Here is a 72089-nt window from a genome sequence, read left to right on the forward strand (position 1 = left end):
TCGAACCCATCAATTTGCCCTGTCGGCAAGCTCTCGAACCATACCCGCGCTGCGCCCCGTGAGGCAGCGAGCAAACATATGACACCATGTTGGCATCGTCCAGCTCTCTAGGTTTCCCGTGTTATAGAAACCTTGCAAAAAGTCATCTGGATCTGTTGTGCCATCATATTTGCCCAGACCACTTGGCATCTTTGTCTTGTGCTGGATGGGAGCCTGCGCGATGCGCGCAGTAAACTTTGAGTGTTTTACCAGGATGGCTGGTCTATAGGGCGTGGTTACGTCCACTTGCCCTCTGATCGGTGGGCTGTACGGCATGTGCAGATCCAGATCTGCTCTGGCTCCAGGCGCCATGTTCACAGGCGCGCGAAGCTGTGAGCCTCCTGCATGAGTATCCCGTGTCTTCCTCATGCTATGCACTTCTTCATCACTGAACTCAGTGTGTGCAGTGTGAACAGAATGTCCCTCTTCCGGCGCGCGCGGCCTCTTTGTAGTCTGCTTATCAAAAGCTTGCCTTTGTGCTTGGTCGGCTAGCTTCTTCTGCTTGACCATGTCGTTGTATTTTTCAATCAGACGCCGCTGCTCGTTTATGAGCCATTCATTCGGATCATTTGCTTCATCTTCTGGACCCATTGGTCCTTTCAGCTTCGCGCCGGCCATATTTTGTAACGTGTGATCGTCTGGAGGAGTTTCAGTCTGGCCGTGAGGGGTTGTGACGAAGGGACGGTTGCTGGTGGTACGCGTAGAATCACGCGGAACCCTCAGAACCTGCTGTCCGTCGTTAACACCCTCACGTTCAATATCCTCCAGAGCTTGATCAACGTTACGAACTCCAGAAACCATGGTGATTGATTTTTTTGTAGATCTGGATGAGATCTGATTGCCGTTTGTAACAGTGGATGGCGCCAATGAAGAAACGTGGATCTACTCACTGGTAGCAGATCTACTTTCCTCGGGTATGATTAAACTGTTTCACCGATGGTTCCTCTGAATCCGTGTTCTTCCACCTACAAAATGAACAGCGCCGTTACTTACCCCTCAGAAAGGGACAGAGGGGTCCTCTTTGGGGTAACCCTCCGGCGTGAGAATCAGTATCTTTGTGGAGAAGATAATAAAGTGTGAGTCAGTGAATCTCAAGAGTATTGCTGAATCGCCGAATACTCTTGATTGTGTGACTGTCTGTTTTCTGTAACTGACTGTGAGTGAATATAATTCAATATGATTGAATGTGATATCACTGCTTGTAACTGTCAATGATTGAGTATGAATGAATGTGTCATCAAAGTGGAGTTGATGCTGTATATATAGTGCTAGGGTTTCCACTGGTTGGGCTCAGCCTCGTTGGCCTCCTCCAACCGCACTGCGCCACGTGTCCTCTGGGACACCTGGCGCTTTCCTCGTTGGTTGTAATCATGTGGTAGCACATGTGTCATGCTGAGTTGTCGACCTTTCATTTGGCAGCTGTCAACATCAGCATATTCTTACTCCTTAAAAAGATGCCTTCTGGAAGATTGTCTGACGTGCACAATCAAGGTTGCCCTGATCCTGATTTGGATAAGGACTAGGTTGATTATGTGTACGTGTGATATGCGCCCATCCTGAGGATGCGCGAAGTCTTCTTTTTATTCTCACGCGCAGATATTTCATGCGCAGGTGTGATATGCACGAGCGTGTGATATGCGCCGCGCGCTGGTGCGCCACGCGCATATGTGACGCGCGAGCATATGTGATGTGCAAGAGCATGTGATATGCGCCGCGCGCATATGTGATGCGCGAGCATATGATGCCTGAGCATGTTTTGTATGCGCCATGAACCTGGGTTTTGGCTTTGTGCCTTCATAATGTCTTTATCTTGTGGGTTGACCCGCCTTGCTTGGTGTTGAGGCGGGTACATACCTCTTCACGTTGGAAACAACTAGTGATTCGGATTGTGAGAAGCAGGTGGTTTTAGGGGTTTTGGATATGGGTTTGGTGTTGGTCATATTTTGGGAGTGATTTGGGGGTTACCCATGAAATGAAGATGAAGCCGGTTTCTAGAGAAAATGTTAACCGATGAGATGTAATCAGTTTTTAACCTTTTAAGTTTTAGCACCCGCGTATTTGTACTACGTATAAAGAATGAGTAATTTTAATTTTTAAAAGATATCAAACTTTTTTGCTTTTACTACAAATTATAATGTATAAGAGCATTTTCATTCATTCTTCTAAAAAATATGTGAGTATGTTATCTACATCTTATAGAGAAGTTATGAATCAAGGGTGAAAACGGTTCGCTTCAGTTCGGTTATTGGGTGAAACCTAAATCGAAACCGAAGCCATCGGTTGTTTTAGAATACCAATCGATCGGTTTTCGGTTATTTCCGGGTTTTTTTATTATGAGTAGACGTTACAAAAAATAAAGAATTCAAAATAATAGAGGAACTCATATATATTGAATTTTAAATACAAAAATAGACACGTATTACGTGGAACCAAACAAATACAATTTTGTTTGAGTACTAGAACTAAAAAATTAACAAAATTTTTAATTAAAAAAAACACTAAAAGTTTGGCCCGAATCTTCATTCATTATCTTATTTATTTTCAAAGTTTAGACCAAATCTTTATAATCTTTATCACCGTCAATGATAGATTCATTTGGTGTTTTGTTTCCGATCATAACATCTTAAAAAAACACGTAGAAAACATAGGTTCGATTAATCGGTTCGATTAAGTTTTTTTCGGTTTTTTAAAATGGATAACCGAACATAAACCTAAAAATCGGATTTTTGAAAAACTAAAAAATTAACCTTCAGCTAATGCATCATAAGTGAAACACCCCCTAAATAGGTATTGTGTGTTAAGGTTTGATTGCATCACTTAGAATTTTGAGAGATCAAATCCCAAGTTTCAAAACACTCCAAAATGACACAATCTCCATGGTGTTTAGGTTTATAGGTTCTTTTTCAAGTTTAATTATAAATTCAGTTGTATTTTTTTAATACTTTATTTGTTATGACTAAAGTTATGATTTTTATGTAGTTATTCAATTATATAAACATTCCTTGAAGCTTAACAATGCATTGATTTGTTTCTTTCTTGCATATTTTTACATTATACTTTTAAAAGAAAACCTATTAGTCCATTACTGATATCACCCTGCTTCTCCAACAGCAATAATACACATCCAATGATCCAAACACCCCCTCATTTCAGATTCTCACAAACTACAATCAAACTTTTAAACGATGCAATAACAACCATCAAATCTCCGGTCCTTTTCCCCAAATATATACCCATCGGATTTAAACCCACGCATCTAACCACCAAATAGGGTCACAATATTGGACTAAAAAAAACTGCCAATTAACCTGAAGAAGACGCCTACGTGCCCAAATATTCCAAGTGTCAAGTTCTCATTTGTTTAATTGGTCAATGTGACAATGTTTAAGAGTAACAAACCAAAAGTCATACACACTCATATTAAAGGGAATGTGGGGAAAATAAGGGCGCACATCGAAGTGGTAACGGGCAATCTTGTCAAGATGATGCAGGCAGTTTAGTTTGGTTTGCAATAAATAGAATAAGTTGACTTGACTTACAAGAGTCAAACGTGCAAAAAAAACCATGAAGCTAAACGATTTGCTAATAAAATTAACTAAAACGTGGAAGCTAGATATGCGATCCAATCATCCAAATAAGCCAAATGTAAATTTGCAACTAAATGACTTTCGATTTCTTGATAAACAAAGTCTTAAAACAAACATGTTACCGTAAAGTTGCCAACGCGATAAACTTCTAAGCGCAAGGACAAAGCCTCCTTGTATGCTGATGGGACCCATCACACGAAAGCATCGACGGTCTTCGCGTATACAAACACGCACCCGGGTTCAAACTTCTAGGCGCATCATCCGCCACCTCAGCAGGCTGGTCAGCACCAATGCTCGCGAGACATGATCCTCTACACTTCATATACTTTTGCATAATTCCACACTCGTTGATAAACACAAACTTACTCGCCACACACGACTGCCCGACCGATTTACAAACAGAATCGCACGACTCCCCTTGTTTACCAACCATAACATTAATACCAATTAACCGAACTTCCATTTGCGTATCACTAACTCCAACCGAACTGTTCGATGGCGGCGCAAAACAATGATGATACGCACTCAAATACGCGTTCTCATGAACCACACTCTCGGAATTATGCCGGCATCTTCCGGCACAGTAATCAAACAAACTCAAATAAGTCCCGGACGTTACCGGCTTAGCTATCTTCACCTTCAATGCATGATTTACATGCGTCCGTTCCGGATTCAAGCAGCACGAAACACAATACTCGTACGAATTGCAACACTGCGAAACAAGATTACAACCTTGACAGCTGTACTGGTCTCGTTTTACACGACAGCAGTGTGATTTGGGATCGAGTGATAAGGCATCACATACGTAACCGGTGTAATCGGTTATTAAATATCTTCCTTGAACCGTGGTTCTGCAGATTTGTGTTTCTTGAAAACCGATTTCTTTTCTAATGGCAGATGTTGTTGATGTTGAAATCAAGATCAGTAACAATATTAAGTTGAAATCCATGTAATGATATCAAACGCGATTCGTATCCATAAAGTTCCAGTTTATCATTTCAAGCTACGTCCAGCTGCAACTATGACATGATTTAATAATAAATATTAAGTAGAATCACAAGGTTGCATAATTATAAGTAGGGGTATGCAAGAAACCGAAAAAACCGAACCGAAACGAAAATTGGCAGTTCGGTTTTATGTTTTTGAAAAAACCGAACTAATGGTTCAGTTTTGGTTTTGCATGTTATAAAAACCAAAAAAACCGAACCGAATTCCCAAATGATTTTTTTATTTATTATTTTAAGTAATTTATAAGAATTAAATAAATATGTAACTCATATATTTTAGTTAACAATTAACAAAAGTATTTATACCTAAATTCATTATATTCGTCCAACTTTTTTTATTTTGGCCTAACATTTTCAAGCTCAAATAGCAAAAACTAAAAACCAAAAAAACCGAACCTAAAGTAAAACGAAAACCGAAAACACCGAAAGGTTTCAAAAAATACAAAAATTGAAGTTTGGTTTTAACCCAAAACCGCACCGAACCGCACAACGCACACCCGTTACTAGAGGTGCACAAATCGGTTTAAAATTCAAAACATGTTTGGGTTGAAACCGGTTCGGGTTGGTAAATAAAAGTCAATACTGGTTTATGATCGGTTTCGGTTCGGGTTGAAACCGGTTTCATGAACAGTGACGATCGGTTTTTGATCGGTTTCGGTTCGGGTTTTGGCCAGTTTTTGCCCGGTTTAGACCTGTTTCGGTTCGGTTAACCGGTTTGGAACCGGTTTCGGTGGAGAAAATTACAAACCGGTTCCAAACCTACGGTTTCAATCGCTTCCAAACCGATTTCTACGTAATCGGTTTCAAACCGGTTCGGTTTGGTTTTCGGGTCGGTTCGGTTAACCTGTATATTTGCCCACCTCTGCCCCCTTACTATAAGTAGTAATGGGTAGTCGCTAGTCGGGCAGTGGGGGTGGGGACAACCAATCAATTGGGCATTAATCGGGATTAATAAAAAAAATCATAAATTGTAACGCTAATTAATACAAGAATTAGGAGATTACCTGGAGGATTAAAGAACCCTAATTGATTAATCTTGAGAATGATGGGATTAACAGATCTTGATCAATAACAAATACACAGGGTTTTAATATGCGGAAAGCAAGATATTTGGGGGTTGCAAGTATGTATTGATTATGGATTGAATCTTGAAGTGTGTATCAGAAACAGAACACAATAACTGAGGGGTTATGTTCCAATCTGTTTTATTTTGAGGGTTAAGGAACAATATTTTAAGTTTGTAGACGAGTCAAACTGAACTTTATGCGTTTTGAGCTTTATGCGTAAACTTTTTGTTAAGCTTGAGTTTGACTCGGGCTATAGTCATTTCTTATTTATAAATTATTTTACTTGATATTTATATTATTTTTGTATATATTTTAATTATAGTTTATTATAATTAAAACAATAAATTTATTTAATATTTTTTATCAAACTTTTATATTTAATAACAGTTACTATAAATAAATATAATAATGGTATTAAATAAAAATAATATAAATATGAGGCTAGTTTAGATTCGTGAGCCGGCTCGAGTTTGAAAATTGAAGCTCAGGCTAGGGCTCGTTATTAAACAAGTTCTTTTTAGGCTCGAGCAGTCGATCTCGTCTAAGCTCGGATTCTAACTTTTAGCAAGTTAATATCGAATAACTCACGAATGGCATGGCTCATTTGCACACCCAGTTCTATTGGTAATTTGTTAATGTTTTTTTTTTGTTTTTTATCATTTAATTGATATGTTTAAACAAATAAGGTTGTAGCATGTACAAGGCATTAAAAAGTTTTACAAAACAGCTTTTATCAAGTTCGAGTGTATGAGAAATTGAGAATGAGACAAGTCAAGTTTTGATGTAAAAAATCAGGAGTAAATTCAAATGATGGTTATAAATTAGGTAATCAGTAAAATTTGGTTATGTTGATTTTGTAAACGTATAGTTTTATAGTTTGATTGCACAATGAATGGTAAGTGTTACCGTATACATTAGGCATTAAAACTTGATTTTAATTATCAAATCTTTAATTTTGCTATTATATGTATCTAACCTTTTATAACTTGCAAATTGATGATGTGACACTTATTGAAAGGCTTTTTATGTTTAAACTACTAGAGATTTGTTTTTCTATATTTTTAACATAAATACTCATATTAGACAGATCATAGTATATTTTGGGAATCATGTATGATGTATTCGAAGCGAGTATCATAAATATGCTTCAACCCAAAATGATACAAAAATATTGTACATTTTCGTAACCAAGAGACGGGGATTGTTCATGGTGGACTTCAAAGTTTTAACGCTTTAACATCCGAATAGAGCTTCTACGCGTAAAAATGTAAAATAACAATGTGTTGAAATAATAGCAACTGAAGCAACAATACTATCAATATAACTGTGAGAATTTAATTCAAAATTATAACGAATACAACAAATGAAGAAAACCGACACTAGTATGAAGTTTGTCCTTGTCGACTCGCACCTCCAAGTAGTCGGCTCACTAACAAGTACAACAACAAAAAAAATGGAAAATTATGGCTTATAAATCTGATCCCAGTTTGGTACCGCAGATTCTGAACTAAAGCTGAGATTTTTGGTCGTTCGGTTCGGTTTCACATGACCCGAGCCTCCTTTTAAGCTCGGTGACCTTTGAGAAAGCCCTGCACGTGCATTAGCATTCCAAATCCGACTACCACTAGCATCACTATTAATAGACGATATAGGAGACAACAACTTATGCTTATATGGAGAGTTGCTAGCAGACCAAGTGTGAACACTTATTGGTCTTAACCGTGGTGAGCTCAATGATCTGGCTCGAGCTCGTGCAGACTCGGTTGCAGCCATGTAAGTGGGAAACATGGGTGAACCTGAACCCAAATGCTCTTCTCCAATGGAACGTTGTTTTCTGTGACGGGTGGTTTTTGGATGATAGTTTGGAGGGTCGGTTAACTTGAGATTTCTTAGTTTGACTTTTTGACTTTCGAAGTCTTCTTTTTTCGCTATATTTTGAAGATCTTCTCTTTTGGCTAACTGCGTGTCCACCCAATGTTCTAACCAGTATCTCCATTTCATGTTTACTTTGCTTTGTTCGGATTCTGATGACATCTGAGAAAAATAAACAAGAATTAGAAAAATCATATTTAAAGTTTGACTTTTGGGGTCAAACTGATTCATCATTTATAAAACGGTTTTCATTCCGATTATAACGAGCTTTTGTTAACATAAACAATCTTTCGTAATCTTCAACGTCACCACGAATCTTCATAACACATTTCCAAATCAATAAAAAACCAATAGTTAAATTTAAAATGTGTTTTAACTCAAAAGTCAAACTTTAAAGTTTAAATCATAAACACAAATTATACACTTACTCTGTGGCTAAATGCATACTCTTTAATCCGTTCTCTCTTCAAAGCCGCTTCTCTTTTACTGCACAACATAGCTTCCTCCTCTTCCCTTGTTAAAATACTACCATCCCACCGCCTCTGACTATTCATATCGATCTATACATTCTTACACATTTATTGATTGCTAATAACTACAAATTACAATAACATAATAACTAAAAATTTAACTGTTCAAGCGGAAACCAACCAACCTTTATATCTTTTCCTCTAATTTCTTGATAATTATTATGGAAACTGCAGTCTGCAACCTGAACTCTCTTAGCACATGCTTGTGACTGAATACTTACAACCGATTGTAACCGCATTAGAGTCGTGACTGCCTGTTGTCTAACTAAGTGTCCACGAATGATAGCTTGTAGCTTCACTAGTCCCTTTAATGCCCTTAAAGCCTTTCTTGCCTACAACATCAGTCATGAACTCAGAAGGCGTGTCAAATGTGTCGGGTTGGCGAGTGGAAATGTTGAACCCGGACACAACCCGTATTTTTATTTGTGTCAAAATGTCAACCTGAACACACTTTAAGTCGTGTAACCCGAACACGACACATTTATTAAACGTATCAAACGGGTGGTAACAATCAATTCGTAAACGTTTTAATCAAGCTGGTTGGTAGTAAAGTAAACTGGGTTAAACGGATTAATGGGTCGATTTGTTTAACTAAAAACGATGGCGAGTCGACCTGTTTAACTAAACGCGTTAAACAAGTCAACTTTAACACGACCTATTTAATTAAACAAGTCAACCCGAATCAGACCCATCTTTTAAATGGCTTAGAATGTTAGATATGCCCACACAAAACCTTACTATTTTCGTGTCATGTTGGAAATTGTCACCCCTAGACAAGAACTTTTGACTTTCAAGTCAAACTTTTAAATTTAAAATTTCCAATTCTGTATTCATTTCCTCATAGATCTTTGCCAAATTTGTTTCTAAAGTAGCACCAAATCCTACTTATTGTAACTAGCTTTTGAATTCTGTATAAACTAGTATAAATTTGTAACATTTTAAATCTTGAAAGTTAGTGATTTGACCTTAAAAAGTCAAACAAGTGTTTAAAATGAATAAAAACACCACAACTTCTTACAAGAAATCCCCTAAAAGCAGTTTGAATCTTGACAGCTGCACCATTTTCCTTAACACCAATCTCACAACTTAAAACTTGTTTGTTTTCATCAGTTTCTTGAGCCACAAGAATCTCATCTGGTCTCTGTATAGCCACTGACTGTGAAGTCAACCTCTTCAGTTTCTGCCTCCCAAACAACCATATTCTCTTCTTCTCCTAACAGTACAACAAGATCAGCATAATGTACAAGTGGTTTCAAGATTATGAATAATAATATTATATTATACCTTTGCTTTGTTTTGACATGTTTCTGAGATGAAGAACCTCTTGATGAAACTGAACCATCTTTTTTTTCCCATTATAATTATTATTAAATATTATAAGATGCAGATGAAGAATGTTTAGTAGGGTTGTTGGGATCTGGGTGTACTATTATTATTAATTCAGATGCAGCATTGGACTTCACTAAAGTGAAGTGAAATGAAGTGGATAGATGAAGAGAATGTTTGCCGGAAACCCATGTTGCAAACTCATGTTTTGTTTTATTTATTATATTCTTTCGACTTGGCTGTTAGAAACCCGGGTTGGGTCGGGTAATGGTTATATGGTTCGGGTCAAATAGTCATGTGAAATTGAAAATAAGTTATGCTAACAATGTTGTTGAACCAAAGCTTCTTTCTTTGGATTTTTTTAAACTGTTTGATTTCAGTTTTTTTTGTTTCGGTTTTTGTTTTGATTTCGGTTTTTTTCAATTTGAGCTTGAAAAGTTTAGATGTAAAATTATTTTTGGCAAAAATAATGAATTATGTATAAATAATTTTATTAATTGTTAATTAATATATTATTATACATTTTGCCAAAATTATTTGAGTTACATATTTATAAAGTTGTTATAAATTATTTAAAATAAAAAATATAAAAATAAAAATTTAGGGATTCGGTTATGTTCGGTTTTTATTACATGCAAAACCAAAACCGAATCGTTAGTTTGTTTTTTACAAAAATATAAAACCAAATCGTCGGTTTTTGTTTTGGTTTGGATTTTTTGGTTTTTTCGGTTTTGGATCGGTTTTTTCGGTTTTTTGCACACCCCTAGTATGGGTTGAGTTGTTAACGGTTGAATGTCTGCTCTTTTATTTAGTTTATGGTTAAAACGAGAAACAAAAAAAATAATAAAAGGTCTGATTGGATCTTTTGGACTAAGTTTGGTTGAACTGAAGTCGGTTGGCTCCTTGGTTTATAGATGTGCAAATGGGACGATAATAAGTTACACTTTGTTTTTGAGTCACATTTAAACGAGGAATAGAAAGGAAATGGGAGGAACTGAGTTTCAAAAGTTATAAATGTTATTTCATTTCAAAGTGTCAAATTTGAAATCTTTGTAAGAACTATGAACTATAAGAATAATGCTAACTTATCAGTCATCACAAGTGTAAATATTTGCATTTGAGGTAATCTTTATTTCATAGTTGTCCATAAATACCTATGTATTTGTATGCTTATTTTATTTTTATTTTTTTGAAATGGCGAATTTCACAATTAAGTTGAGCGCAACTCCTAAGTCGGAAGCCTCAACTGCCCACTCGGGCCAAGACTATGTTGTCTTAACCGGGCTCACGTTTGGCATCCGAGTTTGGCTAGACGTTTCCCGAAAAAATTTCCAGCCACATGCCACTTAACAGATGCTGTACCCTCCACGCTTGGCTTATTAATATTCTTTTTTTTTCTATTCATTAAATCTTAGTCTATTATTATTATTTTACTATTTTTTAATCATTAAATTACACTATATATTAAAGCAAACGATTTGCTACAGTAAAGTATATGTTTTTGCAATTTTAGTCCTTTCATATTTAAATTGTTAAAAGTTAGCCCTTTAAAGTTTAAACTATTTTAATACAATCCTTAGCATATTATTTTTTTAAATCTTGCTTACTTTGCAGTTTAACGCCTTAAAATTTTTTATTATTTTAATTTGTGTCATAACATATGTTTTTCTTTTTATTATTATTATTATTTATATATTTAAGTTATTGATACTTTTGATGATTAACATAGAAATTCTTTCAATTTTTTATATGTTGTGACAACATTTTTATGTTTTTATTTATGTCACATTGTTAAAACGAAGGTGTAGTTGTAATAAAGTATATAAGTTTCGTTGAAAACGAAGTTGATTCACAATAAGTATCTATTTTCTATCGTAAGCTATATTTATAGTTTCAGTCGATCATCAAAATTTTAAAGAGTCGAGCCGACACCGACCAAGTTCTTTTGATATTTATATACACTTTTTTTCGTTTAGTCGAAGTGATAGTCGTTATGATATATTTGTATATCCACGCTTAAATTATGGGCCCGTTACCAAGTTTCCCGCGCAACGCGCGTGAGTGACTTACTAGTATATATTAAAGGAGAAGTGCTGCTACAGCAATTACTATGAATATTTTTGTAATTTAACTTTAGTAACAAGGACAATTTCGTAATTTCAGTTGAATGAAAAGTAACCAGCATCGATTGTTACAACGAATTTCTTTTGTTTGCACTTTAGCCCCCAGAGTTTGAATGCTTTTCCATTTGTTCATAATATTTTCCAAAATTTGTTTACTTTGTATATTAGTTTCTATAATTTTTATTGTTTTCATTTGTCCGCTACACATCCACGCCATGCCCCTAAAACGGACTTGAATTTGCCGTAAAGTGTATAAGCTTTATTAAAAACAAAGTTGTATACACAATAGAACATCTTTTTTTTATTGTAAGCTATATAACGAGTGTTGGTACCGTCTTGGTATCTAAATGAGTCGAACTAATATCGACCAAGTTCTTTTAATATTTAGATAAACAAAACTTTTGTGTCGAAGTGATAGGGGTTCGATGTGTTGGTATCGCCTTGGTATTTTAATGATCCAAACCTCTACCGACCAAGTTCTTTTAATATTTAGATAAAAAAAACTTTGGTGTCGAAGTGATAGTGATTCGATGTGTTTGTATACCGAGAACAAAGTTCGTTTATTTAGATATTTTTTTTTCGAAGTGATGGTCACTACGATGTGTTTGTATATTGATGTTTTAATGTTTGCGTTTGTTGCTGAGTGTCCCGCGCAACGCGCGAGGAACACCACTAGTTATATATCAAGTTGTCCAATTTTTTAGACCCGTTTGATTTTAAAAACATTGATTGCATCTCATAACTAGCTACATTTCTACACACACATTTATACCTATTTTTATTTTATTTTTACACGCTTAACGTATAGTGCATAAAAAATGCAACATGTGCGTTCCATAGATTTCAAATTCAAGTCATGTGACGATATCTAACAATAATCGACGATCATGTAAGGTTGTGGTGTACATGTGCTCATGTATAAGCCCGATGACGGTGACGGTTGACGATGACGGGTTAGAAGTGACTTGAAATCGTACCCATAATAGGAACGGTTAATGGGACCGAATAGAGGAAAATGAAACATATAACGTTTGTATTGAAAAGATGTACACATGGGTTTGGGAGACAAAAAGCTGAAATAGCTAAAGGAATAATGGTGGTGGATGTCAGTGAATTATAGTTTCTTTTCATGGGCCCATTACATGTTCATATGTTTTCATCAACACATTTATGTAACTAGTGGTGATGTTTTTATTAGCTTTTTAAAGTAAAAATAAAGTTCAAAAGACATTATTGTCTATGCTTATGCTTGTAGATAAAATTTATGAATAGATGGATTTGATACATCATCATAAATTCTTTTAAAGAACAACAAATTTCCTATTTTTATTCATAGTTCTAGCAAAACGATAAAAAGTTAAAAACCACCAACACAAATATCAAAAAACAAACCGGCCACCCAACCATCCAAACAACACAAACGACTACTACAATTGAAAGCTACGCCAATTTCCCACGAGAGCCCAATCCTTTCAGACCTATTTTTATTTTAAAAAAAAAACCGAGCACTTTTATCTCCTCTTACAAGTTGTTAATTTGGACTAGAACCCACTTTATGGAGCAAGGCATTTCGTACAATGTAATCAAGCATACCGCGTTGAACGCTTTGGCTTTATCTTTAGGAAACGAGACAACTTTATGTAGCTCAACTAAATCCCAAACACGAAAAGCATAAATAGGAAATACCTCACAAGCTCACCATTGAGTAAGTCAAATCCACACTATTTGAGCTAACCCACAAGAGATGAATATATGATCTACCGAGTCCCCTTCATTTCCAAAAAAAAAGGGACAAGCATAACTATCTTCGTAATTGGTAATATTCTTATATTGAGTGGCTAACACTGTTATTATTTCTTTATCTTCGTATTAAATATTGCATGCACCTTTAATATATTTTCATGCTTTTTAGACTTTTTTTTGGGTCGGGTTTAGATCGAGAAAGGAGAGAGGGTGCGAGTGGTCATCATAAGTCATAACTTGGTTAAAATTTGTTTTACAAGTTAGATTAGTTCTATTTCTATATATCATTGTCATGTACTTGTAATTGTATCACTCAATAAAATATAAATCTAGTTGTCGCTAGTGTATGTACCATGTAGGCCAGTTAAACCGAATCACGTTAAATCTTCGTGTTTATTTTATTTGCATTCTTATATGTATGTGTTCAGTTTGTGCGTGCATTTAATCCTTAACATTTATGCTTTTCTATACTTATTTTGTTTGCGTGGTGGTTAGTTATACTAAGGCAAAATCATATATTGTTTTTATTCTACCTCCTAAATCTTTTATGTATTTATATAGTCTACAAATAGTTTCTTTTAATAATATAGCTTTTTACTATTCAAAAGACATGGTGTGGTAGTAAGATGTCTCCCCTTTATTCAAGAAATGAAATGTTCAAACGTACATGGTACAGATATATGCATAGGAGTATTTACAAGTATGTTAACCCGCCGTTAATCTTTTTTTTAATACGTGGAACCCCTATAAGTTCATATTTAAAAAATGTTACTTTTACTTGTGTTTAAAATTTCATTGATGAGATTATAAATATGGATTCTTGACACGTGCGTGGAAACCCGTGAATCCTTAATACATGCGAGGAAAACTTGTGAATCCGACCACTAATAACTAAAGGATGAGTCGGATTTGGGTTATAATTTTACAATCGAGTATGGAAATGGATTATCCCATATTAACATATCTAATATCTTGAGCACCATTTTTGCGTCATAAGGTGATGAGTTTTAACATGTATTATGAGAAAAAAAATGGAACATAGTTATTTGGTCAAAGCCCTGAAGTTCCAAGACAGGAAATTCTAAAACTTAAATTCCAAATGTATAAATTTCATTATATGAAACAATTGACATGTCTAAAAATGGTAAAGCCATGAAGTTCCAAGACAATAAAACATATTCTTGTGGTGTAAACCAAAATCTTCTCACGCCTCTAGCACATATTGCATTGGTTCCTTAAAAATATTAATTCATCCGTTATCCTCATATTCAACAATTAGTATTGAATTCTTTGTAAATGATTAAAGGTCATAAAGTTGATGTTCACAAAAACCGATGATAAAGATAAAGTCTGTAACAAATTTTGAAGTTAATTGCTTTGGTTATAGCTACTTGTGGACAAAACATACAACATTTGTAGTACAAGCGGCCGTATGTTACACACTGAATTAAGGTTGTTCGAACCAAGAATTGTCTAAGCCTTCATGGGAAGTAACACGTTCACTTACATTTAGTTAGCGAAGAATTAGCATCCATACTAAAGGAACATACACAAAGACGACTATTAGTATAACTTTAGTATATAATGTAACCAATGCAATACCCGATCATATTATATTTGGGGACCTATACATAATACAAACATCACAAACTAGGACTAATATTGAGTTGGGGTGTTTTTTTTTCTTTGGGTTAAGTCTTATAATCCCTTAAGGAGACTATTTGTATCTATCACTCTAGGACGTTTGTTTAACAACTCTTATATATGTACATATACAAGATATACTTACATATATTGGTATCACGTATGTGGTCCCCGAGTTTCTAGCATGTTCGGCCCTCGGATTAAAAAAGCGTGAGCGAACAAAAGCGAAGAGGTCCTCAGCCGAGGTGAAAAGTGAAAAGCGCAAAAGCGAACGCCTTTTGAACACGACATTGTAACGACACGACATTCATATAGGCTAACCCACTACATCGTTGGAACAAGACCTTACTTCTCTCGCTTTTCATAGAGTAAATTGTTTCTCAACCCCTATATTTTTCTTTTTTCAACCCATGTGGTTTATGTTCCATAACCCCTAACGTCCATTGCAACCACCACCCACCTGCATTGCCACCGGCACACACAAAAACCCGGTCACCCTCCACCACCCTAGCTAAACCACTCTCTCATATACGAGAACCCATCACCACACCACCTCCATTCATCACACCACACCGTTTAGGGAAAGACGTTATGGGACATTCATTCAAAAGTTTCATGTAGTGTTGAAAGGGTAGAAGATATAAGCCACATGGACCAAAAATGCAATTTACTCGTTTCCATTTCTATCAATCAGTTTTACACCATCACTTGTTTTCTCTCTTATTTCTCATCATAAAACTAATAATCTTCTTGAAAAACCACAAACTATTTTTATAAACATTTAAGACAATAAAGTTTTATAATCTCACCTTCAAGGAAACACTACCTCACAAATATTACAATGATACTAAGAAATCACAAGTATATTCCTACCTCATGTGCTAATTATTGAAGGAAGTGGGAACATGGGAGCCCAATATACACATAATACATATGATAGGGAATAAGAGTGTAAGAAAAACAACAATACAATACAAGAGTGTAATCAATAATACATAAGAGATCGCGACTTGACCGGGTGATTGACAGTAACTTAGTTCAAAAGTCGATCATTAACATTAAGGTTGGGTGTTATGGGCTAACTATAAGACGTTATTGGTGTCACATAGACTTGATAATTAACGCCTCAAACACCAGGCCGCAAGCATCAAAGGGAGCGAGAAAGGGGAGGGGTGGTATCCCCTTAACACCTCTCATTTTCACTTTTTGGGTTGCGTGGTCTTGTGCCAACCAATCATCATTTTTTTTATTTTGTTTTTTTAATTATTTTATTCAATTCTAGTTCGCCCACAACATGATAGTTAAAGGGTGAGTTAGTTAGAACTTATTGTCTATATTACAGTGACGTGACAGGAAGTCAGGGCCGGCTCTAAGGGAGGGCCAGGTGGTCGATGGACCCCAGCCTGACACCCCGATAGGCCTGTATTTTTTTTAAAGAAATTTAATATATATATTTATGAAAAACAATATGTATATGTTTAAACTTAATTACACAACCACTAGTTTGGTTTAATGGTAAAAGGGTACGACTTTCAACCAAAATGCTGTCGGTTTTAACCTCATTTGAGACATTTTAGCTTTGTTTTTGTAAAATAAAAATGTTTTTTACACAACCAAATCATAAAACCCGAAAAATTAAAGTTCATTTAAAAATTAAATTGTTTAAACCCAACAAGATATCCCTTTTTATTAAGGCCTAAAAAAAATTTCGCCTTTGCCCAAAAACTTTTAACCGTTCTCGGAGCCGGGCCTGCAGGAAGTTATGCACTTCCTGTTAACAACACATAGCCTAATTAACTTACTTTAGACGGCAACATACGAAAACCGGACAGGAAGGTATTAACTTGAGCTGTGCAGTTTTAATATTTTCAAGATTTTAGCAGGGTTCAGTTTGGGCAAACTGGGCTTTGGGTACTATAGAGTTCAACAATAAATGGGTGCTCTTATAGAGTTCAACAATATAAATGGATATCACAGAACATGCATATAATATTCCAACTGAAGATGAGGATTATTTTAGTGAGAAAAAGAACCAAAACATCTTCAACAGCAGAATTAAACAAAACAATATGACAAATAAACCTTAAACAGTTATTATACCAGTTAAACACATGGTTCATAATTGTTAACACACATTTAATATATAGCTCCAAAATGAGTTTCATTAACTAGAAAAATAATAATAATTCATAAGATATGATAACAATACCTGAAATTAACCAACACAGCAGAATCACACACCAGCAACAGATGCAATATACTGAAAGCATGCCGGAGAGTAACTTGACTCCAGATCATATAGCTTACAGAGAGTGTTTGACGCGATATTGTATCGCACTATCATTCCACAGATTTCCATCACAAGAAACGAATCCACGTCTTTCTTCCCGATCATAATACATCGAACATGAATGGAACAAAACCAACTTCCAGGGAATTGCTTCATTAACCCATCAAGTTTAACATTGTATTTCATCGACCACCCGGAATCCCCTTTACTCATCTTGTGAATGATCATCTTTCCACAACTAATACGAAGAAGAAGCAAACAACCGCGGGACTCAAACAGCTTTTGATCACAAACCATCTCCCCATCATCAAGTGTTCCAGGTGTTTGTGTGCTTTTGATAACCTTATGCTCAAGACAAAACTTAACATGCAAAGCCTTGTTGATAGTATCTAGCCAATGAATGGCATCATTCCAATATATTCCATTGTTGAAACCTCGAAAACTTTGAAGGGTAAATCTACCGTTACAAACACTCCGCTCGCATGTTTTAGAAGAGTAAACATGTATTTCAATCAATGGATGAGAACCTTCATTAGTATGTATCACTCCAGCACACACTAGTTTGTAATGAGCTGATTTTGAAGGATCAAAAGCCATTCTCACACCACCCATAAAGCCGCATTGTGGAATCCGTTTAAACCGCTGAAGTGATGGATTGTACACATATAACTTATCATGCGACGAACGGCAAAGGAGCAAGCCGTTGCAAGACTGCAAAATCACAAGTTTACTTGAGTCAAAGTGGATAGTGAAGGTGGAGGGTGGTATAGATGAATTTATGGTATATAACTGCGCGAAATCGTATTCGAGGGTCTGCCGCGGGAGGATGAGACCAAAGGGGGAATGAGGCAGAGTGAAATTAGGGTTTGAGATGATAGGTAACCAGCGTTTGGATACATGTTTGAACACATGAAGTGAGACAACAGGTAATCTGAGTAAGATGTCGATCAACAGGTCGTCGTTGGATAGGACTGCATGTGTGGATGAAACCAGTTCAGATGAATCTTCGGCCATTGTTTTCATGGAAATGGTAAAACCCTTAAAATCCAAACCCTAATTAATATCAAATCAATATACAACAATCACATTTAAAGCCCAAAAGTTTCGAGACCGGCCCATTAAAAAGATATGCACCGTTGTAAAAATCATGACTAGGTGCCGATTAAAAAGATATGCACCGTTGTAAAAATCTGAGTAATCCCGTGTAGGTCCCCTAAAACCGAATTTCAACATCGAACGGACTTTGTATTTGATAAGAGATCGAGACGGGTGCGGAGAAATCAATCGATCGAACATATAATATTGAACGACTCCGTAATCGGTAACAAAAAATTCATAATATTAAACAAACCAATCCCACCCAAGGGGAGCTCCTCTTGGGTGGTTGATTACGTACCATAGAAAACACCCACAAACAAAGACAATACACATCTCTATTTATAGCAAAATAATGAAGTTTTAGAAGCTCTCTCCCATTGAAGCTAAACGTGTGCACCGAAGCTCTCATCTTGAATCCGGATTTCTTGAAAACTTGACCTTTGATTAAACTGTAGGTCTCGAAACCGAATCTGACAACGAACAGATTTTGTTCTTGATTAACGTTTGAGACGGGCGCTGTAACAACTCGAACTTTCCAACATGCTCGGGAAATTTTATTGCTTTTATCGAGTTAATTAAATTTTTATTATAGTATTTTTTAATTAATTTTATAATATAAATATAATTCTTTTATCTTGGCAAAACCATCCAAACCCAAACTTTAACCCCAACTGTTTCCATTCTCAAACCTTAGGGGCTAAGATGCAAAATTTAATATAACCCATTCAAAATATGGATAACCATGACCTAGACCAGAATCTGTATTCAATTTCGTGTACCTAGTTATCAATGTGTATATCTTGGACCACAATTTTCGTGTTATTATTGATAATTGATCATGTAATTATGTTATTAAGTTTGATTTCGGCCTAATCGACATCCTAAACATGTTAATAAAATCTGTATTCATCCATTCTTCCTTGAATACATAGCCGACAACCCAATGAACTTGTTGGAGAAGAAATCGTTGTATATAATCCAATTAACTCGGCAGACAAAATCACAAGACCCTAGCCATCCTTAAACCCTTTTTCAATTAGGTTATATTTACTGTTTGTTTGGATATTCATCACCTCCGTCGCCGGCCACTGTTCTGTCCAATTAATATACCATCAAACATCGTTTGAGGTAATTGTTCAGTGTTTTATGATTGTCATGATATCTTCGTTGAAAGTACTAATATCGATTATAACAACATCAATCGGATTAATCGATGTTGTTAGGGTTTGGTTTTATATTTTGTCTCTGGTCGTCCTGCTTATATTTGTATGTTCCTAAGATCTATTGCACGTCGCTGGTAGCCCGCTGGTAATCATTGGTTCATGGGGAGGCAGGTCATGTGTAACACCCCGGCTAAAGCGTAATATATACCCTGAAGATTACAAGATAACAAAAAAGTAAAAGTGACCAAGATGCAAGGGAAAAACTTTTGTTTAACATTTCCGGAAAGACCCCCTATTTGTTCGTTTACCAGGTTCAGCACGAAATCATAAATAAGCTCTACCAAGGATTGCCAAGCATTTGGTACTAAGTTTCCTCCTCCTATTATAGTAACAAAATGAATCAGAAGTAGGACCAAACTGAGAGTTAGTAGCATAAACAAAGATGAATTTGTGAATGATTTCAGCCCTTGGTGGTGAAAGTCTTAGAATGAATGTTGGCCTAGATAGAGGAATAAAAACTAGCTTGACCGGAAGGGAGAGGATAAGCGAATCAGTAAATGAAATGAAAGCTGGAGTCAGCAGTCAGTTGGAGAGCTAGGATGAAGAAGTAGGAAGGGGTATTCGAAAGGTTCGAGTGTGACGTACATATTTTTCAAAACACAGATGACACTATTAAGTGACAATATTATCATTAATTCATTTAAAGACATCAAGTACACAAGTTGTTGCAAATAAAGAAATGACAATGAAAATGAAACATTCAACTCTTATTTAAAAGTATCCTAGGTCTAGTGTGTTCATCTGTTTCATCCTCTACCAATTATACCTGTAACATATATATAAAATAATGTCAACTAACTTAATAGTTGGTGAATTCAAACAGTTTAAATACTATATAAAAACCATACAATTCCATGAAAACGTGTGAGAAGTAAATAAGTGTTCTTTACACTCAAATCAAATGTCCTGAGTGTAAAGAATAAATGAATGTCTTGTCCAGTTGGGATTGTACACCAACGTACTCAGATCGGGGCCCTTTTCCACTCGAAACACGTTCCTGAGTGCAAATGGTGGCGTATGATCATACTTATTGAATAAATCCATGCACGTAGTATTTGAGCAAGTGACAAGTAAACACACAAGTCCATGACGCGGATTGTAGTTTGTAATAAGAAACAATATGTAAATGGGTTTGAATACGATACATACGTTACCCCCAAAATATGTAAAAACGTTAAAAAAGGGGTGTGAGAAACTCACACTTGAAATTAAGAAATAACTTGAAAAAATAAGCGAAGATGCGTTAAAGGAACCGAAACGGTCGAACCTCACAAACTATATATAAAAGAAAGAAAGTACAAATGTAAACACTAACTAGCGGGATTATAGAAGTTCAATTGATTTAGTTTTATGTTAAAAATTATGAATTAATTTAGTATATTTTAGGGTATTTTATAATATAATATATATTTTAATCTTTAACGGTGAGTTAACGGTTTTATTGTTATAATTTTGTTATTAATTAACTATTAGCAATATAATATATATATATATATGAGATTACAATGTTTATAATATATTGGTTTTTAAACGGAAATAAACTTGAAAACGATTACGTTAACGTAATATATAATTGCCAATATGATTTCTAATACCATATTATTAACCGGGTTTCAAGACTTTAACGGAAAACTAAAGTTGGGTTTTAGAGAAAATTTGATAAAATAATTTTTTAACAGATTTTATTTAACTTTAACATATTTTAATTGATTTAATAATAATTTTAAATAAATTTATTGGTTTATATAATGAAAAGAAAAGGTTAAAAAAAGAAGCAAAAACCAGTCTGACCTGGGTTCGAACCTGGGTCCTTACGTCTACAGACACATGGCTTACCCACTGGACCAGTTTGTTTGTTTGTCTTTTCCTTGTTTGGGAAAGTCTGAAAAATACGCGAAGGAGGAGTTAAAGAAAAAAATGCAACTTGCGACGTTTGTCTTCTCGAGTGTCGGTTTGTGGTATAAAAGTTGACGTGGGAGGTGATGCCATGATTTTTTTAGCCGAAACTCATTAGCGTTAATGAAGGGGAAAGAAAGGAAGGGATATAATATATATTTTAATTTATGAAAATCGGTTGTAAATCATTATGCTTTTATATCTCATGATGAAATAAGATTTATTCTATTTCATTTAGGCAAAAGTTTTTAGCTAGCACTAATATTTGCGAATTTTATGAAATCTTTAACGAAAAAAAGTAATTTTTTTTCTTTTGGCCAACGACCTAGGAAAAAAATGATTGTCAAATTACCTGACTTGTTGAATGAAAAACAGTCTCAAAGAGCTTAAGACTTGTTTGAAACAAAATATATTATTTGAAGAAATATTTATAATATTAATAGCAGTGAAGATGGTACCAGTAATAATAATTTTAAGAGTAAAGTGTCATTTTCGTCCTTGTAGTTTGACAAATAATGCGAATTTAGTCCAAAAAGTTTAATTTTTGCATATGGACCCTCCATGTTTCTCAATTCTTGCCAATTACATCCAAATCATTAACCCCGTTAAATTAATCATTAAGTCAGGGGTAGACTGTCTTTTCACTCTTTCTTTATTATAATACGTATTTCAGTGAACTGCGGTTTTCGTCCTTGTGGTTTGTTCAAATCTGCATTTTTAGTCAAATAGTTTCAAGTTTGCAATTTTCTTCCTTAAGGTTTCATTTTATTTGCAATTAAATCTGAATTCCCTAATCTCATTAAGTCTGGTTGTTAAACCATCAGTATGCCCTTCACGTGACAGGCAGTTTTGGTCCTTCTTTTTTCCTTTTCCCCCAAATACACCCCAGCCCCTCACGTGTGGGGGCTTGCGAATAAAGATTGAGGTTTATTTGGGAAGAAAAACAACAAAACTAGTCGTCACGTGAGAGGCAAGCAAATGGGTTAACGACCATACTTAACAAGGTTAATAAATTCGGGTTTAATTGCAAGTGAAATGAAACTACAAGGACGAAAATTGCAAACTTGAAACTATTAGACTAAAATTGCATATTTGGACAACCCATAAGGGCGAAAATCGCAGTTCACTGAAGTGAGTATTATAATAAAGAAATAATGAAAAGACATGTCTACCCCTGACTTAACGATTAAATTTAACGGGGTTAGTGATTGGATGTAATTGGCAAGAACTAAGAAACGTGGAGGATACATACACAATAAATAAACTTTTTGGACTAAATTCGCATTATTTGACAAACCACAAGGACGAAATTGACACTTTACTCTAATTTTAATGATGATGGTGATGGCGATGATAACAAATCATTTGAATTGATTTGAAATCATTTTTAAAGAAAATCTATTAGATTGAAAATTAAATATCTATGGTAATCACGGATTTGTGTTAGTAAAAGAAATAAAATATGCAAAAGAAAATATAGTCAAGTTGTATGGGTTTGTAAAATCTAAGTGTTGAAACCGAAAAATTGATTAGAATAGACGAGGGATACGGGGTAAGGTATTGCATGGCGGAAACAAGTTAGGCCTTTCAAAGTATGGCGGGTGTGCTCGGGTCCCCATAATGATGGCAGGTTTGAAGCATATGGTCAAGCGCATGATCGAGACAAATGGTTAGGTACATGTCTCGCAGATGAGTGGATGGCGTTGAGTTTGGATAGGTTTTAGCAATAAGTGGTAACTGAATCTACCACAAATTGGGGTATATCAACGTTTCAGGGAAGTATGATGAGATTTACGCTTACTATACAAAGGGTGTGTTTCTGTGCAAGGTTCCTTGGTTAGGTTTGGTTTGAGTTTCCAAGAATTGTGTTGGATTTGAATTTGAATTTACTATAGCGATGAAGGTGGGTGTGGTTAAACGTGAGATGATCGGGATCACGGAGGCCAATTGTTTGCTAACTTGGGTTGTCATGTTCCGGTTTGAGTGCGACAACTTAGAGAACGAGAACGCATGAAATGTGAAGAATTTGCGTGACTTGGGACGTAAGTATGAAAACAACTAATAGATATATCAATAAAAACAAGTAAAGAAAATAAATCGTATGAAACAAAATTTGAAATCGAAATTGAAATTCCCATGAAGCGTCATGAGTTTTCACCTTTCAATAAACAAAAATCTCATAAATTATTGAATAATCATATGGAAAAAGTATTAAACTTAACAATAAATAGTGAAATCGAACTGAAAATCAAGCGTTCATGTACCACCATAACTTTTTAAATTGTCAATTTTAAAACATCAGAGTAATTGAATATAGAAATAAGATAATCGAATTGAATTTCGACCATTCATGTATCACCATGACCTTTCGAAATTTCAATTCTAAAACGTAGTAGTAAAATAATAAACTAATCGTATTTAAATTCGGTTATTACCTTTTTGAACTTTGTGGATATAATTTAGTCTTTGTAGATGAATCAATTGTATATGTGCATCATATATTTTATTCAAAGTTCTCTATCACTTGATATTCTCAACAAAACAAAACGGCTTGAACATTTAATACAACCTAAAACTGTGTTCAAACAAGAGCAGCAGACAGAAGTAAGTTCCATGTGTCTGGAAGGCCACCAACACACCAATGTGTGCAAACCATTTTAAAGGCATTAAAACTGCTTGGATGTGCATCTTTTCTCAATTGAGACAGTCTTGTTATGTTTAGCAATGACACTGGTTTTGTGAGGCCACTCAAAACTTGCTCCACAACGGTCTCAGCTTTCGGTACGCCACCACCGTATGTTGATCCGTTCACTGGAACCGTTTCTTGGGCACAATTTGTCACGCCTGGTTCATTCCAGTCTGACCCACTGAATAAATTTTGGCTTCATTAATAATTTGATGAAAAAACACGCCAAGGATAAAAAAAATTAGCAATAAGACTTGTAAAACCCAAGTCGCGGTCATGAACCAATTATGTTACGGGTCATTAGAGACGTAAGTATGAGTGTTATTTATAAGAATTAAAGTAAGTAAACATTACTTGTAATGAGACGGAGAAACTCCTTGGAAAAACACCATGGTTTTCTCGGTGTCTATATCCAACTCAACCCATTTCGCCCAAGTGTTTAAAGCCTCTTGAAAAGCAACCGTTCTATCCATGTCCTTCGTTATGTTTGCACCGCTTTGGATATAATCCCATCTGCATCAAATTAGTAGTAACCGTCATCAACAATAGATGTTTCATTGACACATAATTCACCGACTTATCCATTATAGATCATCAAGGGATTTTCAACGGATATTACTATCCGTTTGTAATCACCAACGAATACGTTATCAATGATTTTTTTATTCTTGATAAAAGTCGATCTTCTAGTAGTGACATAGCTAAGTTTACTTACGGTTGTTTTTCTCCTCGACGATACCACCAAAGCAAGTATTAAAGATTAAAACGTCATATTCCTTCCATGCATCTCCATTTGTATGCGAATCTAGTTTCAAAACACGACCAAATTCCTCCTCCACAATGATAGAAACCCTTGAGTGGGTCAACCTTCAAGATTAATAAGAATTAGGAAGACAATATTTTGGAATTATATGTCCATAGTCTTTAATTAAATTAACATCTTTAAATAAAGGTGATGACTTATATAACCTCAAATGTAACGGTTGTGGTTGAGTTGACGGTTTGTTCAATGATATCAGATTGTGGTGGCAACGCCCCATGAAGAAGGCACACCATTGATTTGCGCTTATTGAATCTCCAATGTACATTATTTTCTTTCCGCTCATTTTTCTTAAGAATTCTTCAGCATTGTATCTACAATGTAAATATTAAATTTGCAAAACTCTAACAAGTTGAAATGACTATGGGTCAGTTTCAAGTCGGCATTTAGGAACACATTTAACTAACTGACTCGATCTTGTATAACCTGTTGGGTTCAGGGTTTGACCAGCATGTCAAACCCGTTCATTTTTTTATTTTATTATGTTTTTTTATGTGTTTATTTGATAATTAACATCTTTAATTGGGTATTAATGTTTAGTCAAACTTTAAAAGTTTAAAAATAAATTGACAACTTTAACCTTGCTTTAAGTAAAATAATATGTTAGTTTTGAAATCTAATGTACCAAATCCTATTTAAAAGAAAATTAGATAACTTTTGTTTTCTCATTGTTGAAAGGTTCGTCTTCATTTCAACTCACGAATATATATGATAGTGTGTGTAACACAATTTTGTATTTATGTACCATTCAACCTGATTAACCATGAACACTACTATTTAAAGTCTAAACTGACAGATTTAAGAAAAGTTAGATTTAACTGATGTTGCCAGTCAGTGTAGTTTTCCTGACGGTATACATAGTATTCTTATAGTTTCATCATGTAAAAGATAATAATAACATTATGAGGTCTTCATATAATTAAACCAGGCCACATAATAATAAAGTAAAACATGAATTTGATCTTAAGTTTTTATATTAATTTTAAGTGAAACGGATTGATGAATGATGATGTCAAGCTTTCAAGTATACATGATCTATTGAATTTGTCTTCATTTTCACCAAGAAATTAAAGTTAAGATTTTATAAGTTTTAGTTTTAATGCTTATTTACAAATATATATCATCATATTATACAAAATAATACATCTAATGATGTAATATTGTTATGAGTATAATTATATCATTCGGAACATTTATTTAATAGTTTTATACTATTTTTAATTTGATCTTATCTAACTATCTATATAATTGTCTACTATGAAATCACATGTGTCACTCTCTGGTTGTTCCCCCCTTTCTCTAGAGTCACTGGATTGTTTGATTTATAAATGAAGACTTTTAATGCATTTGACCCGAAATCACGGGTATGGGTCTTACCAAATCCATATAATCTTTAAATGGGTTATAACATCTCTTTATTTGTAAAACTCTTTCATAATAACTTTTTTTTTCTGCAGCTATTTTATATAATTTACTATAAAACGATTACAATAAAGTGGCAGGCAAACGGGCAACAAGCTGTGCCGCAACCCCCTTTTGAATAGCAAAGCCAATCCTGCTAAAAACGAAGCTTTGGGACCTAGAAGCTGAAGAGGTTCCATGTACGACGCGCTGAACCCCTACTCAAAAATTTCACAGCCTCTGGAGCCAGAAAACCAAATGTATCAAAGGCAAATGGTAGAAAGACATGTTGATTATCTAAACAAGCTTTCTCGTGTTTAACAACTTTGCCCGATTCAGCCTTCAACGCAGCCTGACCCACAACAAACCCACGGTCCCTGAGCCCAGCAAGAGGAGACACTCCTGTAAGATCCACACAGGCGTGTTTCCCCCTGCCCACTCGAACACAAGAATATCAGTTGGTCGTAAAGTAGACCTCCCTTCAAGAGGATCCGTGAGAAAGTTAACAGGGGCCTCCTTTTTAGCAGAAATCCATGCCCGTTTAAGAACATCACACAGAACACCCCTAACCAGATCATGTCTATATTTTAAGCCAGGTAATTCTTTGCAATGCACCGCATGGTCACCAAAAGAATCAAAACAGACCTTGCGACAAATTGGGCAAGGTTCATCCGTCGGGAACATAGGGATCATTAACTGGTACTTAAGGATAGCCCGATACTCCAAACCCGACATACGTTGGCCTAATCCTTCAATGGGGATGGCCGTTAGAAAATCCTGAGCCCGATGAGCCCGAAGGCATTTAAACACCGCCTTTTGGCGAGGGGATAGATCAAACTTCACTTCTAAATTCTTGACGATTCCACTAAATAAGGCACTCGCCACAACATGTTGGGCTTTAGGGGGGGCGGTGTCCTTATTAGAGAACCCGCTAAGATCAAAATCTGGAAGTGAAGTACGTAAACGATCCATCGCACACCCATAATCAGAGTCCAACCCATAAATATCACAACCCCGAAGAATATGGTCTTGCAAACACCACGACTGTGCTCTCGAAGCCACAAAAGCATATGTAGATACATCCTCGGCCGAACAGAGACCCAACCCCCATAAAGGGTCGGAAGTGATGCCAACCTCCATTGGAGATCCCCAAAGAACGGACCTCCACAAACCACGATGTCCTCAATCGCCCTTCTAAGACCATTGTCAAATATAGAAACAGCTTCCCCCACATACATAGGTTGGCACGTTCTCAAACCGAATAAAAGCTTGGCGACTCCCATACATGCGCGAAGCAAAAGAAGCTCGCATTGAGGATCCCGAAGTCTTGGGAGACAGCTCATCAGTTCCACAGCGCTAGATGCCCTTTTCATAGCCAAACTGCTGATAAACCCCGCATCCTGGCTTACAGCACCACCAAGGAGTTTCACGCCAAGCACCGGCCTTCCAATCCCGCAAGGGAACAACCCCTCCTGTGCCTTCACCCCATTGCATGTTGGCCAAAATAACTCTGTTTTTTTAACGTTTAATTCAAGACCCAAACGAGGCCCCTCAGACCTGATAATATCTAATGCTTTGGCTACCTCTCTAGTATCCCCAATAATCGTGCCATCATCCAAGTACCAAGCATGAAAGAGAAGCTTGCACCGATCTCTGATTTGGTGAACAAGTGGGTGCAAAGCTAAGGCAAAAAGGAGAGGCCCAAGAGGGTCCCCCTGTTGAACCCCAGTGGTGGATTTAATGAAAGTATCACCCACATATAACCTAGCCGACTGCCCATATAAAAAATCCACCCAAAGAGAAATGGAAGGACATCGACTCCGGACCTCATGTAGAAGGGTCGTCCTATCTACTAAGTTGAAGGCATTGGAGAAATCAATAGTAAGCATAGCCAATGACCCATCCGAATGAAACTGATTTAGAAACATGTTCGCGCTATGAAGCACGGCCTCTGCCCCACTGGGGACTCCCACCCCAAATTGAAAGTCACCGAGGTATTTAGCCATCTCCTTCCCGACACCCCTCATAGCCACCTTAGAGACCAAACAATAATTTATGCAGGTCATGGGTCTTACCAAGCCCGGATAACCCTTAAACGAGTTATAACATCTCATTTATTTGTGAAATGACCCTTTAATCATCAAAGAATAATTTTCATGGGTTATGGGTCTTACCAAACCCAAATAGCCCTCAAATGGTTATAAGATTTTATTTATTGGTAAACACTTTCATCATTAAACCATAATTTAATTTATCTTATTTACATGTTCTAAGTTGCTGGTCTATGATCTCCATCGCCGGTTAACTTCCGATGCTACCCACCATCGTCAACTACATCCACGTCCCCTTTTTCATTAGACAAATATTTGTGTTCATGTTTGTTCATTTAAAAAAATTAACATGCTCGTGTTCGTTTATGTTTGTTCGTTAAAAATCCAAAAAACCTACACATATCAATTGAAAATACTCAAACGCTAAAAAATATAGTAACAAACTAATATATAGATATTAAATTAAAACAAAACTACGTTATAAAAAATCGTCATAAAATAGCAAAACGACTATAAAGAAAACTTAAAATAAACTCTCGTAATACGGGAGGATCAAACTAGTAATAAAATATGTATTTCTTAGTTAATTTGTACACTATATTATACGATAGTTAATCATACAGTATTGAACATTAAAATTACAAAAAAATTTTCTTGTTCAAAAAAAATTTTTTTTTGAATGGCAAATTTCATTAAACACCCAAAAAACGAACTAACTCCAAGACGGAGATAGTTCCAAGCCACAACAAGGAAAAACGGCTAAATTACATCAAAAAATTGAAAGATTGGAAGAATGCCAACCCTTCCAATCTACATCACATTTACCCCTACTTTTATACCAAAGGAAACCCATCGACTTTACGTCCGAAATAATCTCAGTAATCTTTGTATTATTCTTCGTAAACACCTTCTCGTTTCTCGCCTTCCAAATGCGCCAACATGTTAGCACCAAGATGCCATGAAGCAGCTCCTTTTTCCGGTTCGAACTCCCCGACTGATCAACAATAGTCTGTATATCATTAATTGAGAATAAGAAGATCGGAGGAATGTGACACCACCGAGCGATTCCATTCCAAACTCCGTCAGCGAATCGACACACCGTGAACACATGTTCAGCCGTCTCTTCAACTTCTCCACATAGGACACACTTGCAGTCTCCTACCAAGATATTCCGTCTTCTAAGGGCAACCTTTGTAGGAATCCGATCTAATAAAGTTCGCCACATAAAAATGTTGCACTTAGCCGGTAGCCAACTACTCCATCGAAACGTATGCCCAACAGCATCTGAATTGAAACTTTTAATCCACGACTTAGTTTCCTGTACCGTTAGTTGCTGCAATCGACCCTTATTCCATTCCCACAAATCCCGGCTCGAGTCGAGTGTAGTACCTGAAACCATCTGAGAACACTCAACAACCTCAGCTATTTCTTGGACAGTGGCCGGATACTTCTTCCATTCCCAAGTCATTGCACCAACAAAGTCATTATTGCCGACTCTATCCGCGACCATACACCATTTATTCTTTTCGAGACGGAAGAGTGCAGGGAATAAAGTCTTCAAAGGAAGGGGATTTATCCAAGGATCAATCCAGAATTTAATACTCAATCCGTTCCCGACCTTACCTTGCATCAAACTACTAAAGCTAGATCCATTCACTATAAGCCGAGAACCACTTTTAACAATCTTTGACCAAGTACCCGAAACATTCCTATTACACGGAACAGATTGCCACCGTCGTTTAGACCCATGAACAGCATCAACTACTTTCCTCCATAAAGCATCGCCCTCCATTCGGTATCTCCATATCCTTTTGAGTAATAACGCATTGTTGCAATCATCCAACTTACTCAAGCCTAACCCACCATCCTTTTTTGAGCGAGTAACTACATCCCATCCAACCCAGTGGACTTTATTAGCTTCCAAGTTTCCTCCCCACAGAAACTTTTTAATCATCACCTCAAGCTTTTGGATAACCGCAACCGGGGCTTTAAACAATGAAAAATAATATGACGGGAGACTCTCCAAAACGGCTTTTATCAAAACAACCCTTCCACCAATTGAGAGGACTCTAGATCTCCACTTCGAAAGCCTGTTCTTGAACACTTGCACCACCGGCTCCCAATTATTAATTCTGTTCATATTAGCACCAACTTGAATCCCAAGATACTTGAACGGGGTTACTCCCGGACGACATCCCAACTCTCCCGCCTTCACCCTAACCTCTTCCCCATTTTTCCCAACACCAAAAAGGGTCGACTTGTTAATATTAATTTTTAGGCCCGAACACAAATGGAAAATCCGCAAAATTCTTTTAAGCGTCCGGAAATTCGAATCCGACCATTCACCCATAACCATTGCGTCATCCGCATACAGCAAATGAGAAATTCTAGGACCTTCATTAGGAAGATCAACGCCCTTGAATAGACCAACATCACACGCCTTTTTGATAAGACCTGAGAGTGCCTCCATAGCTATAATAAACAAAAAAGGGGAAATAGGATCTCCTTGGCGCATACCTTTCCCACAAGCGAACTCAAAAGTAGGAGACCCGTTAACAAGAATAGAAGACCTAGCCGATGACAGCACCCCATAAATCCACATACACCAAGGTTCTGGAAACCTCATTTGCCGCATCACCATCAATAGAAATCCCCAATTCACATTGTCGTAGGCCTTTTCGAAATCAATTTTAAACATAAAGAACTCTTTACCACTTCTTCTAGCCCAAGACAAAACTTCACAGACGACTAATGGCCCATCTAAAATATATCTTCCCGCAATAAAAGCCGATTGAGTTTCATTAATCAGAGAATCCATTACCTTCTTTAATCTGTTGGCTAAGACTTTAGATATAACTTTGCTAACTATCCCAATTAAGTTAATAGGCCGATATTCTCCCAATTCCACAGGGTCGCTCACTTTAGGGATCAGAGTTATGAAAGACGACCCCGCCCTACGACTAATCACCCCATTGTTAAAGAAATGTTGAAAAATACTACGAAAATCTTGTGAAAAATAAGACCAAAACTTTTTCACAAACCGAAAATTGAATCCATCTGGACCCGGTGCTTTATCACTCCCGCAACCGAACACCGCATCCTTAATTTCCTTTTCAGAAAAAGGAATCACCATCTCATCTGCATCAGCCGCCTTGATTTGCTTTAACCCGTAACATGCGAGGTACGGTCGCTCACCCATATCTTCAGTAAACTTTTTTCTAAAAAAACCGAATACCTCTTTTTTTATTGCACTCGGTTTCGTCTCCCATCTCCCATTGATCATGAGGCCAGGAATCGAATTACGAGCTTTCCTAATATTAATCGAACCGTGGAAAAAACTGGTGTTTTCGTCTCCATCTTTCGCCCACTTGATCCGAGCCTTCTGTCTGAGATCTTTATTCTTGAAATCCTCAATTTCCTTCAATCGCTTTTTACCTTCCTCAAAAATCCAAGATTCCTCTGCAGACAACTCCCTACTCTCCAATATAACCTCCAGGTCGTTCACCTCTTTTTTTAAACAAAATTCCTCCTCCACTTCATTAGTCAAAACATCTTTTATCCACAATTGAATTCCTCTCCTTATCTTCTTTAACTTAGACATAAACACCTCATCTGGCTTTCCCACCATTCCATTGAACCTCAACAAGGACCGGCTAACAACCTCTTCGATACCGTTCCTGTGCAGCCAAGAATTGAAAAAACGAAAAGGTTTCGCACCGAAGTTCCGAGACACAACCTTTAAAACTAACGGGCAATGATCCGATTTCTCCCTAGCCAATGCCCGATACTCCGCATTGGGCCAATCATTAAAAAAGTTCCACGAAACAAAAATTCGGTCGATTCGGCTTAACTTATCTCCTGCAAGAAAAGTAAACTTACGGTCTCTCAAAACAAATTCACATAAACCCGATTCTTCAATAAATTCATTAAATTCCGAAGAAGCAACCGCATTGAACTTTGAGTTCCTCCTCTCGTCTCGGTGTCTAACACAGTTGAAGTCACCACCCACGATCCAGTACTTGTCATCCGCCTCCATAATGCTCTTTAAATCGTTCCATACCAACCGTTTGTCTACCAACTTATGAGGGGCATAAACATTGATGAACGTAACTTCCTTTCCACTTTCTTTAATCACACCTGAAACGGCTAGAAAGTTCCTGTGCTTGACCACCACTGTGTTCACCAGCAGCTTCGGATCCCATAATGAAACCAATCCACCCGACCGTCCCGTCGCATCAACCCATTCATATTGAAATTCTGAATTCCCCCAAAATTTACCCATATCCAGCCCCGCAATAGACACAAATTGAGATTCCTGTAACATCACAAACCCCACCTCATTAGCACTTCGAAGATTACGAACCCAGACACTCTTACCCTCGGATCCCATCCCTCGAATGTTCAACGATAAAACATTCATTGACAAACAAATTGAGAACCTTCTTCCATTATCGCCTTGGCCACAGGACCTTCGAATTTCTCTATATTAGAAGCACCGAGCACCTTTCCCAGCTGAACCGTTTCCATGACTTCGTTCAATTGAGGATCTAGTATTGAGTGGGAGTTCTCTTCGATGCCGTCAATAGACTTGAAACCCATCGGGTTCACACTTTTGTTCAAATCTGGGGTCTGAAAATTATCCTGAAAAGCTTCAATATTCGAGACCGAAGTTCTGGGCATTGGGCTCCCCTTCACAGCCCAAATATATCGGTCCAAATCGAACATATCATCTTCCTCTCTAAGCCTCTTCTTGGGCCTCTCCTGGCCCACTGGTGAAAATGATTTATGTTGCCTGGATTTTTTACGGAACCCCTTCCCTTTCTTTTTCAAAGTATCCCTACAATTGCTCCCATCAAATAAATGATGATTAAAAGTTTCCTGAATTCTCGGACCGTTTCCTTCTTCAATGGCATCAAGATTGGAAGGTTGATCTTGTTCCACAAAAGTTTCCTGAATTCTCGGACCGTTTCCTTCTTCAATGGCATCAAGATTGGAAGGTTGACCTTGTTCCACAAAATTTGCACCTTCCAAATTTGCACCCATGACCCCGGCGTTGACCTCATCCGAGTCCATGCTCACTTCGTCTTCTACGTCCTCCGCCGCATAATCTTCATCTTCCACATTAGCTATGCAATCAGGAATCCAATCACCGGACTCCTCTTCCACCAGAATGGGAAAAACATTAGCCTTCCAATTCAAACTGATCCGTTGTTGAATCCTGCTCACCGATTTACTTAGAACCCCAATCAACACATACGAGACATCATCATCTTCTTCAGATATGTTCGCAGGTTGGACCACAACACCAAATTTGGATCCAATGTCATTAATCACCTGTTCAACCGCCAAACATAACGGGACCCCATAGACTTTAATCCATGCAATACGTTCAAAATCAAGAACCTGTCCATCCCACTCTTCCATCCTCTCAAAAACCGAATCCCACACTTCTTTTCTTTCTAAAAACAACTCTTTCTTTTCTTTATCTTCAAACACGAGGATAACCAAAAAACCACCCACATACTTAATGCAAATCTTACTCTTAGCAGCCCGTGACAGCCAGGTCCGTAGATTTGTCAATGAATTAAAATCTTTTACCCTGCCAACCAATCCACGGTCGCTCCAGTTCGACCGTACAGCAATTCCAGACTCCACCGTCACCTCCATCGTCCCTTGCTCTGGATCTTTATCGATGAGAGTGTCCCGGAAAGACCTAAGGCCAACAACACTCGGACCCGGCTTATCCGTAACCACCTCTGTAACTTTTTCCATAGAAACATCTTTCTGTGCCGCGTTCTCGCTAACCGGCTGCCAAACCTTGGTATCCTTCCTAGTCATCTTCTCGCCATCCACAAACCTTGCTAATACTATATATAACTTATAGCTGCCGATCCAAACGTCTTTGAGATCCTTCTCGAGTCCCACCGGATCCCTCACATTACGAAAGGATACAAAACCAAACCTCTTCCCGAGTTTATCATATTTCCTAGCAATATACGATCCGTGAATGTCCCCAAAAACCTTCAGCACCGCAACCAACTCTGCCGATGAACACCTCTCCGGCAGGTTTGAAACAAAAACCTTTGTAATCACCACGTCCTGTTGTCTTGATCTCCTGCTGTTTTTCGTCGAAACATCATACCAAGTATCAACCCTAAAGCGTTCCCTGCCCGCCATGTGAGAGAGAGAGTTTCTTTCTCTAAAACCCCGAAATTCCGGCGAAGTCACGGCGGCGGCGGTCAGCGGCAGCAACAGTTGCTGCAGCAGCTCCGGTTCAGCAGCGGCAGCGAGATATCAGCCGGAAACGGGAGGCGGTGGCGGTGGCGGCGATGAAACGGGAGGCGGTGGCGGCTGTTTTGGTGATGGTGGCAAGGGTTTATGTGGCGGCGATGAAACGGGAGGCGGTGGCGGCGATGAAACGGGAGGCGGTGGCGGTGGCGGCGATGAAACGGGAGGCGGTGGCGGCTGTCTTGTTCAAAAAAAATAATCAAACAAATACCACACGAAATTCTAGGACATGTGAATACCGTGACATTTCAAACGAGGCGTGTGGAAAGACAACATATAGTCATGTGTTTGGATTATGATTAATATACTTATGGTTTTAATAAAAATTGTGTAACGTGATAATGTTATATCAGACCGGAGTTGTGGTTTAATTTAAAAATGCATAACGTCCTGTCATACGGAATGAGTTTTAATGAACTCATCGTTTAATAAGCGTGGTGTAGTTTAACTGACTAAAAAAATAAATAAAAGACATAGATTGACACAAATTCATGTGTTAGCATGTACCTTAATATGTATATGCATATATATATATGAATATTATTGTATGGATGGATAAATATGTACCTAGGCAAGGTGCAATTGGTGGGCTGCCATCTGAACTTGAGGTAGGTTAAATCGGGGCGACCGTATTTGATGCAGTCGAATTCCTTTCTAATGTGTGGACACTGCGATGAATCATAAATAGGATAGGACTCGTCGTACACCCAGCTTCCTTGGTACAAATCGCACTCATTTTCGTATGCACTCGCTCCCGTTAAAAGTGCACAAAAGATAACTGCACACCAACATCTTCTTTCAATCCCACCACCCATCACAAAACCCAGTAGCTAAAGTAAGAGACGCAGGCAATACATAGAGAGAGAGGACCACCTCATTTGCTGTCTAACCAACAGTTTGACTTAAGACTTCAATTCTGTTAGGTGATTGATATTAAATTTCAGAGGTCAAAGCTATATTAATTAAAATGATTAAAGACAATGGAATATTAACTGAATAATTAATGATCGAGTTTTAAAGTACTTTTTTTTGGTATTTGAACGGCCAACAAATAAAACGTGGCTACTTAAGGTAACCCAATAGCAGATGACGACTCATACTCTCGTAATCATAGATAACGTTGAGTAGCTCAAGCTCACCATCTTTTGTTTCAGGAAAAACCTGTCGTCAAAATCCTCCCTACGGTAAAGAACTTTGTAATTAGACATTTTTAGAGAAACCATGAATCACCTTTAATCTTTTTAACATTAATTGATTATAAGATTATTATTAATAGCGCCACGTATAGGGCTATACGAGACGTATAGGGGACCCAATACGCCCCCGTATAGCTAATAAGCCTATACGGGTATATAGGGGGTTTTGTTTAGAAAAATGGTGGGTGTCTCTAGAAAACCTCATATTTACATGATTTTTTTCTAAATATACTGAATAAAATATTTGATTTTTTGTTAGAAAAAAAAATGATTGTTTTATTAACAACCAACGAATAAAGAAACTACTCGGTAACCCAACGACAAAAGACAACCTCAAACGCCCATGATTATAAATGACACTAGGAAGAGCTAGTCCACCATCTCCTGTTTTGGGGAAACTAGTTGTCCGAAAACCCGCTGCGATAAGACCCGGTTAAGATCGGATTCGAAGTTGAGTGCCTCCAAACCTTTTTTAAATAATTTATCTAACATATTATTTATAACGAAAGTTTTATATTCATTCAATATTTTGGTGTACTTTGTCATTGATGAATTGAAGACAAAATCATGATGGGAGAAGTTCACGTGTGGCACGGACCGGAGACATGTGAAAAACAAAAGGAACCTTTCTTGATTTTTTTTTGAACGATTTCAGTAACAGTCACTCCACTCAAGCCAAGACTATGTTGTCAAAACCGGTCGAGATCAAGAATCGAACCTATAATCTCCAGGTCTTCTATCATATCTCTGGCCATCTGAGCTAGCCCAGATGGTTACCTTTCTTGATTATTTACTTTATATTGTTAAATATAAATGTTTAATATTTTATTAAATACTTTCATACTTATCAAACATCGTCTTATTAAATTTTCAGAAGGATAGGCCATCATTTTTCCCCATTCATTCACAAATGCATCCGATCGATGTTAAGAATATATGTTTGGCGCTTATATAACCATTCTAACAGATGATGAAGATGAAGAACATTTCAGTAAAGACAAAGGACAAAATTAAAAACGAATATCATTTTGATCCCCCCATTAAATCAAACAAGTCAAAACGAAAAATAACGTTATACTAGTTAAACATAGACTAGCCAAAACAAGAAAAATGATCACCATGTCAAGTCAAATGTAGGAGACTTCATAATCACTAGCAAAACCCCATACCCAAGCAATTAAACAATTTTATGATCGTATGCACATTCAATATGTTTTGGACATGAAATGCACGATCATTTAGCTTAGCATTATATAATAATGAGCACCGTGTAAACTACTATACGTTATTGATCAACTATTTTTATTAAACTATTAATAAAAGTATATTGAGGATAATTATGTACGAAATAAACCTAATCAAATCATATTTTGTAACTATGGTAATAATATTAAAATTACAATAGCTAATACATATATTCTCTCTAACTTGTGCACTAAAAATATCTATCAAAAAACATCATAAACTTGAAGCATGCATATATGGTAGAAAATAAAACCTGAAAATTAACCATAAACAAAATCACACAGCAGCAACAGATGCAATGAACTGAAAGCTATCCGAAGAGTCAATAACTGAATCAAGTTCATAGATCTTTAAGAGAGTATTATATTTACCATATATTTGTAATTATTATATTGATTATAATTGATTCCCTTCCATATAGATAGGTGTAGTCAGTTGTAAAATGCGTATATATTATTGGTGATGAAATGAAAGGAACGCAAGAATTGATGTCAATTTTATCATTTATCATGGTATCAAAGCCACAAATTATGTAAACCCTATATTTTTTCCAGCCTCAATCTCTACATTTCCTCTTTCAAATAATTAATCACGATGATCGGGCCAATCACCTCATATCCAGCAGAATCTAAACCCCCTACACCCCGTTTACACCGTAAGCAAAATCCAGATGAGGATTCGTCCTCTCGATGGCGAAAAGATCACGCACTCAGCACGAGGTTGTTCAGACTTCACGCAAGAGGTTGCAAGGTTCTTCACCATATAGGTGATACACCTCCACCGGCCAAAACGGACCCCGCTTACGAGTCATGGTCTGAAATCGATGCCATAGTTCTTCATGATAATAATTATGATTGCAATCCCCCTCATTCAATAAACATAACCCCTTATATAGGGAAGAGTTACAATCCTATACAAATACTAGTTAGGGGAAAAGATATGGATCAAACAATTAAATATTTTTGTTATTCTAAAATATCTTTTATAATCCTAAAGATACGGTATTCTAATACTTCAATGTATTTATGGTACGCTATCTGATTTTCTTCTTAATCGCGTATTGGTGAATGAATCCACGGCTCAAGAGGCGTGAGATCGAGTCAAAACTATCCTCTTAAGCAACAAACAATCTCGCGCGGCGGCTCTTGAGATCAAGTTTACCAATTTAACTCTTGCTAAATGTTCGCCCCTTGAAGATTATTGTCAAATATTAAAAGAGTTGGCCGACCAACTGGAAGATGTCGACCACCACGTTGAGGAATCTCATAAACTAAAAACCCACTTCAAAGGATGCTGCAATAAACCAACTCGACTCCGAAAGACCACACATTGAAGCCCAAAAAGAAGCTCAAACTGGCTTAATTGCTGCTCAACCCTTAACTGCTTTACAGGCTGCAAACTCAACTGCCCAACAGGCCCAAAATGGACCATTTGCCCACCATACAGGCCCATCTCAGCAAGCATATGTGGGTCCTTTCTCACCGAACTAGTCGGGACAATACGGGCAGCCACAAAATTACCGAGGTCGTGGACGTGTGAATAGAGGAAGAGGTCGCGTGTATTCGGGTAGGGGGTAATCTGGCTCAGTATGGGCAGCAACAAACTTGGGCTCCGTGGAATGGTCAACCAAATTTTTATGCTTCTCCACTACAACAGTGGGCCGGTTTTTCGCCTTGTCCACATCCGGCCCAACCGCCCACCTGGTTGTAACAACTCGGTTTTTCCATTTAATATGTTTATCTGTATACCCGACCATTTTTTATATTCGGGAAATTTTATCAATAAAAATATCACGTTTACCGAGTAATTATGATTTTTTTTATTTGTTTATTATATTTATATTATCATAATCATTGTACTCAGTATATCCCATCAATAGAAAAGCTATGGTAGGGGTAAGATGTAGACAGACAGCCTTACCTCTACCCTTTAGGAATAGAGAGGCTGTTTCCGGTGAAACCACCGGCTCGTAGTAGTTTTGCATCAAGCCTTGCACATAAGGCACATAACACTCAACCTTTGGAACACCGCCGATTGGTGAATGTACCCTTGTCTTTCGGCTATTAACGCCACCACATGATGCCTGATTAACCTTCCGCCACTTTTAATGTCATTTTCACGAGATTAGTAAAATAACGTCAAAATTAGTGCAATTTCACTTTTGCCCACCCGATGGATCACACATATATACATTATATGCGCGCACCACAATATAAATTAACTTTGGTTCATATGCAATTTTAACCCTAACCTATACTTTAACCCCTAGTTGTTTCCATCTCTAACCTTCTAACCTTGAAGGATCAATCTGCAATTTCTGCTTAGTTTGATCACCTAACCCGTTAACCCATCAATTTGACCCATATACGTGGCCCATGACCCTGTAAACATCTTGAACCACAATTTACGTTATATTCAAGGAATTGTTTTGTGCATATTGTTATTCTTGTCATTTTCGCCACACCGACAATTGTAATTAGGAAACAAGATCAATTATTATGTGTATTGACATATTTGATTAACCGTCTTAGTCCTATGATCGATATACTATTTACGTGTTGTAATATTTCAATTAAAAATTGAACTCGAAACGAGCCAAGCTCGAGTCGTTTGCACCCCTAGACCTAGCCCCACACGTGTTCACTTTCCCTAGCCAACCCAATTCTTCCACAACCCAACCTACTGTCCGCAACTATTATGATCAGTCCACACCTTCCCCAGCATATAACCCACCCAATATCAAATCGTCCCCTCCATTTAACCATATATCGGATTCCCATACCAATACCATAACACCCACTCCACTGCCACATACTATACCACCTATTTTTCCAAATAACCCACACATTATGCAAACTCGTTCCAAATCTGGAATCACAAAACCCAATCCGAAAAACATTTTCAATATTCAGACCATGCCACTACCCATATCCCTGGTGTTTTTTCACTTATCATTGTGTCTTTTTTCGTCATTCTGTCTTTTCGCACACCATTATGTCTTTTCGCCTATCTTTGTGTCTTTATTCGTCATTGTGTCTTTTCGCACACCATTGTGTCTTTTCGCTTATCATGTGTCTTTCAACTCATCATTACGTTTTTTTAAATACTAATAAAACCGTTGTGTAATAATAATATGTAAAAATAACGATAAAATAACAACAAATTATCTAATACATAAAACACAATGATTAATACATGTTACACAATAACTTGAAACGTAAAACACAATGACCTAAAACGTAAGGCACAATGGTGAATACGTATAACACAATGACCTAAAATGTAAGACACAATGGTGAATATATATAACACAATGATTTGAAACGTAAAACACAATGGAAACAACATATTACACAATGAACAACAAAAAAACACAATTAAAAAAAACCATTAATTTTTTTTTATTTTTATATAACAATATGATACTCATATTAAAGATTAAAAAACGTTTATTATTATGGTGAATTTTTTTTGAAAAAATAATGTCGTATGAAAAAGTTATGGACATTTTAAAATGATGGGGGAATTGACATGTGCCTTGCACGTTGAGAGAAAAAGTCAACAAATGTGAGTTATTACCTTCATGGCATTTCCATCAATTTTTATTTATTAAATTAATCTCAGTCATTTAAATCTAAGATTAATGGACTGAATTCCTTTTCACTCTTCTCATTTTTGTTGTCCTTTGTATTTTAACTTTACCCTAATAGTAAAGCTATAACTTTCTTTTCTTTTCCTTTCAACTCGGTAACACATAAAATATGTAAATTCCTTGATTTTCCTTTCTTTCTCATTAAACTCGGGAACACAACAAAAAAAAATTTTCGTCTCGTTTCTTTTCTCTCCTAATTTCCTTCCCCTCCCCTCCCTCGTTAAATGAGACTCTGGAACACAGTCTTTCACTTTCCATATTAATTATATATTATTTATTCGATCGTTTGATTTCACCGCACCCGTCTTGGTCGTTTATCAAGAGCAAATACGTTCGATGTTAGATCCGGTTAATTGGAGACTTACAGCCTGTCCAAAATGGTTATAAATCAACACTGTTTGCGCCAATTGGACTTGAGGTAGTGTAACTTGTGTGGTGTTGGTCTATCATTGAATCTGTTAAGTATGAAAAAAGAGAATCAAACCTCTTCTCTTAATAATTCAAGATATAAACGTTAGTCCTTTTGTTTTGTTGCTGCCATAATGTTAGTTGTACTTGTACATACATTGTGTTAGCTCAATGGATATGTTGCAGTTTAGAACTGGCTCGTACCTTCACACCATATCCAGGAAGTTGTAAGATCATACGACAGCTAACATATACTTTTCAATATGATTGAAATGACTTACTTTGTATTACACTCGTGATATTTTTCCATTACTCTTTCAAGATATGTGGTACTACTTAATAAGATCACTTCAACAAATTAATGAGCATCGTATTGATAAAAGTATAATGACGTTATACTGTTTGGCGCTTTTATAACCATTCAATCTAACTGAAGATGAAGATGAAGATGAAAACACATTGCACTATTTTAGCAAATAAAAAATAAAAAACAATGAACGTTAATTCATCATAATGAGCCTTAATTAATTTAAACAAGCCAAAACGACCAATAACGTTATACCGTTTAAACATACACTTGCCAAAGCAAGAACAACTGAAAATGATATCAAGTCAAATGTACAAGACTTTGTAATCACTAATAAAACTCCAGACCCAATGGTATCTAATGCATGTACCTTCGATATGTTTTGGACCTAAAATGCATGATCAGTTAGCTTAGCCGTATATATATAATAATGAGCATCTATTGATAAACACATAAAAGTATAACAAGGATAATTACGTATAAATTAACAAAAGTGATAATAATACATTCTCTATAACAAACAGCAGGAGAATGTTCATGCACATTTTAATATTAACATGAGAACGTAAGAACCAATATCAATTTTTAAAAAAATGATAACGTAAGAAATAATAGCAATCTACATAAACAATTATTTATAATAACAAAGAAAAAACATAAAAATTACAACAAAATGATCTAAATCAAGAACAAACTAATAACAACAAATACCAACAAATATTTATAACCGCAAAAGGAAAAATCTAATAATAACAACAAACTATAAATCAGCAAATACTTTTAACGTCTCATAATCGAAAATTAGCAAATACGAACAAACAATAACAGTAAACACCTATAAAAATAAACCTAATAATAACAGTAAATTGGTTCTCACTGTTTTCATGTTAAGAATAATATGTATTTAGTCTTGTTTCTAAACAGCAAATACTTCATAACTTTTATACACGTTTGTAATGGATGCATACAGTGCAAACACAACATATATATTAGATATGAAAATCATACCTGAAATTAATCATAAAGCAATTAGGATCACACAGCAGCAAGAGATGCAATGAATTGAAAGCTATCCGGAGAGTCAATAACCGAATCAAGTTCATAGATCTTTAAGAGAGTCCTTAACCCGATACTATATCGTACTATATTTCCACACATTTCCATCACAAGAAACGAATCCTCGTCATTATCCCCGATCACAATGCACCGAGCACGAGAACAAAACCACTTAGAAGACTTACTCCAGGTGTTGGGGAAAGGCGTCATGATCTCACTTAAATAAACAATGTACTTCATTGACCACCCGGAATCCCATTTAATCATCTCGTAAATATTCAGATGTTGCGGATAATTTTGTGAACAAATAACAAGCAAACAACCGCGTGACTCAAACAACTTATGATCTCCATTCCCAAGATCCGGAAGTAGTTTTCGTGCTCTTGTTTTGATCGAATGCTCAGCAATATCTAACATAGAATGGCAGTTCGTGTTATAATTAGTATGTAGCCAATGAATGGCATCATTCCAATATAATCCATTCGTGAAACCTTTAAACACATGGTAATTTCGACGATGGCATAAAACACTCCACTCGCATGTTTTAGAAGAGTAAACTTGTATTTCAATTAATAGATGAGAACCATCATTATTTTCTATGACTCCAGCACACACTATTTTGTAATGAGATGATTTTGAAGGATCAAAAGCCATCCTGAAACCACCATAACCATACCTCAGTTCCTGATAAGGAGATTCTGGGATCGTTTTAAACCGGTTCATGGACGGATTGTATACGATGAACTTGTCAAGGCTTATTAAATGACAGAGGAGCAAACCATTGCATGACTGTAAGATCTCAACTTTACTTGAATTGAAACTGAAGGCAGTGGGTAACGGAACCGGGATTCGGGTATCCAAAGGCAAGAAATCATATTCGGAGACTTTGCGTCTCTGGAGAATGAGACCAGAAGCGGAGTCGAATCTGGGGTTTTGGCTTCGTCGCAAAGCAAAATCAGGGTTTGTGATGAGAGTGCACCAGCGTTTGGATACGGATTTGAACACATGAAGAGAGACAACGGGTAACCGGAGTAAGATTTCGGTTAAGAGGTCGTCGTTGGATTCGACTATTTGTGTGGATGGATCAAGTTCAGACGAAACTCCGGCAGTAGATTCCATGGGAAACTATTTGCACGACGGGTTAAATCTCTGGTTAAGTTTGACCTAATATAAGATACAAATATTTTTATTTTTTATTTTAACGGTTATTTGGATCACTGTCGGGCCAATGGCCTGTTAAACTTTGAGCGAGTGAATCAATAACACGAGATTTATATAACTCTCTACGACTTTTTTATTAAGAAAATGACAAACGAAAAAAACTTAATAATACTTCAAATACCAATGGGTTATATAGATTTCCTTTGGCCTAGTCCTACTTGAAATCAAATACACAATTTGAAATCAAATACACTTAGGATTAAAGATTAGACTAATTATTATTATATTAAATATTCTCAAAGATTTTAGAAGCACTCAATTTGATTTGATGTTAGACACTTTTAACATTGCCCACCCAATCATCTTCATTTCTGTGTAACCCGAAGACCACCTCCAAAAGGGCGCTAATATGCAAATAGTGATCCAGATGGTTGTTAAATGTTTAATATTTTATTAAATACTTTTGTACTTATTAAACATCGTTCACTACTAGAAAACAAGTTATTTTCTCACAAACATTTTCTACAAATTTCCTACGATAAGTAGTTCCAACAGATTTCCAACAAAAAAATAAACTCCAACTTTGCTACAATATTTTATAATAAACATGTTAAGTCAAAATAGTTTTTGTAGGAAAGTTATAGAAACTTTACAACCACATGTTTTTTTAGCAATTCTGTAAGAAAAGTTGTTGGAAAATGGTTGAAAACGATTTTCAAGCATGTGTTTTTCCAACAACTTTTTTGTTGGAAAACTGTTTGAAACTTGAGTTTTTCAACAAATTTCCTACAATTCGGTAGTAGAAAAACTTCTCTTTTTCTAGTAGTGATTTTATGAAGATGAAGAGTGAACTATTATTTTCATTCATGTGGTTTGTCCAAATTTACAGCTTTAGTCCAATTATTTCAAATATACGATTTTCGTCAATGTGGTTTCATTTCACTTGCAATTAAACCCGTCCCGCTAACCCCGTTAAGTCTTGTCGTTAAACCTATCAACGTGCCCCTCACGTGAGGGGCAATTTGTCCTTTTTCTTCCCAATAAACCCCAACCTTAATTCGCAAGCCCCTTCACAAATGGGTAGGGGTGTTTTTCCATAACAAGTTTTTATATTACCCTTTCAAAATCAAGTATAACTAATCTGATTAGTGGCTTTTAATTGGTTTATGAGGAGCATATATATAATTTAGAAAGGTATAGATCGGGTAAATCTGCAGTCAGACCTTAACAGTTAACACATAAAGCATATGAGTAACAAAGTAAGCAACTCTCTTTGTAACTTATTGTGAATTATTATTAACTATGTTTAGCTTTGTATTGTATAGAAAAAAGTTACTTTACTCGAATCAGTTTTACTCACTCGTTTCGTATTTTGGGTTGACCTTTTATTAATATTTTTCATTAAATTAGTAAGGTTGAGCCAAGTATGGGCTTAACAATTTTTTATTTGGGCCAATTGGACATGAGGCTGTGTATCTTGTTTGGTGTTGGTCTATCATTGTTAATTATAAAAAAGAGAATCAAACCATTTATCTTAAAAAGTCAAGATATAAACACTAGCTAGTCCTTTTGTTTTGTTGCTATCATCGTGTTAGTTGTCCATATATATATTGTGTTAGCTCAATGGATATATGTTACAGTTAAGGATTGGTTCGGACCTTTGCACCATCCAGGAAGATCTAAGATCATAGGTAGCTAATACATATATACGCTTTTCGAAATGTTTGAGAAAAAAACTTCCTTGTTATTACACTCGTGATCTTATATATCTTGTTACTCGTTCACATGTGTTACTACTTACTAGGAACATTTCAACAAATGAGGCCTGATTGATGTTATAAGAATATTTGCTAGGTACTTATATAACCATTCTTATTGGAGATGAAGATGAAAGAACAAATTATTAAAAACAAAGAACATGCAGCAGTGAAGATTAATTCACCAATTTGATCCCCAATTAAGGTAAACAAGCCAAATAAACAAATAACGTTATGCCAGTTAAATAAGACGAGCCAAAACAAGAAAAAAAGATCACCATGTCAAGTCAAATGTGCGAGACTTCATCATCACTAGCAAAACTCCATACCGATACAATTTTATCTAGCGCTTGTGCCTTCGATATGTTTCGGACCTGAAATGCATGATCAGTTTGCTTAGCAGTATATAACAACGAGCACGGTGCAAAATACCATAAGTTATTGATAAACTATTAATAAAAGTATATAGAAATACAATAACTAATATATTCTCTCTAACTTGTTCACTAAAAATAACTGTCACATGGAATTAATATAAACTTGTAGCATGCATGTAACACCTGACATAGTGAAATAATACCTGATATAGTGATATTTAACCATAAACAGGATCACACAGCAGCAACAGATGCAATGAACTGAAAGCTATCCGAAGAGTCAATAGCTGAATCAAGTTCATAGATCTTTAAGAGAGTCTTTAACCCGACATTGTACCCTACTATCTGTCCACACATTTCCATCACAAGAAACGAATCCTCGTCTTTATGATCCCCTATCACAATGGACCGAACACGAGAATAAAACGTGTTGGGGAAGGGCATCAATAACTCATTTAAATTAACACGGTACTTCAACGACCACCCGGTATTCCATCCACTCATCTCGTAAATATGCAACTGTTGGAGAAATTTTTGTGAACAAACAAGAAGCAAACAACCACGAGACTCAAACATTTTTTTATCATTATACGTGTGACCGTTGTTTACAAGCGTTTGTGTTCGTGTTTTGATCGAACGCTCGGCAATGTCTAGCATATTATGCCAGTTCTTGTGGGATTGTTTTAAACCGCTTCATGGACGGATTGTAAACGATGAACTGATCGAGTTTGATATCATGGCAAAGGATCAAACCATTGCATGACTGCACGATCTCAACTTTATCCGAGTCTAGAGTAAATGTGTTGGGTAATGGAACCGGGATTCGGGTATCCAACAGCACAAAATCATATTCGGAGACATTCCGTCTCCGAATAAATAGACCGGAAGCGGGGTCGAGAGTAGGGTTTTGGGACCGGCGAAAAGTGAAAGTAGGGTTTGTGATAAGTGTACACCAGTGTTTGGATACGGGTTTGAACACATGAAGAGAGACAACGGGTAACCGGATCAAGATTTCGGTCAATAGGTCGTCGTTCGATACGACTATTTGTGTGGATTCCATAATATTAACGACGGCGGGTTTCTCTTTGGCTAAGTTTGATTAACCTAATATATTAAGGGGAAGCATTACATTACATATATAACAAGTATATACAATTAGGGTTGTTCAATATCCGCAGCTCGTTGCTCACTCGAAAATAGCTTGATAAAAGCTCGGCTCGAAAAAGCTCGATTCTAAATGAGCTCGACTCGGCTTGATTTTTAAACGAGCCGAGCTCGAGCTAGGGTCAGCTCGGCTCGTGGCTCGGTCTTGGCTCGACTCGTTATCTCGGCTCGTTGGCTCATTTAGATTAAATCCTAAATTTTAATATCTATATATAATAATATCATAACAAGAAATAAATAAATAAAAATTATACATAAATTATGTCACTCGATATCTAAAACCTTATAAAAGAATAACGAAAATAAAACAAATAAATTTATAAATTCTCTAGTTTATAAAATTTATATAATATGTATATTAAAATTATATTTTTTGTATTTTTATATATCAAAATTTGTAAAATATAAAATAACAAATAAAAATTAATAAAAAAATAAAGGAGTCCGGTTCAACGAACTCGAGCTCGGCTCGAGCTTTATACGAGCCGCGCTCGAGCTCGATTTTTCAGCTCGATAAAGAAAATGAGCCGAGCTCAAGCCAACTCGATTAAGTTCGAGCTCGAGCTCGAGCACACTCTGGCTCGACTTGACTCGACTCGGCTCGTTTACAGTCCTAAATCTATATCTATACTATATAATAAATAAAACTTACTAAGTGTCACATGTCATCACCACATTAAACCTTACAAAAATTTTCTCTCCTCTCTTTCATATTAAATACTTTTGACAATTATCTTTCTTATTAATAGCTTTGTATTTCATTTTTTTTTACTTTTTAATTTTTCATAGTTTCATTTTCTCTTTTTAATAATTATTTGCTATTAATAACTTGTATTTCATTTTTTTTACTTTTTAATCATTTATTTTCTCTTTTTAATAATTCTTTCCTGATTTAATCAATTTAATACCTACATAAATATGTTTTTTTTGTTTTATATAAATATAGTATACTATAGTATATTAGTTATTAATATTAGGCTATTATAAGTAACCAATTGTCACTTTGATATTGAATATTGATTTCAAAAATTAAGGTTTTAAATATATTATATTAATTAAGGTTTTATAAGAAATGATATTATTGAATGAAGAGGCAAGATTAATTTTAAAATTAAATTTCAATAAAGTTGAACTTATTAAATATTAGTTACTAATACAAGTCTTTTTCTCTCAAACCTTGAAAAGACAAATTCACTATTAATGTATTCTTAGTGTTTATGTTAACTTAAACGAGCAGGTTTCTTTAACCAGTTAAAATATCAAACATGATTCAAGTTAAAACAGTTTATGATAAAAATGAGTTTCGTTCCACGGGTTGGTTTAAAAAAGTAGCCATTTACAACTTCTTTTTAGTTAACTATCTAATTAACCCATCATTCATGTTAAGTTCATAATCCTAAAAATCCACAAAAATATAAACACCAGACTACATGTTTTGGTTTTTCAGATGAATAAAACAGCTTATCTTTGGAATACACATGTTAGACATTAGCACACTATTAATCAAATGATAATTTGACTTTGTATATTCTTCTATTATTGAAGATTTTAAAAATACATTTTCTTTAGTGAGCGATTTATACTTGCACCAAAAAATGAGGTCGCTCAAGAAACTAGCAAGTGTTCGCTATCCATTTTCTATCAGTCATAAAATGATACGTTACAAGAAAATATTAGTTTCCTAATGTTTTAAATGACCTTAAAATCTAAGGTTGTCAAGTTATATATTAGTCCTAAAAGTCGACGTTGAAGTAGTGTTGCTTAAAATATTAACTAGAAATTTGTTATATGCAATGAAACTAAACTGTATGTGAAAATACAATATGATAACCGTGTTATAGAAGCCAAAATTATATACGAAAGTAATATTGGAACTCACATTTTTATTCTTAGAAAAAATCATATACCTTTAGATAAAATAATTAATTTCAAAGTATGAAATTTTCACTTTATTTTTGTTTTGCATTAGAGATAGTTGGTTTGTTTTTGAGACAGTTTATTTTAACTCAAGATAATTATGTGTTGCATTATTTAGGGTTATAAACAGAAACGATGTGAAACTACTAAGTTTTTATATAGAAAATAAAGTTACAAATAAAACTGCAAGTATTGTTTACAAAGAAATATTTAAAGATTTATGAATTTCTAACAACTTTATATTTCCATATTTTCATATTCTGTAATGTGTAATTTATTCTACCATATAATATATTATTAAATCTTTTGAACATATTTTTTGTATTTACATTGTTTTATTATTTAAATAAATTTATTATTATAACTCTTGTGCTACACGGTAACTAACCTAGTAATACAATATATGATCATATTTTCCAAATCATCTTTTAGCAACTAAATTTTCGGTCCAACAAGAATGTGAATTACGAAAGGTCCACAAACAGGCCCCAACACTAACGGATCCAAGTTTACTTTTACATTTAAGTGCTTATGAAATAATCAAAATGCCCTTAGATTTTAAACAGCCAAAATAATATGTTAAATGTTGGAACCAAAAAAAATATTTTTGAATCATCTGAGCATTTATTATATAGACAAATTCTATCGATGAAAAATGAACCTTTAGATCCTTATATGAATTTGAATAATCGGTTAGCGATGATTAACTAAAATCTAATTAGTGACAATTAGTTGGCTAATGAAAAGCATAGATGTATTTTAGAAAGGTATAGAGTATTTGAGTAAGTATCTCTCTTTAAAACTTATGTTACATAACAATTACAACATGAATCCTTTTCACTGTAAAATATTTTTATTATACTAATAAGGTTGGGCCGGATATGGGCCTTTCTATAATGGTTGTAACATTATCCGGGCCAATTTCTAAAGCTCGTGTAATTTACACTGAGCTCGAGCTTAGCTCATTTCGATATTTATTTTTAAAGCTTGAGCTCGACTAGTATATATTGATTAGTTATTTTTTATAACATTATATATATTAATTAATTAGTATTATCATTGTTATTATTAAATAAAAATAAAAAATTTAACGACAGACGCTTTTAGGCTCGCAAGCCAGTTTGAGCTCGATAAGCGAAGCTCAAGCTTATGCTCGTTTATTAAACATGATTACTTTTATGCTCGAACTCGGGATCATCTAAGCATGGCTCGATTGAGAATTTTAACGAGCCATTCTCAAATAACTCGTGTGCAGTTCAAACTTATTTGCATCATAGCCCCATTGTGCAATTTTATTTATTTATTTATTTATTTTAACAGCCAATAGGCAAATTCTAGTTCAATCCAATATGGTATTATTTCTTAGTTGAACATATATTTGAAAATTTTACCTTTTAAACCTTTTGTGAAAGATTAGAATGATGATGACACCATGTGAATCTTTAGTATAATCTTAAATTAACAGCAAAGTATTCGTCTATCATTGTATATATGTTAACTAAGAAAAAGAGTGTCAATCGTGTCGGGTTGGTAGATTGATGGGTTAATAGGTTTCGGTTGACGGGTTGGTGTGTTGAGATTCTTCAACTCTAACCCAGCCCGTATATATTTATGTCGTGTAGAGTCGACCCATTTAAACTTGTGTTGTGTTTCAGGTCAACCTATTCTACGTTCATTTACGAATGCGAGTAATACCTAGTGGCGCTTAATAATAACCTAGACAATCAATTAATATAAAACATTTTAAAAATTTTGTGATAGATCCAGTTGTTTTTGTGTATTTATCTCTTATTCCAAATTAACAAACTTAGGTTCATATAATGTGCTTAGTATAAGAACAAATGAATGGAAATAATAAGAAAATATACAATTAGGATAATAAAATAAAAAATATTGGAAGTGAAGAATGGATACAAATATTTTAAAAAGTAATTAGTTTAATTTTTAAAAGTTAATAGATATATGAAAATAAAAAAATCTAATTATTTAATTTTAAAATTTAAACTTCTTATCTCTAAATTTAAAATATTAACTTCTTTAAAATTTTTAAATGGGTTAACATGTCAACCCACTTTTTAACGGGACAGGTTCGGGTTGACCCATTTTTTAGACGGGGCGGGTTCGGGTTGACCTATTTAAGAAAACGGGTCGTGTCAGCCGACCCACGACCTATATTTTTTCGTGTCAGGTTTCGAGCTGTGTCAAAAATTGATTGCCCTAGATCAAATCAATTCTCTTAAAAGGTCAAGAAATAAACACTAGTCATTTGTTTTGTTTCCTTCATCATGTTAGTTGTACATAAATTGCATTAGCTAAATGGACTAACAGTTGTTACGATTTAGAAATTCTAATCGGACATTTACACCATACGAGGAAGATCTAAGGTCATACGTTAGCTAACATATATACCTTTCAAAGTGTTTCGAAATCTCCAACTCACATATTATTACACTCATAATCTTTAGTCGTTACTCTTTTAAATCATGTGTGTTACTACTTGCTAGGAACATTTCAACAAATGAAGCCCAATAGATGTTACAACTTATAAGAATATTTGTTTGGAGCTTATATAAGTTTATAACAGAAATGAAGATGAAAGAACATTTTAGTAAATACAAAGGTCAACAATGAAAATGAAGAAACACAAAATTAAGTATTTCCCACGAGAAGTTTGAATCCTTCTTGGCGCAGATGAATGTTTCCTACAAAACAAAACACCGTGAGCTTGTTACAAGGTATTAGGGGGGGGGATTCTCTTGTAACAACCCTCTGACGTGAGAATCAGTATATGATTATGAATAAAAGTATATAGAGAGGGCTGAGAGTATTGGATTCTGGATCCTTTACCATTTGGAGATACTTTAGTATTTATAGTCGTTGGGGGGGAGAGAGTGTGTGTGTATGACCAAACTGCCTTGTCAGGCTCCCCACCAATCATATTCCCTGCACGTGTGTTCTCGGGAGTTGGTTGGCATCGTGGCCTTTTGACATTGACGTGTCATACTAGATAGTACTGCCATTTATGTTCTGTTTATCCCTTATTGGTTGGGCGTTATTTACGATGAATATTCTTCATAAGGCCGTACGTATTGTCATATATTTTGGCGCCATGATATCCGCATGGCGCTTGACCCTTCCACCCGGAGGGACAGTATGTAACTTGTTTAGGGGTGGGTTTAGTACCCTACCTCTACAAGTCCTCCCAGTCCGAAGTTGCCCTTTCTGAAGTAAGGAGAGCTATGGACTTAATTTGTGCCTTAGCTCGTGAATCTTTTAGTTGTTAGCCATTGTTGTCGGGAGGTTATGGATAACCGTCCCATGACGGAGCCTTTTTTAGCGGGAGGTTACGGATAACCGTCCATGGCGGAGCCTCTTTTGGCGGGAGGTTGCGGATAACCGTCCCATGACGGAGCCAAATTTGGCGGGAGGTTAAGGATAACCGTCACATGGCGGAGCCTATTGAATCGTGAATACAGTAGTTATCTTGTGACAATTTTTTTTTGAAATGACGTACGTGTTAGTTAAAAAAAATATAAATATGTTTATAAAAAACACTTGTATTTATCCCGTATAACTATTATTAGCTTAAAGATTTATAAATTTAAAAAAAATCGTTAATTTAAATTTTAAATTAAATAGTCTACTTTTTACTATAGTTTAATAATTTTACAAGCAAGAACACATGTTCTACTTTATATATAATCTACTCCTAAAAATAATTTTTTACTTTTTAAATTAAGTTTAAATTTATATTTTATTATTTCGCTCCAACGATTGATGGTTAAATTTTATATTTCCGTCCTACAGAAGAAAATATATAACTTTTAAACTTTTTTTTAAAAAAATTTCTTAAGATATTTTCTTAAAATAATCTGTACATTTCTAAACTCTAATTAGCATCTATTAAAAATAATCTGATTAGCGGCAGTTAATTGGTTATTAATGAGAAGCACAAATGTACTTTGGAAAGGTAGAGGGCAAACATGCAATCTGGCTTTACCAAAAAAATAAAAAATAAAAAATAATAATAAAATAATATAAAATCTGAGTAAACAAGTCTGTTTATAACTTTCGTTACAAAACAATTATAATAAAAAATTTGTTTAGTTTTGGTAGTTTTGGATTGTATTGAAAAAAGTTACTCGAATCTATTTTACTCGTTCTATATATTTTGGTGGCCCTTTTGAAATTTATTTTTATTAAAATAATAAGGTTGGGCTGGGTATGGGCTTAACAATTTATAAGTTTGAGCCCTCTCCAAATTAGTTATTGGGTCAATTGGGCAAGGTTTTTGGTTTGGTCGAGCTAGATCAAGTCGAGCCAGCTTGACTTTTAATCGAGATTGAGCTCTATTACTTACCTCGGTTTAGAATTCGAGCGATCTGATCCGACTCAAGACTCGAGTTAAGTTATCGAGTCGTGCTCTAGCTGGCCCTAACTAACATATATATATGTTTCAAAATGTTTTGAAATAAGCGACTTACTTTATATTACACTCCTAATCTTTCTAGTCATGAACATTTCGATAAATGAGCCTGATTGATGTTACAAGAATATATTTGGCGCTTATATAACCATTCAAACTCCGACTGAAGATAGAGATGAAAGAACATTTGATTAAAAAAAGGCCAAAACAAGCCAAAACGATAAATAAAGTTATAGAAGTTAAACATATAGACGAGCCAAAAAAAAACAGATTGATCACTATGACAAGTCAAATGTACAATACTAGCTTCATAATCACTAACAAAACTCCATATATACCCAAACAATTTTATCTATTGCATGTGCCTCCGATATGTTTCGAACCTGAAATGCATAACCAATTAGCTCAGCATATATATAATAATGAGCACGATGTATAATACAATAAGTTATTGATAAACTATTAATAAAAGTATATTTAGGTACAAAGTAAACCTAATTAAATCATATTTCTACTATATGGTAATAATATTTTCAACGTAATACATTCTCTCTAACAAGGCCACTCGTAATGGGCGACCTTGGTGGGTGATAGGGGCTACAACACCGCCCTCGGCGAAATGTGGGGCGATAGGGGGAGGGGGGGCAACTATTTGTCGGGCGAAATGTTTGTTAAATATTATTATTATTATATATGTTTGTGTGTTGTGTGTATATATATGTATATGTATATTAGCCTACAACACCATTAGGCTATGCGTAGTGGAGGGGCTACAAATTGGGACCTTTTGCGCCGTGTGACGTCCAGTCAGCAATGGGTGAAAATTTGTTTTTGGGGTGCATGTAATGGTGTATGGGCTACAAATAATAATATATATATATATATATATATATATTAACACACACACTAGTAATATAATAATAATAAAATCAATCTCCTCCCCTGCGACAAATACCTCAAGCCCCAGCCCATTTCGCCCCAATTTCGCCCAGGGGCGGTGTTCCACCCCAATATCGCCCAATTTCACCCCTCAATTTCGCCCAGTACACATGGCCTTTCACAAAAAAAAACAAATTCCTACTCTTTGCTGACTGGACGCCACGTGTCGCAATTCATCCAATTTGTAGCCTCTCCACTATACATAGCCTAACTAATAAGCGGAAAAGCCTTCATAACTTTTATACACATTTGTATATTGCATACTTCTTGTTCACTAAAAGTAACACAAGTACTTCTATATGATATGAAAATCATACCTGAAATTAACCATAAAGCAGGATCACACAGCAGCAACAGATGCAATGAACTGAAAGCTATCCAAGGAGTAACTAACCGGACCAAGTTCATGGAGCTTAAAGAAAGTCTTTAACCCGATACTGTACCGAAATATCTTTCTACACATTTTCATCACAAGAAACGAATCCTCGTCTTTTTCACCATTCACAATGGACCGAACACGAGAGCGAAACCAGCTTGCAGACTTGCCACTGATTTTCGGGGACGGCATTATAATCTCACTTAAACAAACAATGTACTTCACCAACCACCCGGAATCCCATTTACTCATCTCGTAAACAATCAACTGCTTCGGTTTATTTTGTGAACATATAAGAAACAAACAACCGCGTGACTCAAACAACTTTTGATCTCTAGAAGCCTTCCCATCTTCAGGTACTAGTTGTGCTCTTGTTTTAAAACAATGCTTATCATTAATATCTAACATCATATGCCAGTTCCGGTTACGAGTATTCAGCCAATGAATACCATTATTCCAGTACAATCCGTACTTGAAACCTTTAAACAAAATGCATCTTCGATCATGACTTAAAACACTCCAGTCGCGTGTTTTAGAAGAGTAAATCTGTATCTGAATATCTAAAGTATTATTATTATTAATTACGACTCCAGCACACACTATTTTGTAATGGGATGATTTTGAAGGATCAAAAGCCATCCTGAAACCACCAAAACCATACCTCGGTTTCGAATAAGGAGATTGTGGGATCGTTTGAAACCGGTTCATGAACGGATTATATACGATAAACTCATAATTAGGCCTAGTATGGCAGAGTAACAAACCATTGCATGACTGCATGATCTTAACTTTACTAGAGTTTAAACTTAAGGCGAATGGTAATATTAATGGGACCGGGATTCGGGTATCCAATGGAACAAAATAATATTCGGAGGAGTTCCATATCCGGAAGAAGAGACCGGAAGAGGGGTCGCTAGGGTTTCGGCTCCTGCGCAAGGTCAAGTACGGGTTTGTGATGAGAGTGCACCAGCGTTTGGATACAGATTTGAACTCATGAAGAGAGACAAGGGGTAACCGGAGTAATATTTCGGTTAAGAGGTCGTCGTTGGATTCGACTATATGTTTGGATGGAGAAGCTTTGGCAGTCGATTCCATGATGGGAAACGTAAAGCCTGTTAAACAAAACTACTTGAGGATCACGTATACTATCTACAAGATATACAAATAGGCGCATAATTTGCAAATCTTTCTTTTTAAATAAATTTAGCATAATCTACAATAAATTTTAGACAAAATTACAAATTTGAAATTTAAATATATGCGATTTATGGATCATGTTCTTTAAAAAGTTTATTTGTGGGCGTGGTCATTTATATGACAAAATACATTCGTTTTTTTGTTCTTTACACTAACTGTCATCCAAAAACTCAGTTAAATCCAAACATGCCAATACTTAATGGGGTTTTTGTTTAACATATTTTATTTAGTTTCTTTTTCTAATGATATATTTAATTTGTTTTTAATTATAAAGACTCAAATAGTATGCGTAAAAAGACTTAAATACGCTCACATGCCAAGACTTAAACGAGGTTTTTGGATATCAGTTAGTCAAAAGAATGAAAATCAAACAAACATGTCATGTAAAAAACATAGCATGTATATATACTTTTTAAAAGATTTGATCCATAAATTGCATATATTTAAAAAACAAAACTTATAACTTTATCTAAATTTTAAAATTAAGATTGAATTGCATAAAAGGTCAATAGTGCTATGTTGTTTTTTCGGACGGGGTATGAGAAAGTACTATATGTTTGGGCAAACAAGAATGTCTTCTTTTGGGGGATTTGGATTTCATTGTCATTCGTAACGTCAGCGCGCCAGGTAACAAAAGAGGTCCACAAAAGTAACTTTTATGATAAGTGCTTGTAAAATTTGTAAAATACCTTTATATTAAATACTATTAATAATAATAATAATAATAGAATATTAAACGTTGAGCCCAGAAAATAATAATAAATTAATTAAACCCTACTAAAAAAACTATCCCACACACGCTGATGAAAAAATAAATTTAATGGATCCAACAAAGTTTTTCATCTTCTATCTTTTAAGACCTAAACCTTCATAATCAACCTCTATCTCCAATTATTTCTCTATAAAATCAAGCAAATACATAATGTAAATCACTTAATTTTTCAAAGAGAACACAATAATAGTTCAATTTCACTGTATAACTCAAAATCAAAAATTAACCCTCAAATTGAAAATTTGGGGTTCGGACAAATTAAATAGTCAGATCTGATGAAAGCATGAACTGAATCGTCGGATCCGATTGTTTATTATTACATCGCCTAGAACACGAATCCGTCGGATAGCTTAAAAAATGTCAGATTCGTTGGAAATTTGAATACGTGTGAACATCTAGTAGGCTATACTAATATGTCGGATCATTCTTGTTTCCATTGGATACGATGGAATTCTTTGACCTTTTTAGGGATTTGTTGAAAATCATGGTTATTTCTGGAAAGTGTTAGTCAAAATAGACTATTAGAAGGATTTTTCATAGATTTTAACTTTTGTTATTGTTGTGTTAATTGGGTCTGCAAGGACCAACTATTGGTCGGACCAAACTACCCCTACAAAACGTTTCAGCCACAATGCTTCTTTAATTGCTTTTGTAAGAGCTACATACTCAGCTTTGGTAGTAGAAAGAGTTACAATTTTTTGCAAGGAAGCTTTCCAACTAAGGATCCTCAAACCGTAAATGCATAACCAGTCATAGACTTACCATTATTCAAATATTTGGCAAAGTCTGAATCTACATAACCAATTATTCCTTTATCAATAGAACCTTTCCCAAAGACTAAACCAATACCTTGAGAACCCTCCAGATACATTAGTATCCATTTTACAACTTCCCAATGATTCTTACCAGGTCTTGCAATGTATCTACTAACTAGACTTACTGCATATCCCAAGTCTGGTCTAGTACACACCATTAGATACATTAAACTACCTACTACATTGGCATAAGACACATTACTCATAAAATAATGAAAAAAGAGATTGAATCCTTTCTAGCATGTGAGGTTGAACCCTTAGGAAGGAACCGGAAGGAACCATGACCTAATTCATAAAACTTTTCATGAATGAACTCCATTTAGATGATAAATTATTCAACATGATGATACCAAAACAAACGTTTAATTGCCTGAACTTGATGCCAAAGTAGCAAAGTTCCTATAGTTTAGTTTAGTGCTTGATCGATTGATCTTGCTCTTCGTTCCTTGATTCAGATTAACTTAAAGGCTTTACATTTGACATGTATGAGAAACCTAAAATTGACAAGTTAGAGCATCTACAATGGACAACAAAACCCACGGCCCGTGTCTAGGTGGCAACTGGCAAGGGCGGACAAAAGCACCAAAGGACTAGGTGCTTCGTGGAGCACGTCTACCAAAGGTAAGTTTGTGATTGTAGACTGCATTAAGACTTTGTTGTGCGCCCCTCTCTCCCATCATATATACATGCATACTATACATATAATTCTAATAGTGTTTTTAATGGGTTTGTCAAAGGCTTGTTATTTTGTAGAATAAAGTTAGGGTTGTTAAAAAGGTTCATGGCTCACAGCTCACCCCAAAAATAACTAGAAAAAAGTTCGACTAAAAGAATCTCGAAAATAAACGGGCTGGCTTAGCTCGAAAAAGCTTAAATCTAAACGAGCAAGCTCGACTCGATTTCATTATATTTACAAATGTTAAAAGAAATTTGAAGAATGCGTCTAAGGAATTTCAACTTTTTGAATCATATTCAATAGAGTGGTCACATTAAAAAAACCAAAATTTGTTGTACAAAAATTAAATTTTCATGTAGGACCGTCTCTATTTAAGATTAACCTTTTATGGCCAATTTGTTTATCTGAAGTTTTTTTTTAACTCACGCAAGACTTTAATCTTAAAAAATATATTGCCTATATCCATTCACTAGTCCCTTCACATAGATATGTCAACTATTTCCTATCAACTATTTCCTATTAAATCTTAATTACTATATAATATTTTTAAATAAGAAACCCGTTTTCTAATTTTATAATCCGCAACTCGTTTGCAATAGCCAAACGCCCAAACCAATTAACATGTATGAAACTAAAAATGTTTTCTAACTCCATTTAAATGGTAAGTGTGTTAGATTCCTTGATTTAACATATAAATATTATTTCTCTTCAAGCATAAAACTAAAATTCATTTTCTACAATTAATAAATTTGACCTTTAATATTTTTAAAATATCGAATATTTGAAATATTTTAAATTAAGTATGACGTCATCCAGTTCAACATCCGATCCGAAATGTGACCCGGTAAGGCGTTCGATTCGATGCCCAGTTTGGGTCAAAAAGCATTGACTGATACGTATCTCACAAAACTCGCTTATAATTAATATTTTTACAGTATGGGATTATTATACTTCTCAATTATCTAAATAATTAAAATTGCCGGTTGATGAGAAAAAGTGAGTTCAGGCCATATCGGACCATTCAATTTGGATTTAATAAAATGAATCTTTTATAAACAACATTCAATTCAATTCAATTCAATTCAATTAGATTTGGACATAAAAAATCGAGTAAACTTCTATTCATAAAATTAATGGCTTAGAGGTGAAATTAACAATAATATCTCATAAAGTTAAATAAATACAAAAAATGAAGTATGACAATGACTTTTAAGTTTTATTATGTGTTTTTGTTGTTGGTGCAGTCTGATTTGAATCCATAGCGTAAAAATGAAGAATAGATAGTTACAAATCGAGTTCTTAAAACGAGTACTAAGCTTTTGGCAAAATTGCTTTTCAATACCTTAACTTTGATTTTGTGGTGATTTTAGTTTTGCAGGTACGAAAATACAACACATTTGTTTTTCTTTGTGTGATTGTGTAAGAAAGAAGACTTTTTGGATGTTGCAAAGTTTTTTTAGCATGTAACATATGACTTTATCAGATGATGTAGTTTTTATTAATATTCTTTTTTTTTTGGTTTCATAGTCTAAGTTAGAAATATATTTTAAGTTACTCATTTTGTTTTTGCATGTTTTTTTTTAATAAAAACGACATGTAATATCTTATAATTAATGTAAAATTTAAATGTGACATTTACAGTTCATTAAAATGTATAACATACACATATATATCACATTTTCTTTATTTTCCACCCATGTGTAACACGGATAACTAACCTAGTTCCAATTTATTAAAAGAATAAAGTCTTATCTAATACATTGATACCATTAGACCAAAGACATTTTAAGAATATTAAATATATTCACACATCGTCTCACTTTTTATATAAAATATTTTTAGTATAATAGATATTATAATCGCCGTCACACAAAAGATTTTATACACAACAAATATTTTCAAAATCATAAAAATATTTAGAACTAGTTTAAGACCCGTGTATTACATGGGCAATTGATAAAAAGTTAAAATTTAAACATTAAGAAATATATAATCAACAAAATTGTCATACATTATTAATATAATTACAACTTGAATTAAAATTACAGGAAGTGCAAAAGAGAATTCACGCAAATACTTCACAAATAAGAAAAAATTTCTTTGTACACTACATTCGTGGTTGTATTGTCAGATTACCTTGTTTATCAAGAATCAAAATCTTTAACCCAATTCTGCTTATAACTCTTGACAAGGCGACGTATAGTTGTTCATGTGAGAACACGGGTTCTTTCAAGTACAAACCAACCCTAGATAATGACTGACCTTGGCTTTTGTTTATGGTCATCGCAAAACATACTGCACGGGGAAACTGTCGTCTTTGAAATTTATATGCTATTTTATTGTCTGTTGGAGTTAGGGGCGATCTATGGATCAAAACTCTATGTCCAATGTTAGTCCCAGAAATAATTTTTGCTTCAACTACACGAGTACCTAAAGATATTTGTAGTCGAGTACCGTTACATAAGCCTTCTTTCTGGTTAAGATTTCTAGGGAGCATAACAGGAACACCAACTTTTAGCACAAGTTTTTGGTTTGGTAGTCCGGATATTCTTAGACCATTAAGCAGTTCAGGGGAGTATAAAGTTGTATCAACAGTGTCATTGATATATTCTGATTTACATATGGTATCTGAACTTAAGTACTCGACTTCATCACCTGGAAAAAACTTGAGCAAACTATCATTAATCTCATCAACAATTTCGTTTGTTGGTGCAAGTATGGCTCTCGGTTACTCGCTGAAAAAGCAACATAATATCAAAATCTTTATTATATTCTATATGAATGTGGAATGCTGAAAATGTGTGTTAAAAATACATGCTGTCAGTTGTTTCAAGAAACAAACTAATAAATAAGGTGTCTATCTTGATATAAAGGTTTATAATTGTTTTTCTAATAAAAATTTTATGGTTTGTAAATGAATTCAAGATGGAGGTTTTGTCTTTATAGTATCCATAAATAACTTTTTATGATTGAACAGTTTGAAATCAGTTCCACTTGTAGTGAGGCTGAAAAAGAAAAAAAATGTTTCATGCATTGGGTATAGGATTTGATACTTGATTGGTGCAACGTATAGAAATACACAATTTGTTATCTTTTTAGCTAAAACTTATATTGGTTTCCAATTTTTTAGGTAAAACTAATAATGATTTTAATGTTTAGAATATTTAACATTAACATCATCATAACTATATTTATACATGCTATAAATATAGAAATATGCATTAATGAATATACAATTTGTCACAAATATATACCTGATTTTTCATAAATTCCAATAAGTTGTTTGTGCTCATGACAACCACCGTAACTGGTCCATGGTTGGTTGCTACATGCTCCCATCAATGAAATTACCAAGTCTTGATCTGCATTTTTAAACGAAAATCAATACATAATATAGGTCCCAACTTTTTTTATAAAACAAAATAGTACATGCATGACTAAAACCTTAAAGTGGAATTCAAAACATTAATCTACATCACTAAATTAGTTTATAACAAAATCTTTCGTAACCAAATAAAAAAAAAATCATAATCAAATAAAAATATAAACCTGATGAAGAATAAATTCCAATAGATTGTTTGTGCTCATAACAACCACTGTAACCGGTTTGGTTGCTACATGCTCCCATCAATGAAATTACCGAGTCTTGATCTGCATTTTTAAACAAAAATCAATGCATAATATAGGTCCCAATAATTTTTATAAAACAAAATAGTACATGCATGACTAAAACCTTAAAGTAGAATTAAAGACATTGATCTACATCACTAAATCTACTGTTATTAATAAACAATTCATTAAATCTGTTATGTCACTTTGAGTAAAAAAAGAAGGCAGTACTCATATTTGGATGCATTTGGGCCTTACAAAGAAAAACAATTACTCATATTTGGACTTGACATTAATTTGTCTTTTCAAAGTTAATTGAATGAAGATACGTACAATTAATATGTTAATTATGCATTATTTGATCCTCTTATTTGATTATGAGCTTTAGTGCACCTATGTTAAACACAATCAATGTTATTAATTTTTTTTATACTCAACCCCGTGTGGTATACTATACGGGTTTATAACCTAATTAGTTTATAATAAAATCTTTCGTAACCAAATCAAAAAAAAATTCATAATCAAATTAAAATCTCTTTTGGGAGTTTAGGATACAAAAACTCATATTAGTTTTACTCGCTATATGAATTATCCTAAAGTTTCATGTATTCGTTAGTTTTTTCATAAAAATTTAGTTGAGGCATTTCATCGAACACCTTATGTGCATACCTTCTCAGCCTTCTAATTGTGATGAACAAACAAAGAATTAATCCTCTAAGTATGTTCTTAAATTGAAAAGGTAACTAAATTCACATAAATCAACAAAAGAAAATCAAAAGACCTAAAGTAAACAGATTTGTGTATGAACAAAATAATCAAATCAAATTAACTACTAACCATGATGTGCTGCAATTGGAGAACAAATGAGGCAAATAGTAATTAGGCTCTTCAACAATGACGGCGTCCATAAAGCGTGTAACAGGTGAGGTGTTGATCCAAATCAGCAAGAGAGATGATGATGATGCTGAAAACGTATAGAGGAATCGAATAGGTATTGTGTTATCTGGGATGATTATTTTATTTGGGTCGGGTATACCCAGTGACCCGATAAGATATTGAAAACGGGTGAGTAAATGTGAGATGCATTGAGGGAGTGACACGTGAGTGAATCGGTATTCTTTTATTATAGAGTAGATTGCATATTTCAACTTTGGCTTATGTTTTTAGCATAATGTAATACATAAAGACAATTTCATAATTGTCTACTTCACTACATTTCTTTCTAACATCAAAAGGCCTTGCCCCTATCGATTATCAAAGTGCTAGATAATCCTTCGTATTTGCGAATGTTGAGTGTTTAAGTTTCATAGTTGTAAAAATGTGCAGTTTAGAAGTATGTGAGTTTGGCGGTTAAAAAATGGTACAAAGTACCTTCTTCTAGCATCTAAAGAGTGAATGTTAGACGTGAGATAAGTTTCCAAAAACGGGTTGCCTTTCCCCATTTGCGGGTACACCGCCCCTGCCCTCATCAAATAGTGTTTGAAAGGAATGAAATATGGTTGTGGTACTTGCTGAAATTAGATGAGAAAGAGAGAACTATAATAACAATAATTGTTAAAAAAAACTTATATATTTTATTTACAAGTTTAGTTTAAAACAAAAGCTTACAAATGACTCTTTGATACAATAGAAATGTGTTAGACCATCTTCAATAGCAGATTCTTGGCCATTTTTCATGCCTGGTTGGCATTCTTTCTTCCACGTCTCTATTGGGGTGTCATATTCTTGAGCCATAAGTTCTTCCCTATGAACTTCAAAAAATGAATTCTTAGCAGGAAATTGTCAGTGGGTGGGTCAAGGGTTGGGATTTTAATTAAAAAAATATATTAATTATATATGAATTAATATATAAATCTATACACAGTTATAATATATAATTAAAATAAACTTATAAATCATAAACTAAGACAATTAATTAATTTAAATAGTTTATTATTTTTATTATAATGTATTACTTTCTTTTACAAACAAACATACTTTCTATTCTGAAATTTTAAATTTTCGCTACAATGAAAGTAATTAAGTTTTAAATTTCCCCTCCAACAAAACAAAAAATTATATTTAACTTTTTAAGTCATAGAGTTTTCTTAATACAAGTAACATGTAAATATTCTTTTATATAGTTTATTAAAATAAAAGGATTAATAATTAAAATAAATGTAGAAGGTGGTGATGATGTGGCATTGTTTTTTTAGTGTTTTTGGGTTTTCTTATTGGAAAGGTTTTTAAAGACTTTGAAGAATGAGTGTTTTTATGACGTGTCAGCTGACAAAGCATGTTTTTGAGGCGTTTTGAGTTTCTTATTGGTGATGCTCTTAGTATATAAAAACATAGGTATTGATTCTAATCCTTAGGCTATGCAATATATGGTTCAACCCTCATATTCTCCATCATCCGTCACATCATCTTTTTCTCCATAACTTATCCCCATCATTCAGTCTATGTTAACATCTCATTCTTTAACATTTCATTCATTAATATTATATAAAACCAAAAACAAGGGGGGAGGGGGGGGGGGGGGGGGGTTGGTTTAAGTGGCCTCATTTTCATCATTATTGTTCACGTATCATTCTTTTAGCCACGGCCTATAGCCTTAGAGTAACATTTTTAACAATTTTAAGGTCATTTGTTTACTCGCCTGACCACGAGAATTTTAAGGGTTCTCGAGACAGGCATGCTCCTACCGTTGCATGTACTGAGAGATTAATGGTTTCGGCTTTTGATTGCGGTTTCTGTAACTTTCTCAAATACCATGAACTAATTCGTAAAACTTGTCATGAGAATTAGATATTAACTCTAAAGGATTAGTTAATCATAGGAATCATTTGACACAAATAAAACACTAAAACAAATACTTCAAGGAATAATTATATTAACTAGTATACATGGCTGCTCTCCAGAATTCTTCACTTCAGCTTATATTATTATTATTAATATTATATTATTATTATTATTATTATTATTATTATTATTATTATTATTATTATTATTATTATTATTATCACCCTGATGCAAACAAAACAACACAAAAACTAAGATTAAAAATATTATAATATAACAATTGTTTAATATAACTCATAATTCATAAGACATAACAAAAATCATACCAACCAGATTAATCACATGACTCCAGCAAATGATGCAATGAACTGAAGTGTTCTCAAGTTATCATGAGCTTTCACTTTTGATCCCAAATCACAGAGGAGATTAAGAGTATTCGACCGGAACTTATACCGCATAACCATTCCGTTTCTTTCAATCACGAGAAACGACTCCTCTTCGTTTTCGCCCACCACGATACACTTAACATCAGCACAAACCCGTCGGTGCGGCCTATTGGTTTTGGGGAACATCCAAAGAATATCATTAAGCTTCACAGTGTACTTCACTGACCAATCCAAATAATGACAGTCCAAGAACTCACTAGTCATCGTGTAAATATTCAATTCGTTGGTGCATTCAACTCGAGCGAGAAGTAAACGACCACGAGACTCGAACAACTTGGGATCAGAATGTGCTTTCCCCACAGGAGTTGCTGTGCTTTTTAACGTTAGAACCTCTACGTCTAACTTAAGAACCATGCTGTGTAATTCGTTCACTTTCATTAGCCAGTAAATCGAGTCGTTTAAATATATCAATCCATCCTGAACGCGAACTCGAAACATGTTGATCCAAAACCTTAGTTCATCATGAACCTTCCAAGCGCGTGTTTCTGAAGAATAAGTTCGTGCTTGCGAGAAGCAATCGTTATTACCACGATATACAGCTCCAACGATCACGACTTTGTAATGCGGTGATTTGGTAGGATCGAAAGCTAATACACGAGCGGAAGCCGTGAACTCTCCCTCTGCTGATTCATTAAATTCCGGAAGCTTATAAAGCAAATTCATTGATGGATTAAAGACATGTAACTCGTGTTGTCCGAAGCACAACAGAACCAGACCGTTACAGGAATGCAAAAGCTGGATATTACGCTCCAAGAAATCCGAATTGAAGGCGTTGAAACTCGGATACCTATAGCCGGGTGAACGTTAAACCAAATTAACTGAAAACCGAAGCATAAACCCACCGTTAAGTTTTTGATTTTTTGAATAACCGATTTTTGGTTTGGTTTTAGTTAACCATTTTTTAATAACTGAAAATAACCAAACCGATTATCAATACTTTTATCCTAACAATATTCTTCTAGTGATATTATGTTTCAATACCTTAAAATAATATATTTGTCTAACTTTCTTTAATCATTACATTATATTTCATTCCATTAATAACATATATTAATTCATTTCGAATGACATTGACTTTAAAGTATATTATTATGTTTATGGTTTTGAATTTGGATTTTAATAAAATTCTTAACAAAGGTAAAAAAAATTAGTCCGTGTCAAAAGTTTGTGTTTAGCGATTAATTAACCAAACCGATTAGGACCTAAACGCTAATAACCAATTAACTGAAACCAAACAGTTATTGTTTTTTAATAACCAAAGTGTTCAGTTATGGTTTCTAGTTTCGGTTATTGCCATTAACTGAACCAAACCGAATCGTGCACACCCCTACCTGTATGCGGGAATTCGGGTATCCAACGGGACAAAGTCATATCCAGTAAAGTTTTCAAATTGTCGCTGGAGGAGGATACCGGAAGGGGGATCCGTGTTACGGGTTTCGCTCCGGCGAAGTGCGAAATTAGCGTCTGTGATCAAAGAGAACCAGCGTTTGGATACGGATTTCTGTTAAAATGTCGTTGCTTGACTCCACTGCAACTGCTGATGGTGGTGGTTCCGGTGAACCTCCGGCCACCGGTTCAGTTGGACCGGTGGGTGGTGAAATAAGCTTCCGGTTCTTGAACATGCTGACTGTAGAAACCCTAACACATAGAGAAGGAATTCAGAGGTTTGTGATTTGAGAATTTGGGGAGTGGAAAAAATCTAAAAACCAATCCGAAACCGAAGAGATTAAAATAACTTAACCGAAATAAAAATCGACGGTTTGATTTATGTTCATCGAGCCGGGGGTCTCACCGGAAGCAGCCTCTCTATCCCTATGGGGTAGAGGTAAGGCTGTCTACATCTTACCCTCCTCAGACCCTAACATAGCTTTGCTATTGGTGGGATATACTGAGTACGATGATGATGATGATGATGATGATGATGATGATGATGATGTTCATGTAGAATCAAACTTACTGCCGGTTTTTTGATTTTTCATCTAATAAAATCGAAAAACCGAATCAAATTTATAGACTTTTATTTCAGATCATTTATAACAATTTAATAATAAATGTCTAACTCATATTTTAACTCGAACTTACGAGTAGGTTTTTGGTTTTCCATGTAATAAAAACAGAAAAACTGAACCAATTTATATACTTTTATTTCAAGTAATTTATAATAATTTAATAATAAACATCTAAGTAATATATTTTCATCCAAATGTACAATAATCGGTTTTACCATTCAAAATGGGTCGCGACGCAGCTTGTTGCCCGCATATCCACCGTTTTGTTGTAATTGGATCATTTTGTTTAGTGTATGAAGTAATTCATTATCTAAAGTTCTAAACCTAAATTTTCAAGCTTAAATGATAAAACCGGAAAAAAAACTGAAGTTTTGGTTTTTGGTTAGGTTTTAACTCAGAACCGACCCAAACCGAACCGTACCCACAGTGAAAATATTGAATTTTGTTTGTATTGAGAGTTTAGGGTATACGAATATCCTTTATATAGATGAATAGATAAATGTATGTAAAATTATCCCGGTAGAATGTAAGATGTAAATACTTCCGGTGGTAGTCTGTTGGGAGCCTTTTGTACGAGACAAACACTCTAAGAACTAGACAAGGGACAAGAATGTTTTGGAACAATATTTTGCTTCATTTCTCAAAAACAACTTACAAGAATTAAATATGCCATGGAGATGAACACACGATGTCCATGATCCTTATTTCTTGGAGACATGCATCCACCATGTTGTACTACACGCTGTTGTCTTGCATAATTAGTCCTTCGGGTTTGATAATCTTATTAGCAGCCCTTTAACTTCTTATGTGAGCACTTGAACTCCCCAACTTTAGTTTTGTACTTCTAAAAGTTAGCAAAAACTGTTAAAAGTTAAATGTTTTTTAATGGTGTTTGGAACTACACTCAATACCCGATTAAGCCTTCCTGAGGGCTGAGAAAGGATATCAATTGCACATACTTAGTTTAACGCTCCAGATTAGACTCACCCAGTGAAATGTTAAACTGTAAAAATTATTAAACTCATGTGAAAAGATTTAAATTAATTTTTACGTAATTGGTTACAAAAAAAGTCTTAGGTGTTAGGGTCAAAAACGCTTGGTGTCAACCACTTTGGATTATACATAAAACACTAAACAAATTTCTAAAGAATTTTTAGACGTCTTAAAAACATACTAAACAATAATTGAGTTAACTAGATTTCATTGAACTAAAAAAATAATCTAATTATAATAGAGAGGCAGATAAGAGGGCAACAAGTTGCGTCGTCACCCCTTTTAAGTTTTTGTAAGTTGGGTATGAGTTACACCATCAAACTAAAAACAAATATTTAGATTTAACAGTGTTAAAAATTATTTAACACTAGCATGTTGAAAGTTAATTTTAAAACAGGTGATAGAAAATGAAAAGGATTAAGCGTTAAGATTGATTTTAGTTTTAGTATGAGTTTTATTTTAATATTCTTTGTTTTGTTATCGTATTTTGAATGGTAGTAAATCGAGTTAAATAAGGTAACATGGTTTCCGACCTAGTATAGATTTTTTTTGTTTTCTAAGTTAAGTTATAGTATTAATGGATGTGTTAGGTGTTATCGTAAGTGTGTCAAAGGTTAAAGTAAATCAGAGAAAGAGACGATCTTAGTTGAAATCAAAATTTTGTTTTCGTGTTCTTGGAAAGGAAACAAAGCAAAGGTCACTAGAGGATTTATTGTTGAGCAAAAACATTTACAAAACATGGAAGCTAGTATCATTTTGAAGGATAGTGTGCAATTCCATATACAAATGTTTCATCATTTATGACTCATAATAGCCTTTTTTGTACAATAACTCCCAGAATCATTAAAACCGGAGAAACAAGAAAGATCACATATGGTAACGCTTGAATAACTGCATCTTCGTCTTCGCCTTCAACTTCATTTGAAGACACGTTATTCTTCTTTTCAACGAACGCATCAAAGAAGTTTTGGTACCCTGTTTTGCGTTTTGAACCACCCAAACTTGTCACCTTCATCATCTCCATTGCCTGAAATTGACAAGTTTGACTTTAGACGGTCAAACTTAGCTTATAATAATATAACTTTAAAAATAAAAATCTTTGAAGAATTCGATCACCTGGAAGCTGAACACAAACTGTCGCGCTCTCTTGCTCACGCCAACGTTTGGGTGAGACTGCAACTTCTCATACATAGCACGGGCTTCAATGGATCTATCAACACATGAAACCATTGAATATCTACTTCTAACAAAAATATATGACAACAACAATTACATATTAATTGGAATATTACCTTTTCAGATAATATATTGAGAAAATTACATTTTTCGTCATTAAGTATATAGCAAATTTTAGGTTTCGTCCTTAAACTAAGGAACTACCCGAAATTGTTCTCTATGTTCAAATTTCTTTGCACATTTCATCATTTCCACTAGCAGATTTAATTTTACTTTCTTCAGTAAAAAGGGTAAAAAAGATTAAAATTTTATTTTCTCATTAAAAAGGGTGAAAAAGATTATATTTTTATTTTTTTAATTACAAAGGGCAAAAGACCAAATTGCCATCATGCGCTATGTAATGACTAAAGTTAGCATAAAAAATTAACGTTCGTTAGTGGAAAAGACGAAACGTGTAAGCAAATTTGAACATAAAGGACAATTTCTATTATTTCTTTAATTTAAGGACGCGATCTATAGTTTGCTATATAGCTCGACGAAAGTATAATCTACTCTAAAATATTTATATAAAATTAATTTGCATACTTGCCATTTGCATCATAACAAAGTAACAATAATAACAAGTCTGAACCTGTTGAGGGAGTCTTGACAGATAGACCATTGCAATGCAGCTAAACCATGAAGTTCACTCTGCATAAACAAAGAATCATAATTTTCAATCACTTTATTCAAATATATATATATATATATATATATATATATATATATATATATATATATATTATAAGAAACATTACCTGGTATACCAACTTATCCATAACTTTTTCATAAAAACCTATTGCATCCTTTAACTTTCCGGTCTCCATTAAATAATCTCCATCTTTCAAAACCTAAATATGTTAACAAAATTGCTAACAAGTTGTTATTCAATCATATTTACTAAATTCTAAACAATAAAATTAAAAGAAGTTACATGTGAAAACGGTACCATCAAGTTTCAAGCACACCTTCTCACATTCGGCTTTCAACTTCGGATCAATATTCAAACCCATCTGGCGGTTATACGCGGCAATCAGTTGTCGTGTCCGTGCCTGTTTTGCAGCCTTGGATTCTGCTGTTTCAAGCACCTCTCCGGGTCGAATAGTTTTCCCGCCACCATACTAAATTATAATTATAACAACATAATAATTTAACTTACAATAACAAGTTAACAACAATATCTTACTGTTTTGGATATGTTATTCGGTCTAGGGAAAACACCCCACGTAGATACTTTCGGCTTATAAAGTTCGGTGTCGCCTTCAGTAGTTGTGTTCGAATCCGAGGTTCTTTTATTACTAAATTTACTTGTATCACCAACAATGATTTCAACATCTGGTAAATCTCCTGACGGAAACGGATCACTTATCGGAATCAAACCAGCTGGCAATCCTCTGCCTTCCTTCTTATCGGCAAATCCTAAGCCCACAAAGTCAATTGCTGAAACTTTGGGCTCATCCTTCTTATCGATCCTCTCGAATTCATTCGGTTGATCGAACCCTATAGCACAAATTTACACGCAATAGTGAAAATTAGTTCTAAGAATAGTAGAATGCCAAAATCAGTAGTTCTTACTAGGGGTGTAAACGAGTCGAGTTCGAGCCCGAACTCGTTTTAACTTACGAGAGCTCGAGCTCCTTTTCCAAAACTCAAGCTCAAGCTCGGCTCATTTGTTATTTATTAAATAATACTTATATACATTATTAGTTATTTTTTATATATTTTGAGAAAACTTTAACGAGCCTAGGCTCGGTTCATGCTCGTGTGTAATACTTAAATGAGCCAAAGCTCAGCTCGTTTTAACTTAGGAGACCTCAAGCTCTTTTTCTATAACTCAAGCTAGGTTTGTGAGTTGTTTTCTCAAGCTCGGCTCGTTTATTATATATTAAATAACTCATATACATTTTTAGCTATATTTACATATTTTGAGAAAAACCTTAACGAGCCTAGGCTCGACTCAGGCTCGTGCGAAATACTTAAACGAGCCAGAGCTTGGCTCTACAGTGTCTAACTAATACATAGAAGTACAAAATGGATAAAACTTGAATATACACTAGGCTCGACAAGCCTAGATGATCTTCCCATATAAGGCTAGAGCTTAGGCTCAGGCTCGACAATAAACGAGCTTTAGTTGAGGCTTGAGCTCGATGGCTTAGCTCGTTTTGAGCTTTTTACTGATCTGATCTCAACTAGTTTGCGACTACAATTTCTAAGGGTGTAAACAAGCCAAGCCGAGCCTAACTAGGTTTGAGCTCGGCTTAATCTGACTTACGAGAGCTTGATCTCGGCTTTTTTCAGCTCGAGCTCAGCTAGTGAGTTGTTTTTTAAACCTCGAGCTTGGCCTTTTTATTATTTATTAATCAGTTTATACATTATATTAATTATTTTTATATATTTTGAGAAATAACTGATTTAGTCAATTGAATAAGCCGGGACGAAGCTTAACGGAGACCCAAGGGTCCCCTTTTTGCCTAGTACAGTGTATATATATATATATATATATATATATATATATAGGGTAAGGATCCTAAGAGAACCATTTAAAAATTGAGAACTTTGAGAACCATTTTGGACCACTAAAAAAACCTCTAAAAAATATTTAAAAAAATCATACGGAGTAAAACAAAAAATAAAAAAAATTTAAAAAAAGTAAAAAAACCAAAATTCTTATATTTCATTCCGGTTTCATAAAAAAACAAAAAAAAAACTTCGTATTATATACATGTGTATAATTTCATTTAATCTCTAGTTACGTAATGTACACATATATACATGATCTTAGGGTAGGGTTATTATAAAAATAAGATGTTTCTTAAGAAGCATAAGAATAAATCTTGGTCCTTAGATGTAGGTAATTAATGGTCTAGATTGAAAGTTGACCAAAATCTACATAGTGTTTTATTT

At 34.8% G+C, this 72089-nt stretch overlaps 7 protein-coding genes and 1 pseudogene across 9 annotated transcripts in view; all 8 read right to left on the reverse strand.

The window, feature by feature from the left end:
- Positions 1-3663: 3663 nt before the first annotated feature.
- LOC143617248 (uncharacterized) lies at positions 3664-5754 on the reverse strand. Of its 2 annotated transcripts, none has more exons than XM_077089867.1 (2): positions 5638-5754; positions 3664-4639 (listed from the first exon to the last, which is right to left on the reverse strand). In XM_077089867.1, the coding sequence occupies exon 2, from the start codon at positions 4573-4575 to the stop codon at positions 3775-3777; it is 801 nt and encodes a 266-aa protein (XP_076945982.1). In that variant the 5' UTR covers positions 4576-4639; positions 5638-5754; the 3' UTR covers positions 3664-3774. The 2 variants fall into 2 exon arrangements, with proteins under 2 accessions (XP_076945982.1, XP_076945983.1); XM_077089868.1 differs by having other exon boundaries at positions 3664-4645; positions 5638-5727.
- A 1407-nt stretch (positions 5755-7161) lies between these two features.
- Positions 7162-9604, reverse strand: LOC143617254 (protein IQ-DOMAIN 11-like). Its single transcript, XM_077089874.1, has 5 exons — positions 9387-9604; positions 9121-9315; positions 8228-8434; positions 8001-8132; positions 7162-7734 (listed from the first exon to the last, which is right to left on the reverse strand). The coding sequence occupies exons 1-5, from the start codon at positions 9456-9458 to the stop codon at positions 7162-7164; spliced, it is 1179 nt and encodes a 392-aa protein (XP_076945989.1). The 5' UTR covers positions 9459-9604.
- Positions 9605-17171: 7567 nt separating this feature from the next.
- On the reverse strand, positions 17172-18251 carry LOC143617255 (F-box protein At5g07610-like). The gene has a single exon (XM_077089875.1). The coding sequence runs from the start codon at positions 18249-18251 to the stop codon at positions 17172-17174; it is 1080 nt and encodes a 359-aa protein (XP_076945990.1).
- Positions 18252-24026: 5775 nt separating this feature from the next.
- LOC143617252 (protein trichome birefringence-like 38) lies at positions 24027-35686 on the reverse strand (annotated as a pseudogene). Its single transcript, XR_013150796.1, has 5 exons — positions 35259-35686; positions 25098-25265; positions 24847-25051; positions 24486-24644; positions 24027-24312 (listed from the first exon to the last, which is right to left on the reverse strand). The product of XR_013150796.1 is annotated as a protein trichome birefringence-like 38 (transcript).
- Positions 35687-42426: 6740 nt separating this feature from the next.
- On the reverse strand, positions 42427-43682 carry LOC143617253 (F-box protein At5g07610-like). The gene has a single exon (XM_077089873.1). It carries the CDS (start codon positions 43672-43674, stop codon positions 42535-42537), a length of 1140 nt encoding a protein of 379 aa, XP_076945988.1. The 5' UTR covers positions 43675-43682; the 3' UTR covers positions 42427-42534.
- A 10954-nt stretch (positions 43683-54636) lies between these two features.
- LOC143617243 (F-box protein At5g07610-like) lies at positions 54637-55767 on the reverse strand. The gene has a single exon (XM_077089864.1). It carries the CDS (start codon positions 55765-55767, stop codon positions 54637-54639), a length of 1131 nt encoding a protein of 376 aa, XP_076945979.1.
- Positions 55768-64860: 9093 nt separating this feature from the next.
- LOC143617244 (F-box protein At5g07610-like) lies at positions 64861-66590 on the reverse strand. The gene is made up of 3 exons (XM_077089865.1): positions 66540-66590; positions 66300-66469; positions 64861-65755 (listed from the first exon to the last, which is right to left on the reverse strand). Exons 1-3 carry the CDS (start codon positions 66588-66590, stop codon positions 64861-64863), a joined length of 1116 nt encoding a protein of 371 aa, XP_076945980.1.
- A 2032-nt stretch (positions 66591-68622) lies between these two features.
- The window catches only part of LOC143617250 (uncharacterized), a 5142-nt gene continuing 1675 nt past the window's right edge, over positions 68623-72089 (reverse strand). The window contains exons 2-7 of the mRNA XM_077089872.1: positions 70372-70685; positions 70154-70306; positions 69944-70036; positions 69778-69836; positions 69087-69180; positions 68623-68997 (exon numbers count right to left, since the gene is read on the reverse strand). Of these exons, the coding sequence (XP_076945987.1) occupies positions 68776-68997; positions 69087-69180; positions 69778-69836; positions 69944-70036; positions 70154-70306; positions 70372-70685 (935 nt within the window). The 3' untranslated portion in view covers positions 68623-68775. The remainder of the gene's footprint in view (positions 68998-69086; positions 69181-69777; positions 69837-69943; positions 70037-70153; positions 70307-70371; positions 70686-72089) is intronic.

Source organism: Bidens hawaiensis, unplaced genomic scaffold (genome assembly GCF_021521415.1).
Source record: "Bidens hawaiensis isolate Kalapana, Puna unplaced genomic scaffold, B.hawaiensis_p1.1 tig00053294_1, whole genome shotgun sequence".
Lineage (NCBI taxonomy): Eukaryota > Viridiplantae > Streptophyta > Magnoliopsida > Asterales > Asteraceae > Bidens > Bidens hawaiensis.

What these genes read in the sequence shown, in the direction of transcription:
- LOC143617248 (XM_077089867.1), bottom strand. Translation starts at nt 4,575, where the DNA reads ATGGATTTCAACTTAATATTGTTACTGATCTTGATTTCAACATCAACA.
- LOC143617254 (XM_077089874.1), bottom strand. Translation starts at nt 9,458, where the DNA reads ATGGGAAAAAAAAGATGGTTCAGTTTCATCAAGAGGTTCTTCATCTCA. An exon ending in CATGTCAAAACAAAGCAAAG is followed by an intron (nt 9,316 to 9,386) that starts GTATAATATAAT and finishes TTGTACTGTTAG; the next exon opens with GAGAAGAAGAGAATATGGTT. An exon ending in TTAGAGGAAAAGATATAAAG is followed by an intron (nt 8,133 to 8,227) that starts GTTGGTTGGTTT and finishes AAGAATGTATAG; the next exon opens with ATCGATATGAATAGTCAGAG.
- LOC143617255 (XM_077089875.1), bottom strand. Translation starts at nt 18,251, where the DNA reads ATGAAAACAATGGCCGAAGATTCATCTGAACTGGTTTCATCCACACAT.
- LOC143617253 (XM_077089873.1), bottom strand. Translation starts at nt 43,674, where the DNA reads ATGGAATCTACTGCCGGAGTTTCGTCTGAACTTGATCCATCCACACAA.
- LOC143617243 (XM_077089864.1), bottom strand. Translation starts at nt 55,767, where the DNA reads ATGGAATCGACTGCCAAAGCTTCTCCATCCAAACATATAGTCGAATCC.
- LOC143617244 (XM_077089865.1), bottom strand. Translation starts at nt 66,590, where the DNA reads ATGTTCAAGAACCGGAAGCTTATTTCACCACCCACCGGTCCAACTGAA. An exon ending in CCACCGGTCCAACTGAACCG is followed by an intron (nt 66,470 to 66,539) that starts GTGGCCGGAGGT and finishes ACATTTTAACAG; the next exon opens with AAATCCGTATCCAAACGCTG. An exon ending in ACCCGAATTCCCGCATACAG is followed by an intron (nt 65,756 to 66,299) that starts GTAGGGGTGTGC and finishes ACCCGGCTATAG; the next exon opens with GTATCCGAGTTTCAACGCCT.